The 72,089-nt window shown below is 45.9% G+C and overlaps 2 protein-coding genes across 2 annotated transcripts; one reads left to right on the forward strand and one right to left on the reverse strand.

Moving 5' to 3' along the window:
* Positions 1–15,186: 15,186 nt before the first annotated feature.
* LOC125544324 (WRKY transcription factor 71-like) lies at positions 15,187–17,929 on the forward strand. The gene is made up of 3 exons (XM_048707963.1): positions 15,187–15,814; positions 16,738–16,902; positions 17,045–17,929. Exons 1-3 carry the CDS (start codon positions 15,417–15,419, stop codon positions 17,577–17,579), a joined length of 1,098 nt encoding a protein of 365 aa, XP_048563920.1. The 5' UTR covers positions 15,187–15,416; the 3' UTR covers positions 17,580–17,929.
* A 6,820-nt stretch (positions 17,930–24,749) lies between these two features.
* Positions 24,750–34,849, reverse strand: LOC125544325 (ribokinase-like). The gene is made up of 5 exons (XM_048707964.1): positions 34,194–34,849; positions 28,499–28,684; positions 25,571–25,766; positions 25,343–25,483; positions 24,750–24,948 (listed from the first exon to the last, which is right to left on the reverse strand). Exons 1-4 carry the CDS (start codon positions 34,794–34,796, stop codon positions 25,383–25,385), a joined length of 1,086 nt encoding a protein of 361 aa, XP_048563921.1. The 5' UTR covers positions 34,797–34,849; the 3' UTR covers positions 24,750–24,948; positions 25,343–25,382.
* Positions 34,850–72,089: the final 37,240 nt, after the last annotated feature.

The following is a 72,089-nucleotide window of genomic DNA, read 5'->3' on the forward strand; positions in this document are numbered from 1 at the left end:
GTCATCAATCACCAAAACACCTTAGGGATAAATATGCCCTTACAATCTCCCCCTTTTTGGTGGATTGATGACAATACGGGATTTGCACAAGGGAAAGAATATTAAGAAACCGCAAACCCCTCCTCTCTAGAATATAGACGGGCTCCCCCTAGATGTGTGCCAACTAGATGGGTGCTTTGGACTGCACGGCACACATACTAGGATCAAAGATCCCCCTATATTATAGAGACAAGGCATATCTAGTAATAGGAAGGCTAACACTAGACAGGATAGCAAACATAAGTTAACTAAGGTAGATAGAGTGCATATGTCTTACACCATATGTAGGATAGGTCTCGAAGGCACAAACCAAATAAAAGAAAACGAGGCAAACGAGGTTCAAACGACAGAGACAAAGAAACCACACCAAGCATGACACATCGCAAATCCCTACACTCTCTCCCCCTTTGGCATCGAGACGCCAAAAAGACAGAGAGGACACCTACACACACGGGGTGGCTCAGGCAGAGAAGTCGTCCCACTGCTCCTCGTGCTCCTCGTCAGACTCAGCAGCGGGGATGGGCTCCTCGATGTCTTCCTCTGAACTGGTCCACTTGTACCCCTGCTTCGTCATCCAGGTAGCCTCTGGCGTGATGACGTCCTCAGAACCGCCAGACACATCCTCTCCAAAGAGCCTCATGACCTTCTTGTCACGGCGGCGACTCTCCTTGTCTGCCACGTGAGTCCTATACTGTCCCTTTGCCTGCATGCAGAAGAGAGTCTTCATCTTGTCCTTTAACTTCTTGGCCCACGACGGCTCAGAGGAAGGAGTGGTAGACCTAGCAGCACGATCCTCAGCAACATGCTCTGCACCAGCCTCCTCCTCACCAACAGCCCTCCTAGCAGAAGAAGCCTCAGCACGGGTGGTAGTGTTGGCCCAGTTGGGCTTGACGCGGAGGCTGATGGACTCATGCTGAACCCAGTTTGGAGCAAGGAATTCATCACCAGGGTACATCTTCTCCCAAGTTGTGGAGAGCAATAGAAACAGGTATGGTCCATATATAGGTACCTTGCGAGTGAACACCGCAAACCGAAGCTCACACCACATGATGTGTGAGACATCAAGTGGCTGAGTCTGAGATGAACGTGCCTCTGCACACAGGAGCAACATGTCCACTAGATAAGCATGAACCTTGTCCTTGTTGCCAATGCGTGGGAACAGAGTGTTGCGGAAGATGCGATGCATGATATCCAGAAAAGAGTTCAGCACCCAAGTCGACTTGCCATTGGGGAGCACCTTCTCAACAAGGAATGGCTGAAGCAGGTTCTTGTTGGTAGACTCAGAGTTGGCGTGGGGGCGAACACCAACGGGGGTGTGAAGCCCGTCATCAGGAATGTGAAGCAGATCCATGAACTCCTTCCATGTAGCAGACAGCTGACGGTCATTGGTCATCCAGGTCATCCTCCGCTCATCCCCGGGATGAAAGTAAACTGGGGCAAAGAACTGACAGATAAGCTCAGGGTCATAGTCAAGGTTAAAGGAGATCACCGGCTCAATAGCAAACTGCTCCACCAAGTCCAGAGCCTCTCCAAAATAGTCACGAAACTTGTCCTTCCGCATGTGATTCATGTCTATCCACTTAACATCCACGAAGGTATTATGCTTGTTCTTGATCACATCCAGATAGATGAGAGCCTGTTGCTTGGTCCAGAACAACTCGGTGCCTCTGAGGACAGCCCGAGGATTCACATAGGGATTGATCTTCCGGCGTTCGACATACTCAGTGACTGAAATCTCATCCATGCCCTTAGCAGGTTCCTTTTTCTTGATGGCAGTGGTCTTGACATTGCGCTTGGGGGCATTGGAGCCCTCTGGTGCTTCATCTTGGGGGTTGCGCAGACGCTTGGAGCCAGTGTCACGACTGGATTGGAACGGCGAGAGCCACCACCTGAGACACAAAGCGCAAAACACACACGACAAGCAAGAAGGATCAATGCAAACACCACAACAAAGCAAAAGAAACATGCAGAGAGCACACGAGATAATTGCCATGAGAGAGATTTGACCCCTACGGTAGTACTGCCAAGTGCTGCGGTACTAAGATTGTAGTACCGCTCTTAGTCGCGGTAGTACCGTGTAAGGTCACAGTAGTACCGCGTCTAGGAGCGGTAGTAGGAGCTTAGTGCCTCAGCTAGCGTGGTAGTACCGCGTCTGATGGGCGGTAGTACCGCACGAGCTAGCGCGGTAGTACCGCACCGGACGGGCGGTAGTACCGCTCATGAGACACGATAGTACCGCACCGCGTCAGATCCGAACAAGTTCAAATCTGAAAAAAAGCCCGCGAAACCGCGGTGGTACTATGGTTGGACAAATCTACCACAAGACAACATATCAAGTATGATTCCTACGCAACACGACTCTCCTACATCCTACACTTGCACAGATTTGGCCTAAAATCTCAAGAACAACAAGCATCTCCCCAAAAACCTAGAAGCGAGAGAACAACCAAGAAAAAGAGGGATTTGGGGAAAAACCTTGGTCCATGGCAAGAGGAAGTGGTGGGGAACGATCCCACCGGTCGGAATCCGAGGAGAGTGGCCGGAGACGGAGATCCGGCGAGGACCTCCGGCGCCATTCTTGAGCAAGAGAGAGAGAGAGACGTGGGGAGAGAGACGAGTGAATGGGTATGGGGAGTTGGAACTCCCCTACCCGAGTCATAACCCCCACGCTCACTCGATGGCGTGGTAGTACCGTGCCTCATCGTGGTAGTACCGCTCGGCGGAAGTACCGCACCTGAGCGGTAGTACCGTGCCCTGGCGCGGTAGTACCGTGCCTCTCAAAGCGGTAGTACCGCAGCAAGCCGCGGTAGTACCGTGGGCTCAAGAAGATGCACGTTTCAAGCACACGAAAAAGATATATTTGCACAAACACTCCGAGGCAACACGACACCACAAGACCATGCTACACACAAAGGCGGAAAGGCAAACGACAAAACGAAACAACCACGATACACCACCTCTCCAGAGAGAGGGCGGTGGCCGTAGCCACCTATGTTTGAGTCAATTGGTATGGCACCGCGAAGAATTATCCTTGGGCCCATGACCAAAACTCGTCTTTGAAGCACAAGTACCATCAAACATGGCTAATGTGAAAGACTTGATCAATTTATGCATAATGGGGGGAGGAAGAGTTTATTGAGAGAACAACACTCCCCCTACGTCCATGCCTACATCTAAACAAGACAACACGTTGAGTATGGTGGGGTGTGCAAGGGTTCAAGCAACATTGTTCGAATCAATGATATTTAGCTCATGCCTTAACTCGCGAAATCTTGCTTCATCCAAGGGCTTCGTGAAAATATCTGCAAGGTTATCATGAGTGTTGACATAGTTGAGCTCGATCTCTCCTCGCCTAATGTGATCCCGGATGAAGTGATACCAAATCTCAATATGCTTCGTCTTGAAGTGTTGCACCGGATTGAGAGAGATCTTGATGGCACTTTCATTGTCACACCAGAGAGGCACTTTGTCACAAATGACACCGTAATCCTTAAAGTTTGCCTCATCCATAAGAGTTGTGCACAACAACTACCGGCCGCCACATACTCCGCTTCGGTGGACGAGAGAGACACACAACTTTGCTTTTTGGAAGACCAACTTACCAAAGAGCAACCAAGAAATTGGCACCCTCCGGAAGTGGACTTCCTATCCACTTTGTCTCCCGCCCAATCAGAATCCCAATACCCTACAAGCTTGAAGTTTGCTCCTCTTGGGTACCATAAGCCAAAGTTTGGGGTATGAGCCAAATATCGAAAGATTCGTTTAACCGCCACATAATGACTTTCCTTAGGTGCGGCTTGAAACCATGCACAAATTCCCACACTCAACATGATATCCGGTCTAGATGCACAAAGGTAGAGCAAGGAGCCTATCATGGAGCGATATACCTTTTAATCAACCGCTTTACCATTGGGATCTATGTCAAGTTGGCACTTGGTGGGCATTGGAGTGGAAGCCGGCTTGACATCACTTAGCTTGAATCTCTTGAGCATGTATTGAGTATATTTGGCTTGGTTGATGAAGGTTCCTTCTCTTCTTTGCTTCACTTCGAACCCTAGAAAGAACTTCAACTCTCCCATGGAAGACATCTCAAACTTTGAGGTCATGAGAGCGGCAAATTCCTCATTGAAAGCTTTGTTAGGGGAACCAAAGATAATATCATCAACATATAATTGGCACACAAACAACTCCCCTTTGACCTTCTTAGTAAAAAAGAGTGGGGTCGATTAGCCCAACTTCAAAACCACGGTCTTGTAACAACTCGGTAAGGTGGTCATACCACGCACATGGGGCTTGTTTAAGGCCATAGAGTGCCTTGTCGAGTTGATACACATGATCGGGAAAGTAGGGATCCTCGAACCCGGGGGTTGCTTGACATAGACCAATTCATTAATGGGACCATTAAGAAAAGCAATCTTCACATCCATTTGTTGTAACTTAAAGTTATGATGAGAAGCATATGCAATCAACATGCGAATGGATTCAAGATGAGCAACGGGAGCAAAGGTTTCACTGTAGTCGATACCCTCGACTTGGGAGTAGCCTTGTGCTACCAAACGAGCCTTGTTGCGAATGATAATCACATGGGCATCTTGCTTGTTCTTAAATATCCACTTGGTTCCAATGACATTGTGGTTCCCCGTCGGTCTTGGCACCAATCTCCACACTTTGTTGCGCTCGAAGTTGTTGAGTTCTTCATGCATGGCATTGAGCCAATCCGGATCTTCAAGCGCCTCATAGACCTTGTGGGGTTCGACACAAGAGACAAACACGTGATGCTCACAATAGTTTGCTAATTGTCTACGAGTGCTTACCCCCTTTCTTAAGCTTCCAAGCACATTCGTCATGAGATGATCCTTGGTGGAGAGCTTGGAAGCAACCTTGGCGACACGACGCTCCAATTCCTCCTCGGGAGTGAGACGAGGAGTGGTCACTTGATCATCTTGAGCGTCGTCTTGAGCTTGTTCTTGTTCTTGAACTTGCTCGGAGGAGAGAACTTGACCTTGGGCATCACTTTATGTGTCAACACCGTCTTGAGCATGATCTTGCCCTTGGTCATGTTCTTGAGGATGAGGACCTTCATGTTGTTCTTCGGAAGCGTGTGGACCTTGGGTTGGTGATGGCTCCACTTGAGTGGAGCATTGTCCTTCTCCTTTGGCCACAAGGGGTTCCTCAATGGGTAGGATAAAGCCAACACCCGTTCTTCTTATGGCTTGAGGAGGAATTTCATCACCTACATCACAAGTGCCACTTTTGCTCCACTTGGGAGTTGTTATTCTCATCAAACTCCACGTTACATGTCTCCTCAATAAGTCCCATGGATTTATTGAGGACACGATAAGCATGAGAGTTTGTAGCATAACCAACAAATATGCCCTCATAAGCTCTAGCCTCAAATTTAGACAACCGAACACCTTTCTTGAGAATGAAACACTTACACCCGAACACCCGAAAGTACTTGAGGTTGGGCTTGTTACCGGTGAGTATCTCATATGGAGTCTTGTTCAAGCCCTTGTGGAGGTAGAGCCGATTGGATGCATGACACGTGGTGTTGATGGCTTCGGCCCAAAAGTTGTACGGAGACTTGAACTCCGCCATCATGGTCCTTGCCGCATCCATAAACGTCCGGTTCTTCCTCTCCGCAACACCGTTTTGTTGAGGGGTGTAAGGTGCGGAATATTGATGCTTGATCCCCTCATCACTAAGAAACTCATCCAAGGTGTAGTTCTTGAACTCGGTGCCGTTGTCACTTCTTATTGTCAAGATCTTTGCATTGTGTTGACGTTGTGCTTCATTTGCAAAGTCAATGACGGTTTGTTGGGTCTCGCTCTTCCTCTTGAAGAAATACACCCAAGTGTATCTTGAGTAGTCATCCACAATAACCAAGCAATACTTCCTACCCCCAAGACTATCGAAGGATGGAGGCCCAAAGAGATCCAAGTGAAGGAGCTCCAAAGGCCTCTTTGAGTAAATGATAGTCGTGGGAGGGTGAGCCTTCTCATGTAGCTTTCCTTCGATACAAGCACTGCAAGCACAATCTTTAGCAAAACTAACATTCTTTAGTCCACGGACATGGTCCCCCTTGAGAAGACTTTGCAAAGATCTCATATTGACATGGGCTAGACGGCGATGCCAAAGCCATCCCACATCAACTTTAGCCATTAGGCATGTCGCGGTCTTAGTGGGTCGCTCCAAAAAGTTAATCACATATAGACCATTCTCGACATGCCCAACGAAGGCTACTTTAAGAGTCTTGCTCCACAAGAGGGCCACGGTATCGATATCAAAGAAAGTGGCAAAGCCCATGATTGCAAGTTGACGAACGGAAAGTAAATTGTATGCAAGGGACTCAACAAGGATGACCTTCTCGATCGTGAGATCATGAGAGATGACCACCTTGCCAAGTCCCAATACCTTAGAAGATGAGGCGTCACCCCACTCGACATTGGTGGGCATAGATGGAATCTTGTGCACGTCCACCACCAAGTCCTTGCTTTTGGTCATATGATTTGTAGCTCCGCTATCAAGCAACCATGATCCCCCACCGGAAGCAAACACCTACAAGAGATCAATGCTTGGTTTTAGGTACCCATTTTGTAATGGGTTAGTAACAAGGGTCTTTGGAACCCAAATAGACCATTCAATGTATTCATGAGGAGAACCAACGAATTTGGCAAAGACATGCCCATCACTAGCACGACATAACATATAAGAAGGATTAAAGTCGTCGGCTTTGATGAGAGGAATGGCATTGCCCTTTTTGACAGCGCCACCCTTCGCATTGTTCTTCTTCTCCTTGGAAGCACTCTCTCCCTCCTTCACAAAGGTTTGCATGAGAGGAGGAGGTCGTTTGGTCTTGTCGTTCTTCTTCTTGTTCTTAGACTCGGGCACGTACCCAACCCCTTCCTTGACCACAACTCCCTTTTGGTTGATCAAGAGGTCATTGAGGTTCTTCTTGCCTTGTATGCAAGTCGCGAGACCTCTCTCAAGTTGCCCCTTTAGCTTAGCATTCTCCTTAACGAGATGCACATGCTCACAACACGGGTTAGTAGCATTTGCATTATCGATTAACATCATACAAGGAAAAGTGGCTTTTTCCTTGGTTAGCTTTACTTGAAGTTGATCATGAGACTCTTTGAGGCTAGCATGAGCACCCTTCAAGGCCTTGTGAGCCTTGTCGAGTAGATCAAACTCCTCTTTGAGTCTAGCAAGATCAGCCTCAAGTTCGGCTTTCTTAGAGTTTAGCACATGAGAAACAATGAGAACATGATCATAGTCTTTCTTTAACTTAGCATGATCAACGTTGTGTGACTCCTCAAGAGCCAAACGAAGACCACGCTCTTCCTCAAGAGCATTGGAAATATCCGAAATCTCATCGGCATAGTCAGGACTATGCCCTTCCATCTTAGTGATGGTATCTTCGTGAGCCTCGATCATGTCATTGGCTTCACCAAGTTATTCCAAGAGAGAAACAAAGTGCTTCTTGGATTTACCCTTAAGTTTGCCCATAAAGGCCTCAAACTCATTCGCCTCCACATTAGTTCCCTCATGTTCATCAATGCTATCCGTCGCTTGAGGTCAAAGTGTGGAAGTCCGGTCTTTGACGAATGACGGAGGACATGGCCTTGTGGTAGGGCATCATGGCCTTGAGGAATTTGCGCTTGATCCAATTGTCATCCATGTCCTTGCTCCTGTGATCTCGTAGTGAGACCGCGAGTTTGGTTACTCTCCGATAAAGCTCACGAGGTTCTTCATCGTCTTTCATTGCAAACTCATCGGCCTCATCTTGCACCACTTCATGGTTGGAGCGTTGAATGCTTGCGCTTCCCCGATAGAGAGAGACAGCACAAAGCCATGCGTCTTTGGCCAAGGCGAAGGGCCGAAGATGAGGTAGGTCTTCAGGTGGAATTGCATCTTGAATGATGAAGAGAGCATTCTCATTGAATTGATTATCCGCGGCTTCTCGAGGAGTGAAGTTGCTTGGATCATGCAGATAGAAACCTTCTTCAATGATTCTCTAAAGATTAGTGTTCACATGATTTAAATGGCGTTTAAAGCGGTAAGCCCAAGAATCAAAGTCCTCATTTTTCACAATCTTAGGGGGGCGGCATGATTCAAATGAGTGGAAGGAACCGGTCCACCATAAACAAGTGGTGGTTCCACATGAGCAAAGATACCGGCGCCATTCTTACCACTAGAAGGAGCCTTTTCACTACTAGCTTCCCCCTTATCGGAGGTAGCATCCGTCACCTTGTCGGTGGGATTACCCACTTTCAACGGCGCGGTGGATAGTTTAAGCCCTTCAAGGAATTTAGTAAACATGCTTTCAACCTCGGTCGTCATGGAGGTTTTCAATGTCTCCAAGGCCACATTGAACTCCTCACGAGAGACCGAGGTTTCCCCATCGCCCGTAGACGAGATCGGATTCACACCGGAGTGTTCCTCCACACCGTCTACGGTATCAACAATACTCTTCGGACGGTAAAGTCCTTAATAAAGAGACGGGGCTCTGATACCAATTGAAAGGATCGATATGGTTGACTAGAGAGGGGGTGAATAGGCAACTAACAATTTTTAGCTTTTCTTTAACAATTTAAACTTTGCATCAAATTAGGTTGTCTAGATATGCAACTAGGTGAGCAACCTATATGATGCAACAAGTATAGGAACACAAGCAAGCAAGTGATATGATACAAATAAGCTTGCACAAGTAAAGGCACGAGATAACCAAGAGTGGAGACGGTGGAGACGAGGATGTGTTGCCGAAGTTCCTTCCCTTTGAGAGGAAGTACGTCTCCGTTGGAGCGGTGTGGAGGCACAATGCTCCTCAAGAAGCCACTAGGGCCACCGTATTCTCCTCACGCCCTCACACAATGCGAGATATCGTGATTCCACTATTGGTGCCCTTGGAGGCGGCGACCGAACCTTTACAAACAAGGTTGGGGCAATCTCCACAACTCAATTGGAGGCTCCCAACGACACCATGAAGCTTCACCACAATGGACTATGGCTCCGCGGTGACCTCAACCGTCTAGGATGCTCAAACACCCAAGAGTAACAAGATCCGCAAGGGATTAGTGGGGGAATCAAATTTCTCTTGGTGGAAGTGTGGATCGAGGCCTTCTCAACCACTCCCGAGCAAATCAACAAGTTTGATTGGCTAGGGAGTGAGATCGGGTGAAAATGGAGCTTAGATCAACAATGGAGCTTAGGGTTGGAAGAGATTAATCAACAGGGAAGAAGGGGACCCCTTATATAGTGAGGGACAAAGATCCAATCGTTATCCACCTACCAGCCCGCGGCCAGCGGTACTACCGCTCCAGGCCAGCGGTACTACCGCAGGGCCGCGCGGTACTACCGCTTGCTGCCAAGCGGTACTACCGCACGGTCATGTGGTACTACCGTACAGGCCCGCGGTACTGCCGCAACCCCAGCAACAACAAGGTCAGATCTGAAACACAGGAGCTGAGGGCGGTACTTCCGCGAGCGCGGTACTACCACGCCCCCATGCGGTACTACGCAAGGCAGGACTCCCCTAGCCAGAGGGAAGGAAACATCCGTGCCTACTTCCGCAAAGAAATGGAAGAAGCAAAAACCCGACACGGTAGTACTATAGAGGGGCGGTACTACTGCCTGACAACATAGCACGGTACTACCGCGGAGCGAAAGCGGTACTACCATGGTAGGCGCGGATGTAAAAAATTACATCCGCCCCTACTACCGCGAGGGAGCGGTACTAGCCTGGTGGGCAACGGTAGTGCAGCTCCAGGGGAGTGGTACTACCGTGGGCACCTACGGTACTACCGCGCCGCAGCACGGTACTACCGCTGGTGCCTACGGTACTACCGCTCACTTGGGAGCAGTACTACCGCGAGCCAACGCAGTAGCCAAAAATAAGGCGGCGAGAAAGCGGAGGATGCTCCAAGGGAAAGGAGGGGACAAGAAGGAGACGTGTACGTGATGATTCCACCCAAACCTTTCCAACGCGGACCCCCTCTTAATAGTACGGCTTTCCTACGACTCAAATCCACCAAAAAGAAACGTAGAAAAGACGCCGTCTTCAACAGTCTTCGAGGGGCACCCAACCGTCTTGTGCCTGGCGATGAAATGTCTGGGATACTCAAGGCACACGATTAGTCCGCAAATGCGTTGTCATCAATCACCAAAACACCTTAGGGATAAATATGCCCTTACACCGAGGGGTTACCGGAACCCCCCGAGGGAAGTATTGGGCCTGTTGGGCCATATTGGAGGAGAGGAGAAAGGCTTCGCGAGGAGAGCCCCCCCCCTTGCCCAAACCGAATTGGACTAGGGGAAGGGGGCGGCCCCCCTCTTTCCTTCTCCCTCTATCTCCCTTCCCATTTCCCTCTTCGGTGGAAGGAAGGAGGGGGGGTCGAATCCTACTTGGACTAGGAGTCCAAGTAGGACTCCCCCCTATGGCATGCCCCCCTTGGCCGACCACCTCCTCCTCCCCCCCCTTTTATACGGAGGCGGGGGGCACCCCAAAGGCACAACAGACAATATCTTAGCCGTGTGCGGTGCCCCCCTCCATAGTTCAACACCTCGGTCATATTGTCGTAGTGCTTAGGTGAAGCCCTGCGCCGGTACCTTCATCATCACCGTCGCCACGCCGTCATGCTGACGGAACTCTCCCTCATCCTCAACTAGATCAAGAGTTCGAGGGACGTCATCGTGCTGAACGTGTGCTGAACACGAAGGTGCCGTACGTTTGGTACTTGGATTGGTTGGATCGTGAAAATGTTCGACTACATCAACCGTGTTATTAAACACTTCCGCTTTCGGTCTATGAAGGTACGTGGACACACTCTCCCCTCTCGTTGCTATGCATCTCCTAGTTAGATCTTGTGTGGTCGTAGGAATTTTTTTTGAATTACTACGTTCCCCAACATAGCTCATAATACAAATCGTCACCGAACGTTAAGCGTGTGGAACCTATGGGTTCAAGAACTATGTAGACATGACCGAGACATATCTACGGAAATAACTAACAGCGAAACCTGGATGCTCATATTGGTTCCTACATATGCTACGAAGATTTTTATCGGTCAAACCGCAATGACAACATACGTCATTCCCTTTGTCATCGGTATATTACTTGCCCGAGATTCGATCGTCGGTATCTTCATACCTAGTTCAATCTCGTTACTGGCAAGTCTCTTTACTCGTTCCGTAATGCATCATCCCATAACTAACTCATTAGTCACATTGCTTGCAAGGCTTATCATGATGTGCATTACCGAGAGGGCCCAGAGATACCTCTCTGATACTCGGAGTGACAAATCCTAATCTCGATCTATGCCAACCCAATAAACACCTTCGGAGATTCCTGTAGAGCATATTTATGATCATCAAGTTACGTTGTGAGGTTTGATAGCACACAAGGCATTCCTCCGGTATTCGGGAGTTGCATAATCTCATAGTCAAAGGAATATGTATAAGTCATGAAGAAAGCAATAGCAATAGAACTTAACGATCATTTTACTAAGCTAACGGATGGGTCTTGTCCATCACATCATTATCCTAATGATGTGATCCCGTTCATCAAATGAAAACACATGTCTATGGTCAGGAAACTTAACCATCTTTGATTAACGAGCTAGTCTAGTAGAGGCATACTAGGGACACTTTGTTTTGTCTATATATTCACACATGTATCAAGTTTTCGGTTAATACAATTCTAGCATGAATAATAAACATTTATCATGATATAAGGAAATGTGAATAACAAATTTATTATTGCCTCTAGGGCATATTTCCTTCAGTGCCCCGCTCCACCAGGCGCTATGCGTCACGCCTGGCTCGCAGGCGATTAGGGCCCGCGCTATTTTGCCCCCTAACAGGCGGAGACTTGTGCATCGCGGGCCCGGGGGCTACTGTCGGGCCCGTGGGACCGGGGATACCCAGGCCCGTCTGCCTTTGGCCCAGGACGTGGCGCATGTCAAGAGCCTAACGAGTGGCACACTAACAAGCGTCATGAGCAAGACTCCTCGTGAGGCCCTTGCCTCACGAGGCCCTCCCTCGGCTGGCGTCCCGGACGGACTAGGTGGCTCCACCAAGAGCCTTGCAAGCCCCCCCCCCCCAGAGGCTACCTCCCGAGGCCCCTTCTCAAAGGCAAGCAAGTCAAGGGCTATTCAGCTCGGTCGCGCGGTCCCGTGTCTTCATGTGGGTGACGCGCGCAAGAACGAACGGTGGCAGAGACCGTTCCAACAGGCGCTGATGAGGAGATTTTCCTTTTCTATGCTAAGGGAGCGAGATCAGCCCGTCGGTTCCCAAAGCAATCCCCAAAGGTTGCCCGATCAGTTCAAGAAGACCAAGATGACGGGCGCGCAGGGTGGAGGTCATCACCGAGCTCACTAGCGCATCATGGACGGTGGCTTTGCAGACGAAGACCACCTTTTCTCAAGATAGACTGCGCCCTGTCCCCCTTCCAAATTCCCGTTGTCTGGCAACCTTCCCGCCTATGTTTTCGGGGGAAGAGGACCAAGGCAGATATAAAAGGAGGGCAGGGTGCCGCTGGAGAGGAGGTCGACCACTGGATCATCTACCTTGTACTCACATTCTCTCTGACCAGTGCAATTCCAAACCAAACAGGAGTAGGTTTTTACACCGCAAGGTGGCCCAAACATGGGTAAATGTTGTGTCATCGGCTCGCTCCCGCTAGCTCGCTCTCGCTGTAGCCTCCCCGTGGTTAGCCGTAGGAAAGGATGGGGCGGTAGGAACGAGTGCATCCCAGAGTTCGAACCTTTGGGTCCCCGGAGCCCCGATTCCGACATCGCCTTCTCCATCTCCAAGCCCTGCTCCTTAGTGAGAATCGCGCATCGCAAGTGTGCGGCCCTCGGTTCATGCCACTAGTGAAGGAGAGAGGCAAGAAATTACGGAGGAGAACGACGGCTGAGGTGGAATGAAATGGGAAATGGTGGAGGTGGGTGATGTAAAGGACGTTCACGCGGGCTTGTTATAGAAAGCGAACAGTTCCACAAGCTGATGTGGTGACTAACCAAGTGTCGTGATCCATGCGGCTTGATCCGATGGTCAACGGAGTCCACCGAAAAAACATTTCCAAGGAACGTCAGCACGATAGCATTTGGGTAATTTTTTTGCGAAAAAGATCAGATCTAGTCAGATGCGAATCGAGCCGACTAAACTAGGACTGAAATTTGTGGACCACACGGTTTGCTTAACCAGATCGAAGCACCGGGGTGTCGTCTTGACGGCCAACTTGCTGTGCTTAACACACAATACGAACTCAAACCAAATCTATGAATGACGCTAATGAGCTGTCCGTAGTACGGCACGGAGATCTTAACAGTCCTGCAAGTGCATCATCTTCTTGATTATAAAAAATCCGAAAACGTGTCATGTGGCAAAAACTGTGGTAGTAGTACGTAGAGAGAGGTTGGAGCCCGACCAGAGACCGACCAGCGGCAGGGCGTCACAGTCCCCGGCTGGACCGAAACAAAAAGCAGGTGCGCGCACCCACCAAGCTACCTCACCTGTCGCTGCCACCACCCTCCAGCGCCTTAAATGCGCCCGCACCGCACCGCGCCGGCCGCGCGCGAGGCCGCCGTACCGTACCGCCACACCGCCGTGCTGGCTGACGATCGTGTCAGATCCAAATCGGCATGTGCTGCCGCGCTCACAGTGCCTGCACGAGTACCCCGGTCCGCGCCCGCGCCATCGATCGGGCTCCCGAGAGTCGGTTCACACCCCGCCCACGCGCACCGGCCGCTTTCAGACGCCGCCCGCCCCCGCACGGTTTTTTAGCCACGAGACACGGTGTCGCCGGCGGTAGCGTGTGGTATAAGCGTGGACGACGTGGAGGCCATGCTCGCTTTTCACATGGGACGTCGGGACGCAGAGCTGGCGCCGCGCCGCGTACCCTGGTCTCAGGTCAGGTCAGGCGCACCGCCACGGCATACGCAAAAAACCGGTGCACGAGCTGGACAGGGCAGGGCAGGGGATATTATCCTATGACGACGTGCGGCGTTTTCTGTTCGGATTCACACGCTTTATGGAGGGGCCCCGACGCTACCACTGAAGCACAAACCGTGACCATATTTGCATCGCTCCGATCGAACACTTGAAGAAGATATATGCAGACTCTGAAAGTTGATGCACACGAAAATGAATCATGCCCTGAAACAGCAAACTCGAACGGCGCGGAAATAGACAACCGGATGGCATGCGTAGCATGCACTTGTCATGATTGTGGCCGGGCGCTCTAAATATTGCTGCTGGACGCAACAGGAGTCGAGCGAGAGGCCAAACAGAAACGGTCTCACTTAAGGCATAGGTCCCCGGTCACCGTGGATCCCTTTTTATGATTGGATGCCCTCCATATGCGCCTCTCTTGCAGGGAAACGGAAATGGCGATCGATGATCCAAAGCAGTTCCCGATGCCTGGCCTGCCCCGACGTGCAGAGTCATGCACCGTCTCCGAACGGAAACGGCCCCACCTGCCGCTGCCAGCTTGACCCCGCACATGTTATTCCCTTGGTCTCATTCTCATCGTATGCCATGATGCAATGCCACCGCCAGCATCAGCGGCCGTCAGCTCGCTCTCGAGATCGAGATCGGGATCGGAGGGCGCGGAGCAGAGCAGAGATCACGTAGCGTCACGCTGGCGTGGGTGGGTAGGGTAGGGCCCGGTCAAAGGGCGACGTACACGTGTCATGCCCCATCCGTCTGAACGATTGACCGCGGCGCCGCGCTTTGACCCCTGCATGTGACCGGCTACCGCCGGTGCACGCCGCTGACTCACCCCGTGACCGTGGACCGTTCCCACCCCCACCATTACATTACAAATTACGGTGCCATTACTATACTCTAGCAGTAGTATTAGAATTATACTACTAGCTAGCTAGGTCTGGACTCTGAAGTCTAAGCATGGAGTATCCTGCGGTTAAAACCGAGAGGAAGAAACCAAAGGAGTGGGGAAGAGGCCAAGGAATGGACATCTATCTCATCTATCTCTTCTCTTTTGGGCCCAATCAATTAGCGGTTGTTTCTTTCAGAAAAGCTAGCCAAAAAGCCAATGGAAAAAAAAAATCCCCCCACCCAACCCCCCCCCCCCCCCCTCTCTCTCTCTCTCTGAATCCCCAAGATATAGCTAGGAGCTGCGCCCCCTCTCGCTCTCTTGCACACACACACCTCTCGCTGTCTCCTTCCTTGGCTTGCCTCACTAATCACTGCACCTCCACCACCATACCACCACTACTAGTACCTCCCCCATATGCTTGCTTCCCTCTCGATCCCTCCCCCCCTCCCTCCCGTTTCATAAGCCCACAGCCAGCCACAGCGCCAAGAACAATCGGTTCGAGTTCCCACAGGCAGCAAAGCAATACAGCGTAGCGCCTATGTCGGGCGAGTTCCAGTTCCACGACGAGCTCGCGTCGCTCTTCATGCAGCGGCCGGGGCCGGGGATGCAGCAGCAAGAGCAGCAGGCCTCCTGGCTCGCCGACTACCTGCAGACGCCCATGGACTACGATCTGCTGTGCAGGGCGCTGGAGCTGCCAGCCGCGGAGGACGTCGTCAAGAGGGAGCTGGTAGTGGACACCACGCCCAGCGGCGGCGCCCTCACCCCCAGCGCCGGCGGGGGGACGCCCAACGCCACGTCGTCCATGTCGTCCTCGTCGAGCGAGGCCGGCGGAGGCCTCTGCGCCGGAGAGGGGGACTCGGCTGGGAGGTGCAAGAAGGAGGACGGCGACGGGGAGGACGGCAAGGGGGGAGATGAGGGTGACAAGAGCAAGAAAGGGTGAGTTGGACTGCATTAATTTCTCTCTCTCTCTCTCTCTCTCTCTGTGATTTTCCGTGTCTTGATCTGAAATCTTGGGGCGTCCCTTTTGGCGAGTTCTTGGTCCTTCTGACTGCCTAATCTGGTTACCTGCCTCTAGTTCTTTTCTGTGATGATATTGGATCAAGATTTGGGGCCGGCTAGATTTCGCTTCCTTGAATTGCTTGCTAGCCATTCATTCATTCATGCCTTTCTGTTCTTTTTTTGTTCTTTATTCCCCTTTTAAGGTAGTTTGGCCGGCTGGCCAAGGTGTGAACCCGGCTAGGGTTTCACACCGAGCGCTCAAGCCTCACCCTGACAATCAAGAATAAATATAAATAAAAACATAAAATCTGATTTCGTGTCATGAACTCTTGATTACTTGCTTCATCTCCAAAATCTTGATCACAAATTTGCCTCTTGCATTTTTTCTACTTTTATTTATGCTTTGTTCATTTTTCTTCTTCTAGCCCATGGCCCCATCTTGTCAAAATCATGCCCAATAATCTCTAGAATGAAACCATGCCCAGTTAAGAGACCCTCTCCCATCTAGGATTTGCTCAGGTTCTACTTTGGTGCAACCTATCATATGTACGCATCTCCCAGAAAATCCAAAGAGCAGAAAAGGGGCAGCAAAAAGGCCGGGCACAATGTGAACCTCCTAAAAAACCATGTGCGCTCATACATAGACCACGCCAACAACCATGCATGTTTGAACGGGATCCCGGCCGGGAGGCCATACATATCGCAGTCGGTCGATCGATCGTAGTATGAACGAAATCTCTATCCACCACTAGGATTAGGAGTAGATAGCTAAGGTATCGAGACAGCCAAATGGTATACGATTCCGCCGCTTTCGGCTGCTGATATCTCATCTCACCGACGCGTAATCGAAATCTTTTCAGGTCTGCGGCGGCGGCGGCCAAGGGCGGCAAGGCGGCCAAGGGCGAGAAGCGGCCGCGGCAGCCGCGGTTCGCCTTCATGACCAAGAGCGAGGTCGACCACCTCGAGGACGGCTACCGCTGGCGCAAGTACGGCCAGAAGGCCGTCAAGAACAGCCCATATCCCAGGTACGTATCGACGTATGTACGTACTATACATACATAGGCAGTTGCACCGCATGTGCATGGGCGATTTTGGTATATACTGTATGTAGGGACGAAGAATGGTTATGTATGTGCTTGTGCTGATAATGGTGACGGGTGTGTGCAGGAGCTACTACCGGTGCACGACGCAGAAGTGTGTGGTGAAGAAGAGGGTGGAGCGGTCGTTCCAGGACCCGGCTGTGGTGATCACCACGTACGAGGGCAAGCACACGCACCCCATCCCCTCCGCGCTCCGCGGCAGCACCCACCTCCTCGCCGCGCAGGCCGCGCACCTGCATCACCAGCACCACGGCCACCTCGGCATGATGCCGCAGATGGGCATGGGCGGCCGCGCCGGATCGCCGTTCGGCCGGAGCAGCGGCGTCGACGTGCTGGGCGGCCTCCTGCAGCCGCGCGCCCACCACAGCATGACGCCGCCGATGATCGGCTCCGGTGCGGGCCACCAAGCGTCGACCCAGGGTCTGGCCGGCTCAATCAGCAGCGTGGCGAGCCCCACCGCCTCGTCTCCTCCGTCGCTCCAGATGCAGCACTTCATGGCGCCGGACTTCGGGCTCCTGCAGGACATGCTGCCGTCCTTCATCCACGGCGCCGGCGGCAACAACAACAACCAGCCCTCATCACCGTATGGGAAGCTTCATTAGTTAGCTAGCTATAGCTAGAGATAATTAAGAGATTTGGTTGGTTCTTGCTGCCTTATTAACATCCCCCAATCGATCTTGTTTTTCCTTGATTGCCTTCACTTCTTGATTTGTTTCCTTCCTCGATCGATCCGGTGCTGCGAGATGGTACAGAATGAGTTTTTTCTGGGCCTCGTATCATTTCGATGGATCTAGCTCGCTAGCTATCTAGCTCTCGTAGTAGTCAGTGTACTAGCAGTTCTTGTACATGAAAGTACCTAATTCCCCATCTCATGCATATATTGCACTCTGTCGCCGGTACTGGCCATGCATGCATGAGCTATATGTATGATAATTTTATGCTCCTTGTGTTTCCCCTGGCTCCATTAATGCAACAGTACTAAGAATGCGCATATCCATTTGCATGTTTGGTATGGTATTAAGGTTTCTTGCATACATGGCAACCGATCATGCATGATAGGCTTCATTAATTTGCTGTTGGTGGCAATTGTGGCAAGAAGAAGATCGATATGTACAACGATCTTGGCTAGCTAACTTGTCATGAACCCGTGATGGGATTGTTCCTGTGGTTGGTACAAAGAGTTGTTAAGGGAAAAAGCAGTGAGGGTCGTTTTGCTGCTTGCTTCTTTCTTGCAGGTAGTGATCACTTGACCAGGTCGCTCGCTCGCTCCAGGCGCTACCTAGCTAGCTAGCGAGCTGGTGTAGATATCATTACTCATCCATAGTGATGTGAACCTACCTGCACTGTAGACCCTGCTTGTGTGGTTTCTGTACATGTACATATGATTGGTGCAAGATTAAACTTGGATGTAGTCACTGATCGATGCACGTTACGGTCCATGTCTGCCTGAGTCATACTACGTATGTAATAGCTGGAGAAAAATCGATGATCCATCTAATATGATATATCGATTGATGTGAACCTAGCTAATTCAAACGTGGTTAATTTGGGTGTTAAATTTGGAGTTTAGACGAAGCTTGGGTGCAACTGTTGAACTGTGCGGTGATGCATGACTCGTACGTGCAGTCGTGCTCACCACGTTGGGGTTTAGAGCTAGCAACAGTGAATGTATCTTTTTTTGCTTTGTTTTTGCGAAGCAGTCAATTTATCTACTGACTAATCAGTTGCTATTTCGTCGGTTAGATGATTGACGTCTTCCCATAAAAAAAAGACATGCATGATTGACGCCTTCCAAATTTTGGTTCCATGCAATGTGCACTGGTCAGTCATGCATGTAGCATGAAATATAGTAACAGATATTTTTGCTTGCATCGATATATCTACCATGGACAAAAGAGTAGGTCAATTAGCTAGATCTATGATGACATGTGACATTTCGCTATTTGTGTGGAATGGTCCGGATATCCTTTTTTAAGCTTTTCCACCCTTTCCAATGCTACCTCATAATATTAAATATTATGAACCTCATAATATTAAATATTATGACTAAACAATGAACACAATAGTATGTGGTATTAGGTTTATTTATGGAAATGTTTATTTGAAATACTCCATCCTATATACTCCTAATAATTGGTCAAATATAGCTAGGTTTGATCTGAGCAGCAAGTGTGGAACAAATTGGATGCATGGTCGATTCTGATGTGCTAGTATGTAGCTTAAAATTTGGTCCCTGTAGCTGTAGAAAGTCAAATATTTCAGCTAGCCACACACACACACACACACACACATACACTTTAAATGGCTCTTTGTACTCTACTACTCTAGCTAGCTGAGGACGATTAGTACAGTCTCAAGCACACAGATTCTTTCTAACCCACTGGGATAGAAGTACCAGTACCTTTAGCTTTAGCAAACTTGTCTAGCTAGGAAGAAACATTAATACACATGTGACAGAATTCATGTTTGTTTAATTAAAGGTTGTCCATCGAGAGGAAATCTACTTTGGTGGCCATCCAATTAATTGGCTGGGCTAAGATGCTTGCACAGTGTGCATATCGACACAGTGCAAGAAATCGTCAAAGCCATGGCATGATCGCTCCCTGCCTTTGTTTTACTCCCAGCCAGTCAATCAAGAAGATGGTGGACCAGTTACATCCATATCCTCATTCATTTGTATGTACCTCTTGTACTACGAGAGAGTGCAATTGCAGCGCTCTTCGGAGCAATGAGATCATACATGTGATATGCACTGTTCTTGAATCTGTCTAGCTTGGTTAACTTCCTTTCTCTTCCATTTCGGACGCGTTGATTGATGAACTGGTATTGTGAGGCCAAGACAAACTAATACTTTCTCCGTCTCAAAATAAGTGTCACTGATTAAGCTTTGTTAACTTCCTACGTTTTCCATTCCGGACTTGTTGATCGATGAACTGGTGTTGTGAAGGCAAGAGAAACTAACAGTATATGCATAATTCATGGTAGTATTACTTTTGCCCTTTTGGGGTTTGATGAATGCTTTTTTTTGGGTAGTATTATAATATGTTTAGACATGGTCCAGCAGGTTAATCAGGTTGGAAGTCCTGGGACGCAACATTGGGCAGTGCTGAACTGCTGATAGCTACCAGAACCGGACTAGCTACTAGTCTAGAAGGTCAAAAGCATTAAAGGCCAAGGTGCAAGGTGTGCACCAACTTGCATGCCGCGATCGATGGAGCGTTTCTTTTTCTCCGGCACAAAATATAAATTCTACGGCGTAGACTCGTGTTCAAAGTCCACATCCAATAGACGTGTACGTCAACACCAATACAACATACAGTAACATTTTTTTTCCAAAACGGAGGCAAAAAATTTACCTCATCTCATTAATTAAGAAGAGTTTTGAATTACATGACCGACCGCCCGTAGACGCCCGAAACCGATAAGCCTACTCTCGTAGCATAAGAGAATTCAGCCGTTTGGCACCTGCCAACCCCCAAAGTCTGACCTCCGCCTTGATTCTAGACGTGATTACATTTGGCATGGAGGACCATCCTAAATACTCTCGCATTCCGCTCGTTCCAAATCTCCCATGAAACCAACATGACGAGAGATGCGAGGCCCTTTCTCACATTGCCATTGACGCCTACCATGTGATGCCACCAATCGTTGACGCTGTTGAAGTTACTCCAGTCGATGATGTCCACATCGGTCAAACCCATCCAAGTCTTGATCTCCGTCCAAATGCGTACCGTGTATCGACAGCGGAAGATGATGTGTGCCGCCGTCTCTGGCTCCCTCTTGCATAACTGGCATAGGCCGCAATTTGGCCATCCTCTCCGTTGAAGCCTGTCCGCCGTCCAAACACGGTCTTGAATGATAAGCCAAGCAAAGAATTTGTGCTTTGGCGGCGCCCAATTGTTCCACACTGCAGACTTCATTTTCGATGTAGTGGAGTCGTCGAGTTGAGCTTTGTAAGCCGACGATGCCGTGTACTCACCGGAAGGCGAAAGCTTCCAAACAATCTCATCATCCACCCCCTCATCAAGGAAGACCTCTCGTAATCCAACCCAAAGCTCATAGTATTCAAGGATGTGCTGAATTGTGAGCCCAGAGTTTGTGTTGATGTTGGCAATCCACTTGTTGAGATCCAAAGCCCTATGGATGGTGTCATTCTTGTGTTTGGAAATTGCAAAAATGGAGGGAGCGATGTCTTTTGGCTTGCGACCCCCAAGCCAAGGGGAGTGCCAGAAAGAGGCCCTTTGCCCGTTGCCAACAGTGATGGAAGTGCACTCATAAAATAGAGCCATTTCCTCTTCATCGCACGGATGCCCCAAATCAACCCAAGCTCTTTCCGCGTCCTTCCAAACCAACCAAGGCCATCTGAGCCGTAAGGCACGTGCGGATTTTTCCATGTCCAGGATGCCTAGGCCGTCCATGTCCTTGGGCGTACAAACTTTCTCCCATCTTATCTTACATTTGCCTGCAGAAACTTTATCCGTGCCTCCCCAAAGAAAAGCCCGCTGCAGCTTGACGATGGATGCCATCATTCCTTTGGGCACCACAAGCGAAGTGAGGTGGTGGATGGCCTGCGAAGTGATAACTGACTTTACCCACATGCTCCTCCCAGCCATCGTAATGTACTTTCCCTGGCCAATCATGATCTTTCCAGCAATCTTATCAAACAAATGCTGGAAGTCGACAACCCGCAAACGATGAATGGATAGCGGAAGGCCGAGGTATCGCAAGGGGAACTAAGCTCTGACCGCTGGGAAGGCACCCAGAATCATGTCAAGGTCGACATTGGAGCATCTAATAGGGGCCACCAAACTCTTGTTAATGTTCGTAACTAGGCCGGTGACGTTTCCAAAGCTTTGAAGTATGGTGGCAAGCATATCCACATCCTCCTTGATAGGCACCAAGAATATGGCAGCGTCGTCCGCGTATAGGGAGGTGCGAAGGCGGGCACCACGGCCACGTAATCTGTGTAGGTCTCCATTCTCTGTTGCCACGTCCAAGATTTGCTGAAGGGGGTTAATAGCAAGGACAAACAGAAGGGGAGACACTGGGTCCCCCTGCCGGAGGCCCTGCCCATGCTGGATAGGATTGCCAGGAACACCATTGAGAAGAACCCTCGATGTAGATGTCCGAAGAAGGGCCGTGATCCACTCACGAAACCTCAAAGGAAAACCTCTCCTCTGTAATAGGTCGAGAAAATATTCCCATCTAACTGAATCAAAAGCCTTCTTGATGTCCAACTTGAGCAGGAGCACATACAGTAACATAATATAATACTCACCGGAGAAAGGTGTATATATAGTATTAATTTGGTGAGCACTAGCTGTACTGCTTTGATCAGTTCTTGGCTAAAGAATTTCACAATTTTAATTAGGATTAATTTGTATTCCTCCTGTTTTTTTTATATTTATAAGATACCATTCAAGCTTGACCAGAACCGACAAATAAAATGCAGGTGTTCTGATACAAAAGTAACTAAACGGCGATGGGAAATTAGTACCGTGGAAAAAACAAAAACAATGGTATTACTTTTGTGATTCTAACGTGCCCTCCCTGGCGCGAACGATCTTTCACTCTGGGAGGCTCATTCGATCAAAGAGTGTTCCTCAAGAGATCACTCCCAGGGAATGTTTAGGAATTGGCATGCTATAATAGAGAGATTTGCCATGCTATGGCAGATAGATTTGCCGTGATAATTGACATATTATAGCAGAACGAATTGTCATACGTTTTAGGGATTTGCCACGTTGTAACAGAGAAAATTGCCATGCGTTTCAGGGTTTTGCCATGCTGCAAAGAGAGAATTGGCAGGCTAAGAAAAGGGAAAGTTGCGCACATGTTCAGAAATTGTCATGCTACGCAGAGAAGTTGTCATAATGATTCCAGTAATTGACATAATACTCATAGTTAGGGGAGTGCCATGCTACACACGGCATCATTCGTTAGGGAGGGTGCATGAGAGAGAAGGTTTACATCGTTCGCTCAGGAGGAGGCATGAAAGCGAACGGGGATTGCTATGTTGTGATCGCTTTGAGATTTGCGCACGGGATTGGACTCTCAAAAGAGCCTTTCCTAAAAACCACTCCCAGGAAACATTCGCTCAATACCATTCACTATTATGTACTTTTCCAAAGTAATATGCTCTGACTGTTGATCAAATACTTGAATCTTGGGACTAGCTAAATTGCGAGTTATCTTGGTCTTCTTTTGTCCATGACCATGAGCCCCGCTACACGTACGACGAATTTTCAGACGATGGGCGTACAACACTAGTCCATCAGCCTTGGATCAAGTGGGCAGATCAATATTGGATGCAGGATTTTACTATCGTACAGAGATCGTATACGCAAAGCGAAACCGACTATACATTTCCTGCGTGTGTAACGGAACTGTATGGGGGTAAGTTGAGAATTATTTGAGGGGTACAGTATAAAAAAGGGAGCAGGCAGGATGGACCGCAGGCGTCACGTCGTGCATTGATTGGCTTAGCTTGAACAAACTGGTTGGACAGAGGCATGTAGGAGTAGCTTTGAACGCAAGGGAAGTCAAGGCCACCGTTATAACTCCGGCCATCGCCCCGCTGCATACTTCCAAACGACATGGCCGGCGGCTGCTCTGCTAGAAAGGAAGGTCGGTCTCGCATCGCACTTCTTGACCGGCCCGGCCAATCTGACTCTGACTCTGCCCTGAGTCATGCAAAAAGAAGAGAAAATGCCAGTGGGATCGATATCCGAGAAGATCGAGATGGACCTACATACATCTCTGCTACGGTCAAGTATGTCTTTCCCCTTGGTCACCCGTATAGTACTACTCCTACTCTCGTGCTGCTACTGCTGCAGAGGTATGTATGTGATCGCGGCACGGAAGCATGTGTGTGTGTGGTAGCTTTGCGTATATATATATATATATATATATGATTCATTAGACGTGACAAGACACGTGCATTAACTATTCGGACGGTGTTGCATAGCGAGAGGAAGCTGGATTGCTAAGCCATCTGCGAAAGCGACGTCGCCTTTGTTGAGCGATCCAGCCATCCACCCATCCATCCGTTGGTTTCGTTTCAGGTTGCAGCCTTGAGGAAGACTCAAAGTGGCCGCCGCCGCCTCCGCCACCACCACGACGCCATCAGCCGCGGTACCGTCCCGGACGAGCTTAATGGCGAGCGGCCGTGCGATGGCTCCGTCACAGCAGTAGCCACAAACACAAACATATTATTATTATCTCCCTCCCAGGGACGGTCGTTCCGGGAATACTCCCGGAAAGCGAGACAAGGGAAGGAAGTTGGGAGGAGGAGGAGGAAAAACAGAAGGCCGTGAGGAACGTTTGCTGTCGGTGGGCTCGTCGAGAAAATGCCGGCCGTCGGCGTCGTACGGGTACGGCGAGGCACATCGAACGTCCGATTCGACGGACGGACGACGCGTACGTCATCAGATACGATCAGATCCCCCGGAAGCTGCAAAAACGTTGCTGGGCTACTGGATTCTGGACGATCTTACTAGCTAGGAGCAGTCAATCAGTCGAGCCATGCGTCGTTTCTCCGGCAGCGACGGTGCAGCGGCGAGATCTTTCACCGTTGGCGGTGAGAGGGAGTGAACCGCGCCGATGGGCCTGCGCGACGGCGATCGGCAGCGGGCCACGACTGGATCGAAAAAGACGGATGATGGCCGTCGATAGCAGCGAGCGGTTAACATCGGCCCGGCTTAACAATAAGATCATGAATTGACCCGTGCCGGAGTCGCCGTCGGAGTTCGGAAAGCTCATCAGCGCCAGGCCAAACCTGAAACTGCTCATTCTATCTCTCTGAAGTGAAACCATTCAGGTGTCCTTTTTTATTTCGAGGGTGCGGGATTTGCTCGGCATAGGCCCCGGAAAATGCGTTTCCATTTAGAGACCACCACTAACTAGCACGTTACTGGGCCGGGGGCAGCACACGAGGGTTCCGGGGGAGCTCCGTCGGATGTTTAGCCGATCCTGCCAAAGGAATGCTTGTTAGATTTGAGCCAGACAGTGATACCTTACTAACCCCCTTCACCGTCACCAGTGTTTCACAGCAAAAGCAATTCCTGCATTCAGGGCATGGCGGTTTTGTGAAGTTTAATGACTTCTAACAACGGGAAAAAATTAGGTCGAGAAGGATAACGGGCGATGCCTAATAACAATAGAAAAAGCTATGGCATAGCAACAGGGAATGGCTATAAAAACAGCAGACCTAGAACTCCTGAACCAGTGTTTCTGTTTCTACGGAGGGCGGCGCGAGGAATGGCATTTTCTCTTATTTCCTCTACCATAACTTACGGGGCTACAAATATATATAGATACCCGAAATAAATGAACCGAAAGAGGAGATTGAAGCTTAACAGCTCACATTATTGCTGATGAATAGGGTAAAGTCACCGTTTCTCCGGTTATTCAGCTTGCACAGATTCTAGAAGGCTCATCACGGTTTCCCTGTCAGGCATGCTGGGAATGGCTCCCTTCACTCCAACACACAGTGAGGCAGCGGCAGCTGAAATGCAAGAAGAAGAAGAAACTCAAATCAACATGTCAACAATAGATCAGAACCAACAATTTGACTGGAGGGTGCTTTTAGTACCAGCAAATCGCATGCACTCTTTCTTGGGCTTCCCCTCCACCAGAGCTACAGCAAAAGCTGAGGTGAAGGTGTCACCAGCGCCGGTGGTGTCTACTACTTCTGTGGCGGGTATTATCGCCTGCCTAATTGGCTCCTCTCCCTCCACAAACAGAGCAGATCCTTGTGACCCAAGTTTAACCAAAACTTCTTTCACACCCTGCATGCAGGAAATAGCATCAATGTCCTCCTACCATAAGGTTCAATGCATTCAGAGCTTCCGTAGAAGATTTAAATAGCAATGCATCTCGCCGATGGAATATATCAAGTGGAAACTGCTAGCCTTTATAGCAAACAAAAGAGTACAATTTGAACATGTTATCGTAAAGAAACCACAATATAAGGTAAACAAAAACAGGGAATTGACAGGAAAACAATTAGTTGTAAATCAAATCCTCGTACTGGCAGCTTAAAGTGGAATATGAAGCCCATATACTGTTGAAACATGGTAATGGAAAGCCATGAAGTGGGAATAGGGGCAAATGCTATCAACATATAACAACACAGACGTCTGCAACTTCATCGCTTTGTGACTGTAAAAAGAGGAAAATATATCAATTATGCGCTACACTTCTTTTCTTACTTCAATATCCTGACAAATACACTGCCTGCCATAAAATTGTGGCTATGGACACACAAGAAGCAATTAGACTTATCTATGCTATGGCATCAGACCAGACAGCATCAAACAAAAAACATCAGATATTGCTTTTCCGATTTTCCAGTGAATTAAGCACAAAGATTTCATGGGCCAACCTTGATTATGAACACATTCTGAACTTTTGGCGAATGGCCATTCTGTGATCAGATGCTGTTGTTATTTTTCAGATTGCGCTACCAATGTTATCTACAAGCCACTGCCATGGGATTGGCATTCAAATCAAAATAGCATACGTACGCTCTGCCGGTTTGTTAGAGATACAAAAAATCTGTTTTCTTGTACACATGCAAGAATTATTACAACTACATAGCTTAGGGCCGTTCCTCATGCTTAGGGCCTACCAGGGAGGGCCATGCCCCCTCCAACACGTCGCTGAGCACAAGAAATTTAACTGATTACTCTTTCCTGTGTACTTAATTTGTAATTCGCTTCAAGCAGCTCCCCACTGCCATTCACGAAAAGTACTTGTTGGACCACTATCACAGAGTAGCCAAAGTGTACAAAACTATAAATGACTACAGGAGCTTGCTGAATTATAATAATTTGTGTAACTAGCAGCCGATTTGCGGGTAGGAACTAAAGATCCAAAGTTTGTACAGTTTTGCAAATCGCAAATTTCACTTGTACGCAGACTTGGACAGCACATAGGAGTGTTAACTTGAAAACTTGTATAGAACAGTAAGAGTCAACACTCCTAATAGGTGTACGGGAAACACACGTGCACAGACCTACGCGAAGGGAGAATGGAAGGAAAGGAACACATTCTTTAGAGATGGCTATTATCAGATAAATGCCATAACACAACATCATTAATTGAAGTTTCTTAAATAAAGATATTAGGATCTAGTCATGGCTAATCAAAAGAAACAAAAGAGCAACAATTAGGGGTGCGTTTGGATGCAAAGTATTTTTGTAGTTTTTCTAGAATACCGTGGTTTCTGGAAAAAAAAACTTGGTTTTGAATACTTTGATGAGTTTGGCTTCAACAAAAACTGAAGTTTTGTAAACCATAATACTCCCTCTGTTTTTATTTAGTTCGCATATTAGCTTTGGTCAAAGTCAATCTTTACAAACTTTGACCAAGTTTATAAACAAAAATATTAAGATATACAATAACAAATCAACAACATTAGATTTATTATTGAATGTACTTTCACATCGTATAGATTTATTATGATAAATGTCTATATTGTTTTCTACAAACTTGGTCAAACTTTACGACGTTTGACTTCAGTCAACTCTAATATGCAGAGTAAATAAAAACGGAGAGAGTATTATAAAAACTGTGGTATTTTCAAAGTATTTGAAAAAGTGGTCTAGACCTCTTTTTTCTAAACAGAACAGAGAGAAAGTGCACTTGACGTTGCCATCTACGTTGAGATAAGAATATTAGCTGTGATCGTCTCCTAATTTTCCTCCATCTGTCCAGTCTGATTGCAAGACTGCTACAAGGGGTGGCATATATATTAGATATGACGCCGCTGCATGGGATTACAACACTGATTAGTTTCTAGTGATCTTGCACGCTTCTCCATGGAGTCCTTAGCTGTCGATTAATTTCGGACTAGTAGCGCACTGATTAGATCGATTGGTCCTTTAGAAGAACACTTGTATGCAACCGGATATATATGCTAGGTAGCTGATTCAGTATAAATGGCGCATCATACACGCACAAAGAATTTTGGTCCGCCTCCAAGAGTACATGCACGTATAGACATATGATAGCAACACGCTCCTAGGATTGTATTACTTCAATCTAGTTGATTAATGAACTTAAGTTGCCACAGGCTCTTGATTAATCATGCACCCCATGGTTAAATTAATCCAGCCATTGAAGGCCGGCTGATCGATCTGTTTCTTGCGCCTGCCTAGTTAGCATAGCAGTACGCAAATGTGCTACATAGGTGCGGACGAGCTGACCTTGTGCGTAGAAGCTGCATGCACCCGGCGGCCGTTAGGTCATGTAGCTCAGTGAGTTTCAGATGTCACCCAGCGTTACAATCGGTCTGTAGTATAGCAACACCAGCCAAACACCTAGGTAGTTTTGCTAAAACTGAGAAAAACCATGGTTTCAAGAAACTGTAGTATTCGTTGTGTGCACATCTGAATACTGTGGTTTTCAATTACCATGGTTCTCTAAAAACTTCGTTGCCAAACTTAGAAGTTATAATTGAATATAGAAGAAATGCAGAGAAACAAACTACATAAAAAAACTGATTTAGACAACTCACCATTTTATGGCATGCTCCTGCAGCCTGGCTGATTTGTTCAAAAGTCTCGGTAGGCATCCCAGTCAAACGTGCTAGCTCTGTTTCATTTGGACTAAAAATGTCCACCAGTTCGAGTAGTTCTCTGGGGACAGGAGCATCCATCCCACCTGCATCTAAAATAACAGGCACACCTGCACCTTTTGCCGCCTGAAACAAAAGTTTGAAATTTTGTTACAGAAGAACCCCTCAAATCTTAGCATGCATAAAATGCAAAGACACAAGGTGGTTCCTGCATTTCCAACAACCTATTTTACAAAAGTTTGAAATTTTCCACAAAAGAACCCCTGTAATCTTAACATGAATAAAAGGGAAAGACACAAGGTGGTTCCTGCATTTCCAATCTACTTTACACAGTTGTATAGATACACAACAGATAAAAACCATAATCAAGACTAGACTTGCTCTGGCACAACCTTAAAAATTCAGTTATATAAGGATGTCAACATGAAATACTAATACTATTTGGCAAACAGGGTAATTGATCTGAATGGAATCTTTAAGATCATTAGCTAGAAAAGACAGAACGCATTATCACGCATTTAATGAGATTTTGCAATCACATAAACCTGCATGGAATCACGCTCGAGGTATCAAGAACTAGAAATAAAACTATCCTTCCATCTGCGACACTAACTCTTTTCCTGGAGGCTTTTCTCCGAGGACTCAATCACACAGACAAAGGGACCATTACATTCAGAGTTCAGACTGAAATGGAAGCAACTCAAACAAATGACAAGCTGCTTCATTTTATATCTGAAGTCACAATACATGACTGTAGTTTCTTTTGAATTCCAATAACATAGGCCACCTACTCCTTAGCAGATATATATTAGACAATACCTAAAAGCTACATATCCAGTTGCATAACTTGGACAGCACGTAAGCCACGCGTCAAGGTTCTACTGAACGCAATTAGAAGACTGCCTTCCAATATGGGAAGAAATACAAAGTAAAAATTCAAAGACTACACATTTCCCATTATAACAGATACACACAACTAAGTTTCTCCAAAATTTGCTACCTTCACATGATAGTTAGCTGTCCTCTCCATGGCCAGATTAGTATCGAACCCTTATTGATGAGATATTGGTTCTTCTTACAGCCGCAAGCCTTAGCTCTTTTGTCTCTATGGAGTTCTGTGAAACAGATTAGATATTTGGATGCTCCTTCCACTTGCCCACAACCTCTAATTAGCAAAAACCAGAGCCGGCTGAATGGTTTAGGGCCAAAGTAAATATTGTAAAACACCGTATGCATAAGTCGGTACAAAGGGCCGCGTGGAATTAAAAAATCACACTGAGTTAAGCTTCCACTTTCCTCTGATTCCACTTCAAAAACTTGTTATGTCAGAGGGTCTGAGCTGACCACAAACCTAGTCCAGGATGGCATTTAGGGCCAGTTCTTTTGCAGCTTATTTCAGCTTATTGTGAAAATAAGCCAAAAGCCCAAAAGAACTGGATGGCTTATTCTCATGGACTTATTTCCAAGGCAGCTTCTGTGAGGCTTATTCCCATCGCAGCTTATGCATAAGCTGCACCTCAAAAGAACTGGCCCTTAGCTCTTGTTGTGGGTCAGACCAAGTAATCAGTGGGTCAAACAAAAATAGGCCTTTGGCACCTCCAGGCCATGGAAAGGTAAATAAGCACTAACACGCAGCAACATACTGTAAATTCTAACCAATGAATAAAGATTTCAGGCTGAAACTGTTTCCTTTTTTGTTCAAGAACAACACCAACACACACATTCTCATGCAAGACATTAGAGATGCTATGGCGGGGGCCAAAGGCCTTAGTAGCATATGACCGTGAGTGTTTATTTGGTCGATGGCCGTACTCTAGTTTTGTTCGGCGAGGGCTTATGTAGCATGGTTGTCTTCTTAATATAATCATGCACAGCTCTCCTGCGCATTCGAGAAAAAAAAAGTGATGTCCATAACAGATCAACAAAAGGAACAATGAAGTCGTGGATGGCAATGTGATTGCCCTTGCTGAACCGTTAGGTGTTTAAGTAACACAGGACTGCAGCTGTCAAAGAGGAAATGAAGGTCCTCCTGTATGGACGAACCACAAATTATAAAGTAGCTAGAGCGGACTATCTGTTCATAATCCAGATTAGAAGCATGAGCCTCATGTGGCAGACGCTGATTGTAGCTGGGTCAGACTTAAAGAGCTCACAGGTAGGCCAAATATCAGCTCAATTAACTTATACGCTGATATATCCTAACTTCTACGCTGGTAGGCCAGGTGGGCCAGACCGAAAGAGCTCACAGGTAGGCCAAATATTCTAGTCCCTGATCTATCCTAACTTATACGCTGGTCATTTCAAACAAACATGCATGAAACTATGTTGCTCTAAAATCATTTGATATCAGGAGCAATGTAAATGAGCATCAATATAAGGTTCATTCCGACCAAAAATTTCAAACATAAAATAAATACTAATTTTAGTACTCCCTCCGTCCGGAAATACTTGTCGGAGAAATGGATGTATCTAGACGCATTTTAGTTCTAGATACATCCATTTTTACCCATTTCTTCGACAAGTATTTCCGGACGGAGGGAGTAGTAATTTCAGCTGTTCAGCAAGACAAGAGCACAACACAAATTCACTTAAGCGAAAAAGGTGGGCATTGGACAGCAAGCACCTTCATTTTTTTACGAGATTTAGTGTAAAATGCCCTATAGGCCAAATTCACTAAGACCTCAATCCACTCTGGGGCACACACCCATGTGTAGCAATTGTTTTGAGTTTTAGCCCTAGCTTCATTTCAGAAGCGTTAACCCGGAAGTGCTACTATTCGGGCCAACATGTATTATTTGCTAATCTAACTCGAGGTAAATTGGCAGTGCATCACTAAGGGTTGGGCGTAACCCCAACCCCCTCCCCCCTACACACACTACTAAAGGGATGACGACCTTGGCAACATTCTGCCCCGAAATGCTCCTCAGTAGATGCCTCGTGCGGTGAGCCCCTACAAGGCCACACGCGCAGAGTCTGTGTACCTAGGGTTGATGTTTGGTAACATTTGTAGCACCCAACCCATTAACAATAGATGTGGTACTACGTGGACGCCATTTGTTGGAGTAATCCAAACTGAAGTTGTTCTAGTGCTAGTCCCGTTAGGATTAGTACTAGGATGTGACCAACGTGGCCGTATAATTAGATTAGGAAAAATACTAAGTTGAGTCCGGCTAGGACTTGGGCCTAGCTATCTAGCTGCGTTGGACTTAGGTATACTCCTGACACATATACCTAAAGAAGACCTAGTACTACTCGTACCAACGCAGCTAGATAGCTAGGCCCAAGTCCTAGCCGGACTCAACTTAGTATTTTTCCTAATCTAATTATACGGCCACGTTGGTCGCATCCTAGTACTAATCCTAACGGGACTAGCACTAGAACAATTTCAGTTTGGATTACTCCAACATTCACCCCCTAATCCAAACATCCGACTCTTTACACGAACGAGACACGCAGACGACCACCTGTTCATCTTGTCACGCTGGCTGCCTCCGGTGACGCAACTTACCGGACTGCAACTTCTCTCTTCTTCAACAATGGCCACCACTTCATCAACATCTTTTCTTTTTCATACCGACTTGCAGACTGGAACCAAACACCATTGCAATAGACGAAAATAAAATGAAATAGTTTCGCAGACATGACCAGTCTAATTGTTCAACTAATGAAATATTCACAAACGAAACAAGAGATGGCAACACCACGGTGCTAGTAAAGTACTCCCTCCGTCCGGAAATACTTGTCGTAGAAATGGATACAAATGGATGTATCTAGAACTAAAATACATCTAGATACATCCATTCCTTGGACAAGTATTTCCGGACGGAGGGTGTATGTGCGAGTACCCATGCCAAGTGCTCTAGTGTGGAACTACTCTTAGTGGCCTTTAAACGAGGATTGAGGAGAAAGTGTGGACTGGAAAATCTTAGAAATCATACCCAACAATAACAGAACGAAAATAACCTTATGGTTTCCATCTGTGCTATTAGTTTATTACAACAATAAACTTTTATTTCACGTTATCATATATATTCCCTTAATAGTTGTACCATAGCCATGTTCACCCCATGGTTACGAGGAACCATTCAATGCTTTTACTTATTTTTTCCCTTAACCTTGTCATATTTTCATTTTGTTAGTTAATGAGACTACCCAGTCTCACATTTTCTATCCCGTTCTAGGAGAGAGGTAGTAGAGTAGTTACGCTTGAGAGCATGGGTCATGGAGTGACACACATTTGACCAGCCCTGCGGCGTCACTGTCAACTGTTTCTTTCTAAATATCGTTAACTGTGTCACTTGTCAGAAATTATTTCCTATGATTTGCTTCCACTTCTGTCATTCATTTGCTAATCATCTTTTGAATCAAACTAACTAATAGTGTTAGAAGGCCTATTTGGATCAAAGGAATTAGAAAACATAAGAATAGGAGAAACACAGGATTAAGATGTCATGTGTTATGGATTTCTACAAGATCCCAGGACACAGAAATTTTCCACGTAATGCCCCTTTGGATGGTGTAAAGGAAAGTAACACGAGAATTTTGGAGGAATGTAGCGAGAGAGCATTGGACTTCTGAAAGGAAAAATAAAATGACGTTTGTGCTCATGTTAAGATTCATATGGAAGGGGGGATTAGATTGCATTTCATCGAATTTTGAGAACCTCAATCCTATGATCCAGATGGCCGTTATTGGAGAAATTCCTAAGGATTAAAATCCTGCAATATTCCTATGAAAATCCCACAACCTTTAAGAGACCTAAAGTTCTTTATTTTTATATCTTGTTCCATCATTTTTGCACAAATTACCGTATTTGAAAATATGCTGGCCACTACATTTGGCAAATAAAAGAGACTGTATATTCCACTCAGGGAATATCTAAGTCATGTTCATGATGTATCACAAATTAGTATCGTTGCTCCTTTGGTCCAGTTGAAGGCACCGGATCAGAATCGCAAACCAAAGAAGAGAACACATCAAAACATTCACAGGTCTAACTAAATCAAAAGGGCTAATTCCAACTAATTAAGAACATTCGACACATGAATTATTGCTTCACAGCAGCACAAGCTACTGATCTGTGCTAATGCAATAAATACAAAATAATCTAGGATTTCTCTACAAATCAAACGTCAGATTTTCTAGCATAGCAAATCGAACACCTGAGATGGCAAATTATGTTGTCGCAAGGATGGCAATTTCCCTTAGCAAGCATGGCAAATCCTTGCAATGTTCAGTTTTTTGCCAAGATTTGCCATACTTGCTACAGGAAATTGTCATCCTCGCGACAACATAATTTGCCATGCTTAAAAATCTGACGTCAGATTTTTTTTAACATTCCCAATAATCTAAGTTAACAACCACAATATTTTTTCTCCTCGTGTGTCCTTACATTGCCAAGCCAGAAGCCATTAGCAAATCTCCAGAGGGACTATAGGAGTAGTAATCAACCAAATACTAAGTGAAAGCAATTACCCAAATGCACAAAAAGAATAGAACTTCAATTGAATCATGTCTTCATTATCAGAGAAAGAATTCCAACCCTCATAAAATTCATCTTTTTTAGGAACCATAAAATTCAATCTAATGTGACCTCAAAAGTGGGTATATAAGCGGAAAGGGCTAGAGCAACTACCTGAGCGACCTGAATGTTGACCCAATCGGGTATCTCCCGTTGCAGCAGTAGCACGCCGGCCTGCCGGATCAGGTCCAGGTCCTCCTGGTCGACCTCCGGTGCCCAGCCCTCCATGTTGGCGCCGCCAACGATGATGATGGAGTTCTGCCCGTCGGGCATGAGCATGACAACAGCGTGCCCCGAGGGCGCGCCGGGGGCGCGAGCGACGCGGTCGAGGCGGACGCCGCCGGCGTCCGCGAGTGCCCCCTCGAGGAGGCGCCCGTTGGCGTCGTCCCCCACGCGCGCCACGAGGTAGGTGGGCCCCAGCGCAAGCCGCCCCCCGCAGGCAGCTTGATTGGCGCCCTTCCCGCCGGCGAGGCTGTGACCGGCACTCGCGGCAACCGTCTCGCCGACAAGAGGGAGACGGTCGACCTCGACGTAGATGTCCGCGTTGGCGGAGCCCACGACGACGATGGGCGGCGGCGCATTGGCGGCGGAGAGAGAAGTGGAGGCGGGTTTGAGGGAGAAGGATATGTGACTGGGTTTGGGGTTGGATCCTGAGAGGAAAGCGGTGGCCGGAGTTGGCCCGGCGAGCGGGAGGCGGAGGCGCGCTTCGAGAGCCATGTGGGTTGAGAAAACGGCGGAGTCAACAGCAGTGTCTAGAGAGGAGTTGTTTCAGTTGAGATTACCGTGAGATAACGACGATGACTTGGCAGATTATTGTTTGGATCAGATTGCTTCTCTTTCCGAATTGCTAGATGGAGTACTTTGTTGGAAAAAAAATACAGCTCCCTCAGTTCAGAATAACTGACGCGGATGAAGAATTTTCAATAAAAAAATTCTTGTAACGTGACGCAATGTTCCTTCTCCTTGCAACGCGACGTACTTTGTGGAAGGATACACATAAAACCTAAAGAGGAGTGAATAGGTATAATTATAAATTGAGAAAAAACCACTACAGGTCCATTTACTTGCGTTGGCGTTAGCTTTAGTCCTTGTGATTACAAATACCCGCAATATAGTCACCAAACTTACTCTAAAGGGTCATCTACAGTCCAATATACGGTTTTGTGTACGTATGTGCTGATCTGGCCCGAGTCAACCGATGTCAAATGTGCACTGACTGCCACATGTGCCCAGCTCGCTCGAATACGCATGCATGCAGGTCTTTTTTGCAAAACAGCCAGTTATTAAAACATCCCCCACCTGGTCGGATCGATCGAGCCACCTGGTCGGATCGAGCCCAACCGCTTCGACCGAGCCCACCCGAGCCACTCCCCTGCTTCTCCCTTCTCCCCTGGTTCACTGTCGCTGCCGAGGTGGTTCGTCGTCTCCGGCGTGGGCGAGCGTGGCGACGACACCGTGAGCTCGTCGCCGGACGCTGCGCCGCCACCGTCCGCACCATTTGGGAGGGGCCTACGTGACGTCCCTCTCGCACCGTCGCGTCGTGACGACCATGCCTCGCCGCCCCTCTATGGTACGTCACCGTCGCCGGCAGGTTCTGTGCTCGATCTGTCCATGAAAGCTCCGGGGAAGAGCTTGCGTGCGAGTCAATTGCGCACAGGTGCTAGGGTTTGGGCTATTTCTCTCCTTTTTTGCCACGGATGGTGTAGGGTTCAGGATTTTAGGAGCGGACGTTTAGCAGGGCCACAGATCAATACAAGGGTTTCTGATGTGTTGTGGATCTTGTATTTAGAGATGGTCTAGGGCTTGCATAGCAAAATTAGGGTTTGATTTTGGAGCCTGTTAGGGGAGGCCATGATGGCTGGCTTCTCCCATGTTTCTTTGCTTTATATGGATTGATTGTTGATCATGATAAGAGATGCGTTTTGCGCATGAGATGATCATTTTGCCCATGAAAGATCCTATATTTGGTCAGTGGAGGCCATGAATCCATGCTTTCTTTCTGCAACATGTATGAAATTTGCTCTGTAAGATAACTGAATATATATGTGTTAAACTGTTTGAATATTGAAATGTCTGAACTTGATTTAGTACAATAACTGAACATTGACACTTTGCTTGTTTTGGTCCAATTACATTACTTTACTACTTGCTCAGTACCCTTGGTTAGGTCCTACTTAATCAGCTAACTGAGCTATTGGTGGTTTGATACAGTAACTGAACTTTTGGAGTTAACTGAATATTTTCAGCTTGACTGAACCTTCATAAATGTCTCTGTTTATCTTGTCTGAACATTGCAACTTTGAATGTTTTGCAGGACCCCTAAGCGACTACTTCTCTCTTGAGGTCATACATGGTGGCTATTTCCTTTGTGCAGGCAAGCATAGGGATTACCACAAAGGCCACTCCATTTGGTATGACTACTGTGACATAGATAACTGGACACCTACTGTTGTTGCTAGTCTGGTTGAGAAAATTGGGTATGAGTTTGAGGGCAGGATCAGAGCTTATTGGTGTGTTCCTGGATTGACAGTGTATAGGAATGGATTAAGAGAGATTAAGATAGGGGACAACACTATGACAGAAAACATGAAGGATTGTGTTCTGAATGGCAACCACTTCCAATAGATTTTCCTTGATCATGATGAGAGCATGAGATCATATATTTCTCTTGTTCAAGTTCACTCTGATGATGAGGATCCTCCAATTATCAGGTTCAGTTGCATTAGGCCAAAGAAGGAGAAGGCACACCAGCAAGAAGAGCAAACACAACAGCAACAAGAGGAGCAGGTTGAGCTCACTCTGGTGGAACAGGAACAGGCTAAGCTCCCTCAAGTGGAACAGGAGCTGCCTCAGCATGATCAAGAGCATGAGCCTGAACAAGAGCATGAGCCAGATGAAACAGAGTCAGACAGTGGAGCAGAGTCAGAAGATGATTTCATACCAAGTCCACCTCAGCCAGGAACTACTTACCTTTCATCTCAGTTTGGGTTTAGGGCCAGGAAATGTTGGGGTGTTGGGGTGTTGGGGAACGTAGCATAAATTCAAAATTTTCTACGCATCACCAAGATCAATCTATGGAGTCATCTAGCAATGAGGGAGGAGTGATCTACATACCCTTGTAAGATCGCACGCGGAAGCGTTCAAGAGAACGGGGTTGATGGAGTCGTACTCGTCGTGATCCAAATCACCGATGATCCTAGCGCCGAACGATCGGCACCTCCGCGTTCAACACACGTCAGGAGCAGCGATGTCTCCTCCTTCTTGATCCAGCAAGGGGAAAGGAGAGGTTGATGGAGATCCAGCAGCATGATGGCGTGGTGGTGGAAGTAGCGGGATTCCAACAGGGCTTCGCCAAGCGCTGTGGGAGGAGGGAGATGTGTCATGGGAGGGAGAGGGAGGCGCCAGGGCTTAGGTATTGCTGCCCTCCCTTCCCCCCCCCACTATATATAGGGCCAAGGGAGAGTGGGGAGCAGCCTTGGCCCTTCCTCCAAGGAAGGGTGCGGCCAGGGAGGAGTCCATCCTCCCCAAGGCACCTCGGAGGTGCCTTCCCCCTTTAGGACTCTTCCTTCCCCTTATCTCTTGGCGCATGGGCCTCTTGGGGCTGGTGCCCTTGGCCCATATAGGCCAAGGCGCACACCCCTACAGCCCATGTGGCCCCCCCGGGGCAGGTGGACCCCCTTGGTGGACCCCCGGACCCCTTTCGGCACTCCCGGTACAATACCGATAATGCGCGAAACTTTTCCGCAACCAAAACAAGACTTCCCATATATAAATCTTTACCTCCGGACCATTCCGGAACTCCTCGTGACGTCCGGGATCTCATCCGGGACTCCGAACAACTTTCGGGTTACCGCATACTAATATCTCTATAACCCTAGCGTCACCGAACCTTAAGTGTGTAGACCTACGGGTTCGGGAGACATGCAGACATGACGAGATGACTCTCCGGTCAATAACCAACAGCGGGATCTGGATACCCATGTTGCTCCCACATGTTCCACGATGATCTCATCGATGAACCACGATGTCAAGGACTTAATCAATCCCGTATACAATTCCCTTTGTCTAGCGTACGATACTGCCCGAGATTCGATCGTCGGTATCCGATACCTGTTCATCTCGTTACCGGCAAGTCTCTTTACTCGTTCCGTAACACATCATCCCAGTGATCAACTCCTTGATCACATGTGCACATTATGATGATGTACCGAGTGGGCCCAGAGATACCTCTCCGTTTACACGGAGTGACAAATCCCAGTCTCGATTCGTGCCAACCCAACAGACACTTTCGGAGATACCCGTAGTGTACCTTTATAGCCACCCAGTTACGTTGTGACGTTTGGACACCCAAAGCACTCCTATGGTATCCGGGAGTTGCACAATCTCATGGTCTAAGGAAATGATACTTGACATTAGAAAAGCTTTAGCATACGAACTACATGATCTTGTGCTAGGCTTTGGATTGGGTCTTTGTCCATCACATCATTCTCCTAATGATGTGATCCCGTTATCAATGACATCCAATGTCCATGGTCAGGAAACCGTAACCATATATTGATCAACGAGCTAGTCAACTAGAGGCTTACTAGGGACATGGTGTTGTCTATGTATCCACACATGTATCTGAGTTTCCTATCAATACAATTATAGCATGGATAATAAACGATTATCATGAACAAGGAAATATAATAATAACTTATTTATTATTGCCTCTAGGGCATATTTCCAACAGTCTCCCACTTGCACTAGAGTCAATAATCCAGTTCACATCGATATGTGATTAACACTCAAGGTCACATCCCCATGTGACTAACACCCAAAGAGTTTACTAGAGTCAATAATCTAGTTCACATTACCATGTGATTAACACTCGATGAGTTCTGGGTTTGATCATGTTATGCTTGTGAGAGATGTTATAGTCAACGGATCTGAACCTTTTAGATCCGTGTGTGCTTTACAAATCTCTATGTCATCTCCTAAATGCAGCTAACACGTTCTATTTGGAGCTATTCCAAACAACTGTTCTACTATACGAATCCAGTTTACTACTCAGAATAATCTGGATTAGTGTCAAAGTTTGCATCGGCGTAACCCTTTACGACGAACTCTTTTACCACCTCCATAATCGAGAAAATTCCTTAGTCCACTAGTTACTAAGGATAACTTTGACCGCTGTCCTGTGATCCATTCTTAGATCACTCTTGTACCCCTTGACTGACTCATGGTAAGGCACATTTCAGGTGCGGTACACAGCATAGCATACTGTAGAGCCTATGTCTTAAGCATAGGGGACGACCTTCATCCTTTCTCTCTATTCTGCCGTGGTCGAGCTTTAAGTCTTAACTTCATACCTTACAACTCAGGCAAGAACTCCTTCTTTGACTGATCCATCTTGAACACCTTCAAGATCATGTCAAGGTATGTGCTCATTTGAAAGTACCATTAAGCGTTTTGATCTATCCTTATAGATCTTGATGCTCAATGTTCAAGTAGCTTAATCCAGGCTTTCCATTGAAAAACACTTTCCAAATAACCCTATATGCTTTCCAGAAATTCTACATCATTTCTGATTAACAACATGTCAACAACATATATTCATCAGAAATTCTATAGTGCTCCCACTCACTTCTTTGGAAATACAAGTTTCTCATAAACTTTGTATACACCCAAAATCTTTGATCATCTCATCAAAGCATACATTCCAACTCCGAGATGCTTACTCCAGTCCTTAGAAGGATTGCTGGAGCTTTGCATACTTATTATCATCTTTCAGGATTGACAAAACCTTCCGGTTGTATCACATACAACCTTTCCTCAAGAAAATCGTCGAGGAAACAATGTTTTGACATCCTATCTGCAAGATTTCATAAATAATGCAGTAATTGCTAATATAATTCCAACAGACTCTTAGCATCGCTACGTGTGAGAAAGTCTCATCGCAGTCAACTCCTTAAACTTGTCGGAAAACATCTTAACGACAAGTCGAGCTTTCTTAATGGTGATACCTACCATCATTGTCCGTCTTCCTTTTAAAATCCATATGTACCTAACAGCCTTACGACCATCAAGTAGTTCTCCCAAAGTCTACACTTTGTTTTCATATATGGATCCTTTCTCGGATTTTATAGCCTCGAGCCATTTATCAGAATTCAGGCCCACCATTGCTTCTTCATAGCTCGTAGGTTCATTGTTGTCTAGCAACATGACTTCCAAGACAGGATTACGTACCACTCTGAAGTAGTACGCATCCTTGTCATCCTACGAGGTTTGGGAGTGACTTGATCCGAAGTCTCCTGATCAATATCATAAGCTTCCACTTCAATTGGTGTAGGTGCCACATGAACAACTCTTTGTGCCCTGCTATACACTAGTTGAAGTGACGGTTTAATAACCTCATCAAGTCTCCACCATCCTCCCACTCAATTCTTTCGAGAGAAACTTTTCCTCGAGAAAGGACCCGATTCTAGAAACAATCCCTTATTGCTTTCGAATCTGAGACAGGAGGTATACCCAACTGTTTTGGGTGTCCTATGAAGATGCATTTATCTGCTTTGGGTTCGAGCTTATCGGCCTGAAACTTTTCACATAAGCGTCGCAGCCCCAAACTTTTAAGAAATGACAGCTTAGGTTTCTCTAAACCATAGTTCATATGGTGTCATCTCATCGGAATTACATGGTGCCCTATTTAAAGTGAATGTGGTTGTCTCTAATGCCTAACCCATAAACTATCGTGGTAATTCGATAAGAGACATCATGGTATGCATCATATCCAATAGGGTGCAGTTATGATGTTCGGACACACCATCACACTACGGTGTTCCATGCTGTATTAGTTGTGAAACAATTTCCACAATGTCTTAATTCTGTGCCAAACTCGTAATTCACATATTCATCTCTATGATCATATCATAGATATTTTATCCTCTTGTCACGACGATCTTTCAACTTCACCCTGAAATTACTTGAACCTTTCAATAATTCAGACTCGTGATTCATCAAGTAAATATACTCAACATCTACTCAAATCATCTGTGAAGTAAGAACATAACGATATCCACTACATGCCTCAGCACTCATTGGATTGCACACATCAAAATGTATTACTTCCAACAAGTTGCTTTCTAGTTCCATTTTACTAAAAACAAGGCTTTCGTCATCTTGCCCATGTGGTATGATTTGCATGTCTCAAGTGATTCAAAATCAAGTGAGTCCAAACGGTCCATTTGCATGGAGTTTCTTCATGCATATACACCAATAGACATGGTTCGCATGTCTCAAACCTTTCAAAACAAGTGAGCCCAAAGATCCATCAACATGGAGCTTCTTCATGCGTTTTATACCGATATGACTTACGTGGCAGTGCCACAAGTAGGTGGTACTATCATTACTATCTTTTGGCATGAACATGTGTATCACTACGATCGAGATTCAATAAACCATTCATTTCAGGTGTAAGACCATTGAAGGTATTATTCAAATAAACAGAGTAACCATTATTCTCTTTAAATGAATAACCGTATTGTGATAGACATAATCCAATCATGTCTATGCTCAACGCAAACACCAATCTTGATGGTAGAGGGAGCGTACGATATTAGATCAACCTTGGAAATACTTCCAACACATATCGTCATCTCACCTTTTATCTAGTCTCCGTTTATTCCGTAGCTTTTATTTCGAGTTACTAACACTTAGTAACCGAAACGGTATCTAATACCCTGGTGCTACTAGGAGTACTAGTAAAGTACACATTAACACAATGTATATCCAATATACTTCTATCGACCTTGCCAGCCTTCTTATCTACCAAGTATCTAGGGTAATTCTGCTCCAGTGGCTGTTCCCTTTATTACAGAAGCACTTAGTCTCGGGTTTGGGTTCAACCTTGGGTTTCTTTCACTAGAGCAGCAGCTGATTTGCCGTTTCATGAAGCGTCCCTTTTTGCCCTTGCCCTTCTTGAAACTAGTGGTTTCACCAACCATCAACAATTGATGCTCCTTCTTGATCTCTACTTTTGTGGTGTCAAACATCGCGAATATCTCAAGGATCATCATATATGTCCCTGATATATTATAGTTCATCACGAAGCTCAAGCAGCTTGGTGGTAATGACTTCGGAGAACCATCACTATTTCATCTGGAAGATCAACTCCCACTCGATTCAAGCGATTGTTGTACTCAGACAATCTGAGCACAAGTTCAACAATTGAGCTTTTCTCCCTTAGTTTGCAGGCTAAGAAAATCGTCGGAGGTCTTATACCTCTTGACGTGGGCACGAGCCTGAAATCCCAATTTCAGCCCTCGAAACATCTCATATGTTTCGCGACGTTTCAAAACGTCTTCGGTGCCTCAACTCTAAGCCGTTTAACTGAACTATCACGTAGTTATCAAAATGTGTATGTCAGATGTTCGCAACATCCATAGACAACGTTCGAGGTTCAGCACACTGAGCGGTGCATTAAGGACATAAGCCTTCTATGAAGCAATGAGGACAATCCTCAGTTTACGGACCTAGTCCGCATAATTGCTACTATCAACTTTCAACTAAATTTTCTCTAGGAACATATCTAAACAGTAGAACTGAAGCGCGAGCTACGACATAATTTGCGAAGACCTTTTGACTATGTTCAGGATAATTAAGTTCATCTTATGAACTCCCACTCAGATAGACATCCCTCTAGTCATCTAAGTGATTACATGATCCGAGTCAACTAGGCCGTGTCCGATCATCACATGAGACGGACTAGTCATCATCGGTGAACATCTTCATGTTGATCGTATCTACCATACGACTCATGCTCGACCTTTCGGTCTCTTGTGTTCCGAGGCCATGTCTGTACATGCTAGGCTCGTCAAGTCAACCTAAGTGTTTCGCGTGTGTAAATCTGTCTTACACCCATTGTATGTGAACATTAGAGTCTAACACCCGATCATCACGTGGTGCTTCGAAACAACGAACTGTCGCAACGGTGCACAGTTAGGGGGAACACTTTCTTGAAATTATTATGAGGGATCATCTTATTTACTACCGTTGTTCTAAGTAAACAAGATGCATAAACATGATAAATATCACATGCAATCAAATAGTGACATGATATGGCCATCATCACTTTGCTCCTCTTGATCTCTATCTTCGGGGCTCCATGATCATCATCGTCACCGGCATGACACCATGATCTCCATCATCATGATCTCTATCATCGTGTCTTCATGAAGTTGTCTCGTCAACTATTACTTCTACTACTACAGCTAACGGTTAGCAATAAAGTAAAGTAATTACATGACGTTTATGTTGACACGCAGGTCATAAATAAATTAAGACAACTCCTATGGCTCCTGCCGGTTGTCATACTCATCGACATGCAAGTCGTGATTCCTATTACAAGAACATGATCATCTCATACATCACATATATCATTCATCACATCCTTTGGCCATATCACATCACATAGCATACCCTGCAAAAACAAGTTAGACGTCCTCTAATTGTTGTTTGCATGTTTTACGTGGCTGCTATGGGTTTCTAGCAAGAACGTTTCTTACCTACGCAAAAACCACAACGTGATATGCCAATTGCTATTTACCCTTCATAAGGACCCTTTTCATCGAATCCGATCCGATTAAAGTGGGAGAGACAGACACCTGCTAGCCACCTTATGCAACTAGTGCATGTCAGTCGGTGGAACCAGTCTCATGTAAGAGTACATGTAAGGTCGGTCCGGGCCGCTTCATCCCACAATGCCGCCGAATCAAGATTGGACTAGTAACGGTAAGCATATTGAACAAAATCAACGCCCACAACTACTTTGTGTTCTACTCGTGCATAGAAACTACGCATAGACCTTTCCATGATGCCACTGTTGGGGAATGTAGCATAAATTCAAAATTTTCCTACGTGTCACCAAGATCAATCTATGGAGTCATCTAGCAACGAGGGAGGAGTGGATCTACATACCCTTGTAGATCGCGCACGGAAGCGTTCAAGAGAACGGGGTTGATGGAGTCGTACTCGTCGTGATCCAAATCACCGATGATCCTAGCGCCGAACGGACGGCACCTCCGCGTTCAACACACGTACGGAGCAGCGACGTCTCCTCCTTCTTGATCCAGCAAGGGGGAAGGAGAGGTTGATGGAGATCCAGCAGCACGACGGCGTGGTGGTAGAAGTAGCGGGATTCCAACAGGGCTTCGCCAAGCGCTGCGGGAGGAGGGAGATGTGTCATGGGAGGGAGAGGGAGGCGCCAGGGCTTAGGTGTTGCTACCCTACCTTCCCCCACTATATATAGGGCCAAGGGAGAGGGGGGCGCAGCCTTGGCCCTTCCTCCAAGGAAGGGTGCGGCCAAGGGAGGAGTCCCTCCTCCCCAAGGCACCTCGGAGGTGCCTTCCCCTTTTAGGACTCTTCCTTTTCCTTGACTCTTGGCGCATGGGCCTCTTGGGGCTGGTGCCCTTGGCCCATATAGGCCAAGGCGCACCCCCTACAGCCCATGTGGCCCCCCGGGGCAGGTGGACCCCCTTGGTGGACCCCCGGACCCCTTTCGGCACTCCCGGTACAATACCGATAATGCGCAAAACTTTTCCGGCGACCAAAATAGCACTTCCCATATATAAATCTTTACCTCCGGACCATTCTGAAACTCCTCGTGACGTCCGGGATCTCATCCGGGACTCCGAACAACTTTCGGGTTACCGCATACTAATATCTCTATAACCCTAGCGTCACCGAACCTTAAGTGTGTAGACCCTACGGGTTCGGGAGACATGCAGACATGACCGAGATGACTCTCCGGTCAATAACCAACAGCGGGATCTGGATACCCATGTTGGCTCCCACATGTTCCACAATGATCTCATCGGATGAACCACGATGTCAAGGACTTAATCAATCCCGTATACAATTCCCTTTGTCTATCGGTACGATACTTGCCCGAGATTCAATCGTCGGTATCCCGATACCTTGTTCAATCTCGTTACCGGCAAGTCTCTTTACTCGTTTCGTAACACATCATCCCGTGATCAACTCCTTGATCACATTGTGCACATTATGATGATGTCCTACCGAGTGGGCCCAGAGATACCTCTCCGTTTACACGGAGTGACAAATCCCAGTCTCGATTCGTGCCAACCCAACAGACACTTTCGGAGATACCCGTAGTGTACCTTTATAGCCACCCAGTTACGTTGTGACGTTTGGCACACCCAAAGCACTCCTACGGTATCCGGGAGTTGCACAATCTCATGGTCTAAGGAAATGATACCGCAACATTAAAAACTAACTTACATAGAAAGCTACACGATCTTCTACGGCTAGCGGGAGTTGCACATCTCATGTGCTAACCAGTTACAAGGAAGAAAATGACACACCTACATATAGAAAAGCTCAGCAATCAAAGCAGCACAACTACCAAGACTACCAGACGGGTCACAGGGCCATTTTGGGATGGTGGTCTTCGTCCTATCCCGAATGACGACACATGTCGAGTAAATTGATCTGTTAGTCAACCTTCGCCGTGATCTAAGTGATCAGCCAATGTCTCATAGGCTACAGGAGAGAGGCTTGTCACTACATTCCTCACCTGTTTAGATTCTCACCAAATAGGTCCATAGGAGATCCAAATGTATATTTGTGTCGGCTTATGTCAAGTCGAGACGCTGACATAACTGTGAGCAAGGTAGTGGATTCAAATTGTAACTCCTTTTCATCACATAGAGGATAAGTTATTTACCGAGGTCTTCTACAAACTTCTATAAATTATGCAATGGATAAAAAACGATTATCAGAACAAGGAAAATAATATAACTGATTCTTTAATGCCATTCATGGACTATTATTTTCAGCCAACATATTACTGCTTCGAGTGAGTGTTCGCGCTTGGCCGTACTGTGAGAGACAAGGCAGGACAGACGGTGAGGGGCCTGGCACCTCATCACTAGTGCGCTATGCCTAGCAGAGAGTCTGAACTCGCACTCGCGGAGAGAGGGACTCCGGTCTCGTATGCGAAGTACGAGAAAGCGATTCACCTGCGAGTCATGTAGTAGTACTCCAGGGGAACGGAGGAAAGGAAAGGAGAAGTGGAGACACAGGAGGAAAGGAAGCACGTGAGGGGCGGCGCCTCCTCCTAGTACCAATTTTACCGACTGGAACCAGTCGCGCATCGAGGATAGGGTGTCCTGAGGCCCACACCTATGAGAGCCTTCTCTCCTTTCCGTATGGCCAGAATTAAGTCATACGCAAATCTTATCCATCGGGACTACTCGCCGATGGTACTGGCCTTCTTCACTGAACTAATACACTAATGCATGCGCGAGAGACGAGATGATGTATGGCCAGCTAGAATTCACTCTCACGAATAGCCATTTCGATGATCGAGAAGTATCGAGGTGATCGTCTAATATCATATACGCACTTTGTATATGTCTCGATACCATTCGAGACTTGCGCGTCAATGGTCCCCATGATGCACATATCCGGGAACTGATCACCGACCTTCGTGAAAGACGTATAATTGATAGAACACGATTATAACAATATGCCAGCAAAACTCAGATAATATAACCGTACCCACCCGGACTTTGCGATTTCTTAAGCCAGAGAGGAGACCACTAGAGAAACAACCTGCGCGGTTCGAGCAACCTCTAAGATGATACATGACTTGACTGACCTACGGCCGATTCTAATTTAACAAGATGCGGATACCTCTAGATGCATCATGATAGTCTCCTATACAATATCCACAATACAAAAACGAAGACCCTTTATCTGGCCATTTCTATATCTCGCAGATAGATCTAACATAATCGTGTTCCCCTCTATGTCAATATCTCATGATTTTTTATCGTTTCATCTTGCCTATCTGATCTATGCGCACTCTATACTCAGGTATCAAGCGAGATAGCCTAGTTCAATCTCGTATATCGCAGTCTCTTTACTCGTGGACGACCCCTCCATAACATCATGCCGCAACAACTCTTAGTTTGCAATCCTGCAAGCTAAAGATCCGATTTGCAGACGAGTACGGATTACTTGTGGCAGTGGGCTCCCAGAGAGTATCTACTCGCTAAGACATATTTCGGCTGGTTTCTCTATGGAGTGTTCGAACAAAATCCTAATCTCGCGAATAGTGATCTTCACACGCCACACCACCAAGTACCAGTTTGGAGACAAGGATAGAGCGAGCACTTTTTTAATCACTCTACCAGTTACGTTGTGGTGAGTTCTGGTAGCGAGCGAGCAAAGGCTCCTCACCGGCCTAAACGGGACCTCTGCATGAGATGCGTGAAAATTAGTCATCAGGAAGATGTATAGAGGATCGACCGAAGGCAAACAGAACATCAAGCAGGACAAACTAAGAGGACCGACCAGCGTGGCCTCGTTAACGCAACAGGAAGGAAGGGGAGAAATGGGATCGACAAAGTAAGACGATCAGGCTCGCTAGAGTGATCGTGAGTCGCATACGTTAGATCAATGACAACTCATGTCTAGGTAGGAAACAGTAGACGCAACACTATTGAAATCAGCAATCCTAAAGTGTCTAGTAGTAGCAGAGTGATGACACTATATTGCATTAGGGGGCTGTTATACAACATTAAGACATCAGATCACCTTTTTTGCATATCTAAGTTTAACGAAGCCTTGATCACATGAAAAAGCTCTGAAGCGAAATGTAACATTTATCATGATATAAGGGAGAAAATAATAACTTTATTATTGCCTCTAGGGCATATTTCCTTCAGTCTCCCACTTGCACTAGAGTCAATAATCTAGTTCACATCGCCATGTGATTTAACATCAATAGTTCACATCACCATGTGATTAACACCCATAGTTCACATCGACATGTGACCAACACCCAAAGGGTTTACTAGAGTCAATAATCTAGTTCACATCGCTATGTGATTAACACCCAAAGAGTACTAAGGTGTGATCATGTTTTGCTTGTGAGAGAAGTTTAGTCAACGGGTCTGCCACATTCAGATCCGTAAGTATTTTGCAAATTTCTATGTCAACAATGCTCTGCAAGGAGCTACTCTAGCTAATTGCTCCCACTTTCAATATGTATCCAGATTGAGATTTAGAGTCATCTGGATCAGTGTCAAAATTTGCATCGACGTAACCCTTTACGATGAACCTTTTGTCACCTCCATAATCGAGAAACATATCCTTATTCCACTAAGGATAATTTTGACCGCTGTCCAGTGATCTACTCCTAGATCACTATTGTACTCCCTTGCCAAAAACAGTGTAGGGTATACAATAGATCTGGTACACAGCATGGCATATTTTATAGAACCTATGGCCAAGGCATAGGGAATGACTTTCATTCTTTCTATCTTCTGCCGTGGTCGGGCTTTGAGTCTTACAGTTTCACACCTTGTAACACAGGCAAGAACTCTTTCTTTGACTGTTCCATTTTGAACTACTTCAAAATCTTGTCAAGGTATGTACTCATTGAAAAACTTATCAAGCGTCTTGCTCTATCTCTATAGATCTTGATGCTCAATATGTAAGCAGCTTCACCGAGGTCTTTCTTTGAAAAACTCCTTTCAAACACTCCTTTATGCTTTGCAGAATAAATCTACATTATCTCCGATCAACAATATGTCATTCACATATACTTATCAGAAATGTGTAGTGCTCCCACTCACTTTCTTGTAAATACAGGCTTCACGCAAGTCTGTATAAAACTATATGCTTTGATCAACTTATCAAAGCGTATATTCCAACTCCGAGATGCTTGCACCAGTCCATAGATGGATCGCTGGAGCTTGCATATTTTGTTAGTACCTTTAGGATTGACAAAACCTTCTGGTTGCATCATATACAACTCTTCTTTAATAAATCCATTAAGGAATGCAGTTTTGTTTATCCATTTGCCAGATTTCATAAAATGCGGCAATTGCTAACATGATTCAGACAGACTTAAGCATAGATACGAGTGAGAAACTCTCATCGTAGTCAACACCTTGAACTTGTCGAAAACCTTTTTGCGACAATTCTAGCTTTGTAGATAGTAACACTACTATCAGCGTCCGTCTTCCTCTTGAAGATCCATTTAATCTCAATGGCTCGCCGATCATTGGGCAAGTCAATCAAAGTCCATACTTTGTTCTCATACATGGATCTCATCTCAGATTTCATGGCCTCAAGCCATTTCGCGGAATCTGGGCTCATCATCGCTTCCTCATAGTTCGTAGGCTCGTCATGGTCAGTAACATGACCTCCAGAACTGGATTACCGTACCACTCTGGTGCGGATCTCACTCTGGTTTACCTACGAGGTTCGGTAGTAACTTGATCTGAAGTTACATGATCATCATCATTAGCTTCCTCACTAATTGGTGTAGTAGTCACAGGAACAGATTTCTGTGATGAACTACTTTCCAATAAGGGAGCAGGTACAGTTACCTCATCAAGTTCTACTTTCCTCCCACTCACTTCTTTCGAGAGAAACTCCTTCTCTAGAAAGGATCCATTCTCAGCAACGAATATCTTGCCTTCGGATCTGTGATAGAAGGTGTACCCAACATTTCTTTTGGGTATCCTATGAAGATTTACTTCTCCGATTTGGGTTCGAGCTTATCATGTTGAAACTTTTTCACATAAGCATCGCAGTCCCAAACTTTAAGAAACGACAGCTTAGGTTTCTCGCCAAACCACAGTTCATACGGTGTCGTCTCAACGGATTTAGATGGTGCCCTATTATAACGTGAATGTAGCTGTCTCTAATGCATAACCCCAAAACGATAGTGGTAATCGGTAAGAGACATCATAGATCGCACCATATCTAATAAAGCACGGTTACGATCGTTACACACCATTACACTGTGGTGTTCCAGGTGGCGTGAGTAGTGAAACTATTTCACATTGTTTTAACTGAAGGCCAAACTCGTAACTCAAATATTTTACTTCTGCGATCATATCGTAGAAACTTTTATTTTTGTTACGATGATTCTCCACTTCACTCTGAAATTCTTTGAACTTTTCAAATGTTTCAGACTTGTGTTTCATCAAGTAGATATACTCATATCTGCTCAAATCATCTGTGAAGGTCAGAAAATAATGATACTTGCCGCGAGCCTCAACACTCATCGGACCGCATACATCAGTATGTATTATTTCCAATAAGTCAGTTGCTCGCTCCATTGTTCTGAGAACGGAGTCTTAGTCATCTTGCCCATGAGGCATGGTTCGCAAGCATCAAGACTGATTCATAATCAAGTGATTCCAAAAGTCCATCAGCATGGAGTTTCTTCATGCACTTTACACCAATATGACCTAAACGGCAGTCGCACATGAACAGATTTGCATCTATACTTCATTCAATATAGCGGTAGATCGCATGCGGTGGTTTCTAGATACTATCAGTGGTGGAGAATTAATACGCACTTATACATACAGAGATTAGCTGAGAATCACACGGAGGAACAGTATTCAATATGGTGTTCATAGACTAATGATAAATAACATACTCTCACGAATCTAAGGCAATATATATGATCAATGTATGTGAAAGTCAGCTAAGGTAACTTATGATTCCTAAGTAACATCAATATAGTAAAATAAACGTCTGTTGACTAATATAAATCAAGGCAATCACATCGTAATCATTGATTCATCTGTGTCGATGTCATTTCTAATCGCACAAACACGTAGATATAAGATTTATTTTAGGTTTATACACTAATCCCGAAAGTTAATAGCGGTAGATGTGCGATGATGATCATATCAATCTTGGAACCACTTCCAACACACATCGTCACTTCACCCTTAACTAGTCTCTATGTTCATTCTGCAACTCCCGTTTCGAGTTACTACTCTTAGCAACTGAACCAGTATCAAATACCGAGGGGTTGCTACGAACACTAGTAAAATACACATCAATAATCTGTATATCAAATATACCTTTGTTCACTTTGCCATCCTTCTTATCCGCCAAATACTTGGGGCAGTTCCGCTTCCAGTGACCAGTCCCTTTGCAGTAGAAGCACTTAGTCTCAGGCTTAGGACCAGACTTGGGCTTCTTCACTTGAGCAGCAACTTGCTTGCCGTTCTTCTTGAAGTTCCCCTTCTTCCCTTTTGCCCTTTTCTTGAAACTAGTGGTCTTGTTAACCATCAACACTTGATGCTCTTTCTTGATTTCTACCTTCATCGATTTCATCATCATGAAAAGCTCGGGAATCGTTTTCATCATCCCTTGCATATCATATGTTCATCACGAATGAGCCTCACAACTTGGTGTCGAACCGTAATCATAGGACATAATGAAAACTAGTTAAGAACTCATTTCCATTGTCTGGAGCGCTTTGCTGAATATAAGAGTCCGCCAGGCTGTCTTTGGTACAAAAGAATGTGCCACTTTGCCATGCACCTGCATTCTTTATTTACGTGACCTGTATCAGTGGTGACTAGAAGAGTCTTTCAATCACTAAATCTACTGGAAAGATAATCCCACTTGGTTCATAGCGATTGTAGTACCTGTTACGGATTTATACTATCAAAAACATCGTCACTTCACCCTTAACTAGTCTCTATTCATTCTGCAACTCCCGTTTCGAGTTACTACTCTTAGCAACTGAACCAGTATCAAATACCGAGGGGTTTCTATGAACACTAGTAAAATACACATCAATAATCTGTATATCAAATATACCTTTGTTCACTTTGCCATCCTTCTTATCCGCCAAATACTTGGGGCAGTTCTGCTTCCAGTGACCAGTCCCTTTGCAGTAGAAGCACTTAGTCTCAGGCTTAGGACCAGACTTGGGCTTCTTCACTTGAGCAGCAACTTGCTTGCCGTTCTTCTTGAAGTTCCCTTTCTTTCCCTTTGCCCTTTTCTTGAAACTAGTGGTCTTGTTAATCATCAACACTTGATGCTCTTTCTTGATTTCTACCTTTCATCAATTTCATCATCATGAAAAGCTCGGGAATCGTTTTCATCATCCCTTGCATACTATAGTTCATCACGAAGTTCTACTAACTTGGTGGTGGTGACTAGAGAATTCTTTCAATCACTATTTTATCTGGAAGATTAACTCCCACTTGGTTCAAGCGATTGTAGTACCCAGACAATCTGAACACATGCTCACTGCTTGAGTTATTCTCCTCCATCTTTTAGCTATAGAACTTGTTGGAGACTTCATATCTCTCAACTCGGGTATTTGCTTGAAATATTAACTTCAACTCCCGGTACATCCATATGATCCATGACGTTCAAAACGTCTTTGAAGTCCCGATTCTAAGCTGTTAAGCATGGTGCACTAAACTATCAAGTAGTCATCATATTGAGCTAGCCAAAGTTCATGACGTCTGCATCTGCACCTGCAATAGGTCTATCACCTAGCGGTGCATTAAGGGCATAATTCTTCTGTGCAGCAATGAGGATAAACCTCAGATCACGAATCCAATCCGCATCATTGCTACTAACATCTTTCAACTTAGTTTTCTCTAGGAACATATCAAAAATAAAATAGGGGAGCTAAACGCGAGCTATTGATCTACAACATAGATATGCTAATACTACCAGGACTAAGTTCATGATAAATTTAAGTTCAATTAATCATATTACTTAAGAACTCCCACTTAGAAAGACATCCCTCTAATCTTCTAAGTGATCACGTGATCCAAATCAACTAAACCATAACCGATCATCACGTGAAATGGAGTAGCTTTCAATGGTGAACATCAAATATGTTGATCATATCTACTATATGATTCACGCTCGACCTTTCGGTCTCAGTGTTCCGAGGCCATATCTGCATATGCTAGGCTCGTCAAGCTTAACCTGAGTATTCTGCGTGTGCAAAAACTGGCTTGCACCTGTTGTAGATGGACATAGAGCTTATCACACCCGATCATCACGTGGTGTCTGGGCACGACGAACTTTGGCAACGGTGCATACTCAGGGAGAGCACTTTTATCTTGAAATTTAGTGAGAGATCATCTTATAATGCTACCGTCAATCAAAGCAAGATAAGATGCATAAAAGATAAACATCACATGCAATCAATATATGTGACATGATATGGCCATCATCATCTTGTGCCTTTGATCTCCATCTCCAAAACATCGTCATGATTTCCATCGTCACCGGCATGACACCATGATCTCCATCATCTTGATCTATATCAATGTGTCATCACATGGTTGTCTCGCCAACAATCGCTCTTGCAACTATTGCTATCGCATAGCGATAAAGTAAAGAAATTATTTGGCGCTTGCATCTTATGCAATAGAGAGATAACCATAAGGCTTTTGCCTGTTGCCGATAACTTCAACAAAACATGATCATATCATATAACAACTTATATCTCATCACGTCTTGACCATATCACATCACAACATGCCCTGCAAAAACAAGTTAGACGTCCTCTACTTTGTTGTTGCAAGTTTTACGTGGCTGCTACGGGCTGAGCAAGAACCGTTCTTACCTACGCATCAAAACCACAACAATAGTTTGTCAAGTTGGTGCTGTTTTAACCTTTGCAAGGACCGGGCGTAGCCACACTTGGTTCAATTAAAGTTGGAGAAACTGACACCCGCCAGCCACCTGTGTGCAAAGCACGTCGGTAGAACCAGTTTCGCGTAAGCGTACGCGTAATGTCGGTCTGGGCCACTTCATCCAACAATACCGCCGAACCAAAGTATGACATGCTGGTAAGCAGTATGACTTATATCGCCCATAACTCACTTGTGTTCTAATCGTGCATAACATCAACGCATAAAACCTAGGCTCGGATGCCACTATTGGGGAACGTAGTAATTTCAAAATTTTCCTACGCACACGCAGGATCATGGTGATGCATAGCAACGAGAGGGGAGAGTGTTGTCTACGTACCCTCGTAGACCGTTCGCGGAAGCGTTATATCAACGCGGTTGATGTAGTCGTATGTCTTCACGATCTGACCGATCAAGTACCGAACGCACGGCACCTCCGAGTTCTGCACATGTTCAACTCAATGGCGTCCCTCGAACTCCGATCCAGCCGAGCTTTGAGGGAGAGTTCCATCAGCACGACGGCGTGGTGACGATGATGATGTTCTACCGATGCAGGGCTCCGCCCAAGCACCGCTACGATATGACCGAGGTGGATTATGGTGGAGGGGGCACCGCACACGGCCAAGAGATACAAAGGATCAATTGTTGTGTCTATGGGGTGCCCCCTGGCCACGTATATAAAGGAGTGGAGGAGGGGAGGGGCCGGCCCTCTCTATGGCGCGCCCTAGGGGAGTCCTACTCCCACCGGGAGTAGGATTCCCCCTTTCCTAGTAGAACTAGGAGCCCTTCCAAGTAGTAGGAGTAGGAGGGAAGGAAAGGGAAGGGAAAAGGAGAAGGAAGGAAGGGGGAGCCCCTCCTCCCTAGTCCAATTCGGACCAGCCCATGGGGAGGGGTGCGGCCACCCTTTGAGACCTTTCTCTCCTTTCCCGTATGGCCCATTAAGGCCCAATACGAATTCCCGTAACTCCCCGGTACTCCCAAAAATACCCGAATCACTCGGAACCTTTCCGATGTCCGAATATAGTCGTCTAATATATCGATTTTTACGTCTCGACCATTTCGAGACTCCTCGTCATGTCCCTGATCTCATCCGGGACTCCGAACTCCTTCGGTACGTCAAAACACATAAACTCATAATATAACCATCATCGAACTTTAAGCGTGCGGACCCTACGGGTTCGAGAACTATGTAGACATGACCGAGACACGTCTCCGGTCAATAACCAATAGCGGAACATGGATGCTCATATTGGCTCCTACATATTCTACGAAGATCTTTATCGGTCAAACCGCATAACAACATACGTTGTTCCCTTTGTCATCGGTATGTTACTTGCCCGAGATTCGATCATCGGTATCTCAATACCTAGTTCAATCTCGTTACCGGAAAGTCTCTTTACTTGTTCCGTAACACATCATCCTGCAAGTAACTCATTAGTTGCAATGCTTGCAAGGCTTATAGTGATGTGCATTACCGAGTGGGCCCAGAGATACCTCTCCGACAATCGGAGCGACAAATCCTAATCTCGAAATACGCCAACCCAACAAGTACCTTTGGAGACACCTGTAGAGAACCTTTATAATCACCCAGTTACGTTGTGACATTTGGTAGCACACAAAGTGTTCCTTCGGTAAACGGGAGTTGCATAATCTCATAGTCATAGGAACATGTATAAGTCATGAAGAAAGCAATAGCAACAAACTAAATGATCAAGTGCTAAGCTAACGGAATGGGTCAAGTCAATCACATCATTCTCCTAATGATGTGATCCCGTTAATCAAATGACAACTCATGTCTATGGTTAGGAAACATAACCATCTTTGATCAACGAGCTAGTCAAGCAGAGGCATACTAGTGACACTCTGTTTGTCTATGTATTCACACATGTATTATGTTTCCTGTTAATACAATTCTAGCATGAATAATAAACATTTATCATGATATAAGGAAATAAATAATAACTTTATTATTGCCTCTAGGGCATATTTCCTTCAGGAAATCCTCTAGGTGTTTGAACATGGATGTAGCAGACACAGTTTGTTGTTCAGTAATGCAGGATTCAGATGAAGATTACATTCCACAAATTATTGGTTCAGACATTGATCTGCAAGATGATGATGACTTGCTTGACAACAATGTTGATTGTGACAAAGGCAAAGGTAAAGAAGTCCAAGAAGAAGCTGATGATCCTACTGAAGATGTGGACATGTGCTTGCCTTCATCCGATGAAGATAAGGTTAAGCTGAATTTCAAAAGTTTCAGCGAAGAGGACCTGGCTAAACCAGAGTTCAAAGTGGGTCAGACATTTGGTAGTGTTGAGTTACTGAGGAGGGTTATCAAGGAGTATAGCTGTCATGAAAGGGTTGACATCAAGTGCCCTAGAATTGATAGGAAAAGAGTTAAAGGCATTTGTGAAGTTGGGTGTCCATGATCTTTGTATGCATCATTTGATGGGAGAATCAACTGCTTCATGATCAAGAAGTATAACCCAAATCATACCTGCATAAAGAAATGGAGTGTCAAGTCATTGACTACTCCCTTCATGGCAGGAAAGTATCTTGATTCATTCAGAGTAGATGAAAACATGAACATGAAGAATTTTTCAAGGGTTGTTCAGAAGGACTGGAACATGACAATAACAAGGAGCAAACTTAGAAGGGCCAGGAGACTAGTGAAGAAAGTCATTGAAGGAGATGAGTTAGAGCAGTATAACAGTATGTGGGATTATGCAGCAGAATTCAAAAGATCAAACCCTGGCAGCTCTTTCTATGTAGGTGTCAATGATGGCATATTTGGAAGTTGTTATTTCTTTTTGGATACCTGCAAAAGGGGTTTCATGCAAGCCTGTAGGCCTGTCATCTGTTTGGTTGGATGCCACCTGAAGACAAAGTATGGAGGTGTTATGCTGTGTGCTGTTGGCATGGATCCTAATGACTGCATTTACCCTCTAGCTTTTGCTGTTGTTGAGGTAGAGAACACTGACACATGGAAATGGTTTCTGTCAAACCTGAAGAGTGACTTGGGAATTCTGAACACAGAGCCATGGACTATAATGTCAGACAAGCAAAAGGGGCTGATCAAGGAAGTGAGGCAACACTTTCCTGATGTAGAGCACAAACACTGTGTTAGGCATATATGGCAGAATTTTCAGCAAACACACAAAGGAGATGTTCTTAAGAACCAGTTATGGAAGTGTGCAAGGAGCACAACACCAGAGCTGTGGGCTGCAAGCATGGAGGAAATGAAGGTCATCAGCCTAGAAGCATACAAATGTCTTGAGCAGCTACCACCCAACACTTGGGTTAGGGGCTTCCAAAGAGACTTGGTCAAGTGTGATATCCTTCTGAACAACAATTGTGAGGTTTTCAACAAATATATTCTTGAGGCTAGGGAGATGCATCTCAGATCAATGATTGAGAAGATCAAAACCCAGCTCATGGTCAGATTCTACAACAAAAGAAAAGAGACAAAGAACTGGCCTGGTTCTGTATGCCCAAAAATAAGAAAAAGAATTGAAAAGAATATAGAGCTGGCAGCTACATGCATGGTTTCAGGGGCTGGTGATGGCATCTTCCAGGTTGACAACAGGAGCAAGACATACATTGTTGACCCAAAGGAAGAGAGTTGTACATGCAAAATGTGGGATCTTAGTGGAGTTAGCAATTGCATGCTGTAGACATGAGAGAATTGACCTAGAGAGTTTGGTGCACTCCTGCTACAGTATAGAAGCATTCAAGTTAGCATACAAGCCAATTATCAAGCCTTGCAGAGATAGGAGTGAGTGGGAGAAGATGAATGCTTGTGAAATCAAACAACCTGTCTATGAAAAGAAAGTTGGGAGGCCTTCAAACAAGAGTAGGAGAAAGCAGCCTTATGAGATTGAAAAGAAAGATGGCACAAAGGTACTGACCATACATGGAGGCACAATAACATGTTCATACTGCCATGAACAGGGCCATAACATCAAAGGATGTAATACTAGAAAACCTGGCATTTTGCCAAAACTATCAGTGAGAAGGGGGCCAAGGGCTATTCCTGAGGATATGTCTGATGATGAACCAGTTATGGCACAACAAGATGGTGGGCAAGTCACACAGGAGGAGGTTCATGTCACACAAGATGATGAGCAAGTCACAGGAGGAGGTTCATGTCACACAAGATGATGGCCAACTTACACAGGAGGATGTCAATGCCACACAGAATGATTGCCCAGTGCAACAACAAGAGGATGAATATGATACACCAGTTGTTTTTCAGGTAAATTCTAATCTTTTTGGTCCATTTCTTTTAGGTTGTATTTAATATGATACACCAGTGATGATAGCATGTGATGATTGGCTATGCATAGGTGCAAGACTTTGGATATACAATGCTTCTTAAGATGCAGCAGTCTAGGCCTGTACATAGAGAAGAAACTGAAGGCACTCTGCCCGATTCATTATTCATATTACAAGCATCCACTTCTCAAGCTTCAGCACATACAACAACAGCTACAAATGGTGGCAATCTGACCATGAAGCTGTTGAAGATGCAAAGAGACAAAGAAAGGCAGATGGCAGCCAGGAGAGATGAAGCACTAGAGGCAATGAATGAGATGGCAGAGAGGAGAGCAGAGGAGGCAGGAGCAAAGAGGCGGGAAATTGCTATCAGGAGAGCAGATAAGGCAGCCAAAAGAATAAGAGCAACAAAAGAGAAGAAGGCTGAGGAAACAGAAGCAAAGATGGAAGCTTCAGCAGTAAGAAAAGGCAGCATTACAAGAAGAGGAGGCCAGGGCAATTGAAGCAATTGCAGCTAAGGCAGAGGCAACAATGAAGAGAAGAGAAGATCAAGAAGCAAAGAGAGCTATTGCACTGAAGGAAAAACAAGATCAAGAAGCAAAGAAGAAACAACAAGAAAAGGCCAAGAAAAGAAGAGTTGAATCAGTTTGCCCAAGTGCACCAACAAGAAGTGGACGTGTGCCCAAGAAGAAAATAGTCAACAAGTTTGATGAGTTCAGATGAATCAGTGCTGTTGCACTTGTGATTCAGTGATTTTCTGGCAGAAACTTAAATCTGAGTGTTTCAAACTAGCAGAGCTCAAATGTAGTTCATTCAATAAATGGTTCATTGAGTAATTTGATGCTCATTGAGCTCAAATGTAGTTCATTCAGTGAAGAAACTAATAGAGCTCAAATGTGTAGCTCATTTAAACTGTACCAGACATTAGTAATTTGATGCAAACTAAATTTGATGCAAACTGAACTTGATGCAGCATTGCATTTTTGTTTCTGTGTCCATCTTTGCTGAATTTGAGGCTCACTGAATTTTTATGACTGAACTTGTATTGCTCAATTTGCTGCAAACTGAACATATGTACCAAATTTTGTTAAAAAAAATAAAAATCAAACAAAAAAAGTTTGGCCTGGGTCTCGAACCCAGGACCTGTGGTATTGAACGTTGGGGGCAATGCCAGTGGGGTAAGTAGTAGTGCTTTGATCAAGGGCAGGTACTAAACTGTAACATCCCCAGTATCACACTATAGTGATCACCCTTAGTTAATGCCATGTCAGCAAATTTAACAGTGTCTAATCATGATTTGCATCATATAGATTTTCAAACTCCCAATTCAAACTTCAATTAAATTCAAAGTGGAAAATAAAAGTTGTTCAAATCAAAAACTAAAATGTTCATTAAATGGAAAATAATTCAGAGGCAGTTATAAAATTGTAACCAACATTTTATGGATTAATTAAGTGACACTAATAACCTGAAACAGTGGCTAACAACAACAATTAATAACCTTAAAATTAATCCAAATTTAATTTTGAAATACTATTTTACCCAAACTAGTTTTTGGTGCTAGGATATATTGCACCGAAATTTATGAGTTAGCTCCCTTATGTTATAAAAATAATTTAGGTGATAAACTTTTTGCAAATAGAAAAGAAAAACAGAAAACAGAAATAAGAAAATAAAAGGGGCCTAATTTCTACTGTGCACTTAGGCCTACTAGCTACAGGTGCGGCCCAGCCCACCTGGAGTCCCCTCCTTCCTCCTACTGCTCACCCGAGCTCGGTGGCCGCCGGGCGCTCGTCCAGGCCGCGGATGGCCGCGCGGCGACCATCCGCCGAGCCCCCCCCCCCCCGCGCGGCTAAGGCCACCCTCGACCCCCTGGAAACCCTAGCTACCCCCACTTTTCCCCCTCGCTCTCTCTATCGCTCCCGCTGCGAGCTTGCCCGAGAGCTCGCCGCCGCGACGCTCGATCCCGCGGCCACCGTGCCCCGATTGCCCCACCGACGTGCCCGAACGGCTCCCCGACGTCGACTACGCCGAACAGAACGTGTTGGGAAGCCTCCACACCTCCGCCATCTTCTTCTCCTTCCTCGGATCGCCGCCGTCTATCGCCGTCGATTCCAGATGCTCCGCGCCTCCCCGAGCACACTGCCACTTCCCTACGGCTCCCGGCGAGCCACCACGTCTCTCCCCTTGCTCCCCCGCACTGATCCATCAGCGTAGCCGCCGTTGCCATCGGCGCCCGAAGCCCAATCCACAACGGAGCTCGTCACCGTCGTCCTTGTCGATGTCGTGCTCACCCGACCTCGCCACCATGCTCCGGGACTCGCCAGGACCCCGTAGAGCCTTCCCAGTAGTCCTGCCGTGCCCTCTAGCCGCAGTTCGTGCGAGGGCCGAACTTCAGCGTCCGCTCCGCCGCTCGCCGCCGTAGCTTCCGGCCGTTTACGGCCGCACCGCTCCCGTAGATGGATGCGGCGTTGAACGCTCGTTCGAACGAGCCTAAGCACACCCCGAACGAAGCGCCGTAGCGTTTTTCCGGCCAAGTCCGGCGAGCTCCGCCGCGTTTTTGGTCGCCGGAGTTGTCTCCGGCGCCGACGCCGACGTGGCGCAGTGGGCCTCGCCTTTGTGTGACTGACCAGTGGGCCCAGTGGGCCCCATTGACTTGGTTGACCCAGACAACGCGCTGACTGGCCAACCCCGGCCACCGACATGCGGGCCCCTATTTATAATTAGTCTAGTTAAACTGTTTTAATTAAAACTAATTAGTTATGTTAATTAGACAATGACACGTGGGGCGTGCCTGCTAATTAACCCTGTTTAGTTAAAATAAAACCCTGTTAGTTCCTTGTCAATGACATGTGGGTCCCGATGGACCCATAGGTCAGTTTGACCTGGTCAGCCGTCCTGTTGACCGCTGACGTCACAGTGATGTCAAGCTGACGTAGTATTTCTTTTCTGATAATTTATTTAATTCCATAATATGTTTAAAACTTTGAAAAATCATAGAAAATTAACCATAGCTCGGATCGAAAAACTTTATATATGAAAGTTGCTCAGAACGACGAGATGAACCCGAATACACTACCCACATACCTGTCAGATGCCTCTAACTATCTGAACATGGAACTTTCCCCCTCCGGTCATCTATCTAACACAGGTCCAGAACCGGGAACACCTTCCCAGTTGAATTCCCCCTTCACCTATAACGTCTAGGACCGCGTTAGAACACGTCTAGCTATGCCTGTTGTCCTATTATGCACTTGCTTGCTATGTATTTACTGTTTCTCCCCCTCTTCTCTTCGGTAGACCCCGTGGCGGCTGCCGATGCTGCTGTGATCGACTACGTCACCGACGCCCCCTCCTTCTTGTCTAAGCAACCAGGCAAGCCCTCCCTTTGATCATCCCGATATCGCCCATTCCATTCTCTCATGCTTGCATTAGATTTTGATACTGTTATTGTTTGCTCCTATTCTGATGCATAGCCTGCTTTTGTAACCTGCTTATTGTTACCTACATGCTTATCCTAAACTGCTTAGTATAGGTTGGTTAGTGATCCATCAGTGACCCCCACCTTGTCCTTGTTGCCCCTGCTTCATCATCGAAGACCCGATCAACGGGATCGAAGACCGGGCCATGGCACCGCACATCACTTACCCCTTTTGTTGCTTGACTCTGCAGAGTTACCATCGAGTGCCGAGGGTGGAACCTCTTACATCACTCCTGATGAGATCTCTGTAGTGTAGCTATTCGTTCATGGTCATCGAGGGTGATTTCCTCCTTAACCACTTCCGTTACGGCTCTGTCGTGCAACCCCTCAAGTGTGGACCTCGAGGGTGGATCCTCTTACATTCACCTTGATGATAACATCGAGTGGAATTCACCGGGGGTGATTCCTCGGGGTTTCCCCTTGGTGTTAGACACCTAGTTACTATGATTACTATGACTTTACACTGAACCATGTTACTAAAGACGGGCGACCCTGAGGGGTACCCGCGCGAGCTTAATAGCGAGTGATGTGGAGTTGGGTTGACCTGGAAGGTGCCCACGAGATACTTACGAGGCGTGATCGGGCATTCTTAGCCCTTGCCGCAAGTACTCGAGACGGGGCGACGGGGTCACATCGATCGTGAGTCTCTGCTCGTTACCGTGCGTTCCTAATCCACAACGGTTTGGATATTTGATCCGAGGGGCCTCTGGCCTGATAGCACTAACCATCACGTGGGCATTGTATGGGCGTTCTGCGTCGTATACATCAGCTGAAGCTTATTAGACGTCAGCGACTAAGCGGCGCACACCGGGTTGGACTGGTAAGTTCCTGCCTTTTTAAGGAGGTAGCTAGGTCTGCTCACCGGCCGCCCACACAACTGTTGGGGAACGTAGTAATTTAAAAAAATTTCCTACGCACACGCAAGATCATGGTGATGCATAGCAACGAGAGGGGAGAGTGTGATCTACGTACCCTTGTAGATCGACAACGGAAGCGTTAGCACAACGTGGTTGATGTAGTCGTATGTCTTCACGGTCCAACCGATTCAAGCACCGTTACTCCGGCACCTCCGAGTTCTTGGCACACGTTCAGCTCGATGACGCACCCCGGGCTCCGATCCAGCAAAGCTTCGGGGAGGAGTTCTGTCAGCCCAACGGCGTGGTGACGATCTTGATGTTCAACCGTCGCAGGGCTTTGCCTAAGCACCGCTACAATATGACCGAGGTGGAATATGGTGGAGGGGGGCACCGCACATGGCTAAGGAACGATCACGAAGATCAACTTGTGTGTTTAGAGGTGCCCCCTGCCCCCGTATATAAAGGAGTAAGGGGGAGGGGGCGCGCCAAGGGGAGTCCTACTCCCACCGGGAGTAGGACTCCTTCCTTCCTTGTTGGAGTAGGAGAAGGGGAAAGAGGGGGAGAGGAAGAAGGAAAAGGGGGCTGCGCCCCTTGTCCAATTCGGACCAGAGGGGGGGGGGCGCAGGCCTCCTTCCTTTTGGCCTCTCTCCTCTATTCCCGTATGGCGCAATAAGGCCCATATACTCCCCGGCGAATTCCCGCAACTCTCCGGTACTCCGAAAAATTCCCGAATCACTTGGAACCTTTCCGATGTCCGAATATAGTCGTCCAATATATCGATCTTTACGTCTCGACCATTTCGAGACTCCTCGTCATGTCCCTGATCTCATCCGGGACTCCGAACTCCTTCGGTACATCAAAACTCATAAACTCATAATATAACTGTCATCGAAACCTTAAGCGTGCGGACCCTACGGTTCGAGAACAATGTAGACATGACCGAGACATGTCTCCGGTCAATAACCAATAGCGGAACCTGGATGCTCATATTGGCTCCTACATATTCTACGAAGATCTTTATCGGTCAGACCGCATAACAACATACGTTGTTCCCTTTGTCATCGGTATGTTACTTGCCCGAGATTCGATCGTCGGTATCTCAATACCTAGTTCAATCTCGTTACCGGCAAGTCTCTTTACTTGTTCCGTAATACATCATCTCACAACTAACTCATTAGTTGCAATGCTTGCAAGGCTTATGTGATGTGCATTACCGAGAGGGCCCAGAGATACCTCTCCGACAATCGGAGTGACAAATCCTAATCTCGAAATATGCCAACCCAACATGTACCTTTGGAGACACCTGTAGAGCACCTTTAAAATCACCCAGTTATGTTGTGACGTTTGGTAGCACACAAAGTGTTCCTCCGGCAAACGGGAGTTGCATAATCTCATAGTCATAGGAACATGTATAAGTCATGAAGAAAGCAATAGCAACATACTAAACGATCGGGTGCTAAGCTAATGGAATGGGTCATGTCAATCAGATCATTCACCTAATGATGTGATCTCGTTAATCAAATAACAACTCTTTGTCCATGGTTAGGAAACATAACCATCTTTGATTAACGAGCTAGTCAAGTAGAGGCATACTAGTGACACTCTGTTTGTCTATGTATTCACACATGTATTATGTTTCTGGTTAATACAATTCTAGCATGAATAATAAACATTTATCATGATATAAGGAAATAAATAATAACTTTATTATTGCCTCTAGGGCATATTTCCTTCAGTCTCCCACTTGCACTAGAGTCAATAATCTAAGTTCACATCACCATGTGATTTAACACTAATAGTTCACATCTTTATGTGATTAGTTCACATCTTCATGTGACCAACACCCAAAGGGTTTACTAGATTCAGTAATCTAGTTCACATCGCTATGTGATTAACACCCAAAGAGTACTAAGGTGTGATCATGTTTTGCTTGTGAGAGAAGTTTAGTCAACGGGTCTGCCACATTCAGATCCGTATGTATTTTGCAAATTTCTATGTCAACAATGCTCTGCACAGAGCTACTCTAGCTAATTGCTCCCACTTTCAATATGTATCCAGATTGAGACTTAGAGTCATCTAGATTAGTGTCAAAACTTGCATCGACGTAACCCTTTACGACGAACCTTTTTGTCACCTCCATAATCGAGAAACATATCCTTATTCCACTAAGGATAATTTTGACCGCTGTCCAGTGATCTACTCCTAGATCACTATTGTACTACCTTGCCAAAATCAATGTAGGGTATACAATAGATCTGGTACATAGCATGTCATACTTTATAGAACCTATGGCTGAGGCATAGGGAATGATTTTCATTCTCTTTCTATTCTCTGTCGTGGTCGGGTTTTGAGTCTTACTCAATTTCACACCTTGTAACATAGACAATAACTCTTTCTTTGTCTGTTCTATTTTGAACTACTTCAAAATCTTGTCAAGGTATGTACTCATTGAAAAAAACTTATCAAGCGTCTTGATCTATCTCTATAGATCTTGATGTTCAATATGTCAGCAGCTTCACCGAGGTCTTTCTTTGGAAAATTCCTTTCAAACACTCCTTTATGCTTTGCAGAATAATTCTACATTATTTCCGATCAACAATATGTCATTCACATATACTTATCAGAAATGTTGTAGTGCTCCCACTCACTTTCTTGTAAATACAGGCTTCATCGCAAGTCTGTATAAAACTATATGCTTTGATCAACTTATCAAAGCGCATGTTCCAACTCCGAGATGCTTGCACCAGTCCATAGATGGATCGCTGGAGCTTGCATATTTTGTTAGCACCTTTAGGATTGACAAAACCTTCTGGTTGCATCATATACAACTCTTCTTTAAATCCATTAAGGAATGTAGTTTTGTTTATCCATTTTCCAGATTTCATAAAAATGCGGCAATTGCTAACATGATTTGGACAGACTTAAGCATCGCTACGAGTGAGAAAGATTCATCATAGTCAACACCTTGAACTTTGTCAAAAAACCTTTTTTCGACAAGTCTAGCTTTGTAGATAATAACACTACTATCAGCGTCCGTCTTCCTCTTGAAGATCCATTTATTTTTTATGGCTTGCCGATCATCGGGCAAATCCATCAAAGTCCATACTTTGTTCTCATACATGGATCATATCTCAGATTTCATGGCCTCAAACCATTTCGCGGAATCTGGGCTCATCATCGCTTCCTCATAGTTCGCAAGCTCGTCATGGTCTAGTAACATGACTTCCAGAACAGGATTACCGTACCACTCTGGTGCGGATCTCACTCTGGTTTACCTACGAGATTCGATAGTAACTTGATCTGAAGTTACATGATCATCATCATTAGCTTCCTTACTAATTGGTGTAGTAGTCACAAGAACAGATTTCTGTGATAAACTACTTTCCAATAAGGGAGCAGGTACAGTTACCTCATCAAGTTCTACTTTCCTCCCACTCACTTCTTTCGAGAGAAATTCCTTCTCTAGAAAGGATCCATTCAAAGCAACGAATATCTTGCCTTCGGATCTGTGATAGAAGGTGTACCCAACATTTTCTTTTTGGGTATCCTATGAAGACGCACTTCTCCGATTTGGGTTTGAGCTTATCAGGTTGAAACTTTTTCACATAAGCATTGCAACCTCAAACTTTAAGAAACGACAGCTTAGGTTTCTTGCCAAACCATAGTTCATACGGTGTCGTTTCAACGGATTTAGATGGTGCCCTATTTAACGTGAATGCAGTTGTCTCTAATGCATAATCCCAAAATGATAGTGGTAGATTGATAAGAGTCATCATAGTTCGCACCATATCTAATAAAGTACGGTTATGACGTTCGGACACACCATTATGCTGTGGTGTTCCAGGTGGCGTGAGTAGTGAAACTATTTCACATTGTTTTTAACTGAAGGCCAAACTCGTAACTCAAATATTTGTCTCCGCGATCAGATCGTAGAAACTTTATTTTCTTGTCACGATGATTTTCCACTTCACTCTGAAATTCTTTGAACTTTTCAAATGTTTCAGACTTATGTTCCATCAAGTAGATATACCCATATCTGCTCAAATCATCTGTGAAGTTCAGAGAATAACGATACTTGCCGTGAGCCTTAACACTCATCGGACCGCATACATCAGTATGTATTATTTCCAATAAGTCAGTTGCTCGCTCCGGAGAACGGAGCCTTAGTCATCTTGCCCATGAGGCATGGTACGCAAGCATCAAGTGATTCATAATCAAGTGATTCCAAAATCCCATCAGCATGGAGTTTCTTCATGAGCTTTACACCAATATGACCTAAACGGCAGTGCTACAAATAAGTTGCACTATCATTATTAACTTTGCATCTTTTGGCTTCAATATTATGAATATGTGTATCATTACAATCGAGATCCAACAAACCATTTTCATTGGTGTGTATGACCATAGAAGGTTTTATTCATGTAAACAGAACAACAATTGTTCTCTAACTTAAATGAATAACCGTATTGCAATAAACATGATCAAATCATATTCATGCTCAATGCAAACACCAAATAACACTTATTTAGGTTCAACACTAATCTCGAAAGTACAGGGAGTCTGCGATGATGATCATATCAATCTTGGAACCACTTCCAACACACATCGTCACTTCACCCTTAACTAGTCTCTATTTATTCTGCAACTCCCGTTTCGAGTTATTAATCTTAGCAACTGAACTATTATCAAATACTGAGGGGTTGCTATAAACACTAGTAAAGTACACATCAATAACATGTATATCAAATATACTTATGTTCACTTTGCCATCCTTCTTATCCGCCAGTCACTTGGGGTAGTTTCGCTTCCAGTGACCAGTCCCTTTGCAGTAGAAGCACTTAGTCTCAGGCTTAGGACCAGACTTGGGCTTCTTCACTTGAGCAGCAACTTGCTTGCTGTTCTTCTTGAAGTTCCCCTTCTTCCCTCTGCCCTTTTCTTGAAACTAGTGGTCTTGTCTACCATCAACACTTGATGTTTTTCTCGATTTCTACCTTCGTCAATTTCCGCATTATGAAGAGCTTGGGAATCGTTTCTGTTATCCCTTGCATATCATAGTTCATCACGAAGTTCTACTAACTTGGTGATGGTGACTAGAGAATTCTGTCAATCACTATCTTATCTGGAAGATTAAATCCCACTTGATTCAAGCGATTGTAGTACTCAGACAATCTGAGCACATGCTCACTAGTTGAGCGATTCTCCTCCATCTTTTAGCTATAGAACTTGTTGGAGACTTCATATCTCTCAACTCGGGTATTTGCTTGAAATATTAACTTCAACTCCTGGAACATCTCATATGCTCCATGACGTTCAAAACGTCTTTGAAGTCCCGATTCTAAGCCATTAAGCATGGTGCACTAAACTATCAAGTAGTCATCATATTGAGCTAGCCAAACGTTCATAACGTCTGCATCTGCTCCTGCAATAGGTCCGTCACCTAGCGGTGCATCAAGGACATAATTCTTCTATGCAGCAATGAGGATAAACCTCAGATCACGGATCCAATCCGCATCATTGCTACTAACATCTTTCAACACGAGCTATTGATCTACAACATAATTTGCAAAATACTACCAGGACTAAGTTTCATGATAAATTTAAGTTCAATTAATCATATTACTTAAGAACTCCCACTTAGATAGACATCCCTCTAATCCTCTAAGTGATTACGTGATCCAAATCAACTAAACCATGTCCGATCATCACGTGAGATGGAGTAGTTTCATTGGTGAACATCGTTATGTTGATCATATCTGCTATATGATTCACGCTCGACCTTTCGGTCTCCATGTTCCGAGGCCATATATGTATATGCTTGGCTCGTCAAGTATAACCTGAGTATTCTGCGTGTGCAACTGTTTTGCACCCGTTGTATTTGAACGTAGAGCCTATCACACCCGATCATCACGTGGTGTCTCAGCACGAAGAACTTTCGCAACGGTGCATACTCAGGGAGAACACTTCTTGATAATTAGTGAGAGATCATCCTATAATGCTACCGTCAATCAAAGCAAGATAAGATGCATAAAAGATAAACATCACATGCAATCAATATAAGTGATATGATATGGCCACCATCATCTTGTGCTTGTGATCTCCATCTTTGAAGCACCGTCATAATCACCATCGTCACCGGCGCGACACCTTGATCTCCATCATAGCATCGTTGTCGTCTCGCCAATCTTATGCCTCCACGACTATCGCTACCGCTTAGTGATAAAGTAAAGCATTACAACGCGATTGCATTGCATACAATAAAGCGACAACCATATGGCTCCTGCCAGTTGCCAATAACTCGGTTACAAAACATGATCATCTCATACAATAAAATTTAGCATCATGTCTTGACCATATCACATCACAACATGCCCTGGCCCTGCAAAAACAAGTTAGACGTCCTCTACTTTGTTGTTGCAAGTTTTACGTGGCTGCTACGGGCTTAAGCAAGAACCAATCTTACCTACGCATCAAAACCACAACGATAGTTTGTCAAGTTGGTGCTGTTTTAACCTTCGCAAGGACCGGGCGTAGCCACACTCGGTTCAACTAAAGTTGGAGAAACTGTCACCCGCTAGCCACCTTTGTGCAAAGCACGTCGGGAGAACCGGTCTCGCGTAAGCGTACGCGTAATGTCGGTCCGGGCCGCTTCGTCCAACAATACCGCCGAACCAAAGTTATGACATGCTGGTAAGTAGTATGACTTATATCGCCCACAACTCACTTGTGTTCTACTCGTGTATATTACATCAACGCATGAAACCTAGGCTCGGATGCCACTGTTGGGGAACGTAGTAATTTCAAAAAATTTCCTATGCACACGCAAGATCATGGTGATGCATAGCAACGAGATGGGAGAGTGTTGTCTACGTACCCTCGTAGACCGAAGCGGAAGCGTTGCACAACGTGGTTGATGTAGTCGTATGTCTTCACGGTCCAACCGATTCAAGCACCGTTACTCCGGCACCTCCGAGTTCTTGGCACACGTTCAGCTCGATGACGCACCCCGGGCTCCGATCCAGCAAAGCTTCGGGGAGGAGTTCTGTCAGCCCGACGGCGTGGTGACGATCTTGATGTTCAACCGTCGCAGGGCTTCGCCTAAGCACCGCTACAATATGACCGAGGTGGAATATGGTGGAGGGGGGCACCGCACACGGCTAAGGAACGATCACGAAGATCAACTTGTGTGTTTAGAGGTGCCCCCTGCCCCCGTATATAAAGGAGTAAGGGGGAGGGGGCGGACGGCCTAGGAGGGGGCGCGCCAAGGGGAGTCCTACTCCCACCGGGAGTAGGACTCCTTCCTTCCTTGTTGGAGTAGGAGAAGGGGAAAGAGGGGGAGAGGAAGAAGGAAAAGGGGGCTGCGCCCCTTGTCCAATTCGGACCAGAGGGGGGGCGCAGGCCTCCTTCCTTTTGGCCTCTCTCCTCTATTCCCGTATGGCGCAATAAGGCCCATATACTCCCCGGCAAATTCCCGCAACTCTCCGATACTCCGAAAAATACCCGAATCACTCGGAACCTTTCCGATGTCCGAATATAGTCGTCCAATATATCGATCTTTACATCTCGACCATTTCGAGACTCCTCGTCATGTCCCCGATCTCATCCGGGACTCCGAACTCCTTCGGTACATCAAAACTCATAAACTCATAGTATAACTGTCATCGAAACCTTAAGCGTGTGGACCCTACGGTTCGAGAACAATGTAGACATGACCGAGACATGTCTCTGGTCAATAACCAATAGCGGAACCTGTATGCTCATATTGGCTCCTACATATTCTACGAAGATCTTTATCGGTCAGACCGCATAACAACATACGTTGTTCCCTTTGTCATCGGTATGTTACTTGCCCGAGATTCGATCGTCGGTATCTCAATACCTAGTTCAATCTCGTTACCGGCAAGTCTCTTTACTTGTTCCGTAATACATCATCTCACAACTAACTCATTAGTTGCAATGCTTGCAAGGCTTATGTGATGTGCATTACCGAGAGGGCACAGAGATACCTCTCCGACAATCGGAGTGACAAATCCTAATCTCGAAATATGCCAACCCAACATGTACCTTTGGAGACACCTGTAGAGCACCTTTAAAATCACCCAGTTATGTTGTGACGTTTGGTAGCACACAAAGTGTTCCTCCGGCAAACGGGAGTTGCATAATCTCATAGTCATAGGAACATGTATAAGTCATGAAGAAAGCAATAGCAACATACTAAACGATCGGGTGCTAAGCTAATGGAATGGGTCATGTCAATCAGATCATTCACCTAATGATGTGATCCCGTTAATCAAATAACAACTCTTTGTCCATGGTTAGGAAACATAACCATCTTTGATTAACGAGCTAGTCAAGTAGAGGCATACTAGTGACACTCTGTTTGTCTATGTATTCACACATGTATTATGTTTCCGATTAATACAATTCTAGCATGAATAATAAACATTTATCATGATATAAGGAAATAAATAATAACTTTATTATTGCCTCTAGGGCATATTTCCTTCAGCAACGTGCAGGAGTTCCCGGGGCGATGGCCCATGAACTATAACACCCCGGATGTAAGTTGCCTTATCTGTATTCCAACTCTTGCCATTTTTGGCACTAAGTTATTTTATTTCCTCGTTGTCGGGTTTTTGCCTTCGTGTCATTTTGTCTTTGTCATGCATCTCATATCATGTCTTCATGTGCATTGCATTTGCATATGTGTTCGTCTCATGCATCCGAGCATTTTTCCCCATTGTCCGTTTTGCATTCCGGCGCTCCTATGTCCTCCGGTGTCCCTTTCTACCTCTTTTCATGTGCGGGTGTTAAACGTTTTCAGATTGGACCAAGACTTGTCATGCGTCCTTGGTTTACTACTGGTAGACCGCCTGTCAAGTTTCGTGCCATTTGGACTTCGTTTGATACTCCAACGGTTAACCGAGGGACCAAAAAGGTCTCGTGTGTGTTGCAGCCCAACACTCCTCCAAAGTGGCCCAAAACCCACCTAAACCTCTCCCATCACCTAGGCCGTTCGATCACGATTGCGTGGCCGCAAACCACACCTCAAGTGGAGCTTCCTAGCTCCCTCTACCTCTATAAATAGACCCCCCATTTCCAAATCCGGGCGAAACCCTAGCCTCGCCCATCTCTGCGCCAGACAACGTCCGAATCCGGCCGGACAAGCCGCCGCCACCGCCCGCGCCCTATCCGCTCGCGCCACGTGGCAACCGGCGCCCGCTGCCGCCGCGGCCCGCGTGAGCCCGCAACCGGCCCCGCGGCCCAGATCCGCGCCGCCCGCCTCCACTTGTCCCCGCGCCTGACGCCGCCGACCCCGTGCCCAGCCGCCCTCGCCGCCGTTCCGCCCTGGCGCCGCGCTGCCCTTCGCCGGCGACAACCACCGCCCGCCGCCTTGCTCCTCCTCACCGCGCCTGACCTCGCCGCCGGAGTCCTGGCGAGCTCCTCCACCGCGCCAAGTCCAACTCCGGCGAGCCACTCCCCGGATCCGGCTCCGTCTCCTTCCTCCTCCTCGAACGACAAGTCCGGCCACCGCAGCTCCATTTTCTCCGGCGACCTCGAGCTGCTACAGTGCAACCGGATCCAGATCTGAGATTCGAGGGTTGACTTTTTTGCCTGAAACCCTAATTATTTTTGCTTTCTTTGACGCATCATAACTTCATCACCGTTGCTCCGATTCATGCGTGTAGCATATCAAAATGTTCGTCTCGTCGATTACCTAATTTCATCTCATTGCATCATTTTCATTTGGGGTCATCTTGATGCCCTAAATGCTGTTGGAACAGGGCTATGTGATGTTAGTTTCTGATCTGTTATCAGCTTTTCCTCTTTTGTCATTTTTGCCATGATTAATGTGTGCATGCTATGATCCTGAGCTCTACATGTGTTTTGAAGTATGCCATGCCAT

The sequence above is a fragment of the Triticum urartu genome, chromosome 3, assembly GCF_003073215.2.
Source record: "Triticum urartu cultivar G1812 chromosome 3, Tu2.1, whole genome shotgun sequence".
Lineage (NCBI taxonomy): Eukaryota > Viridiplantae > Streptophyta > Magnoliopsida > Poales > Poaceae > Triticum > Triticum urartu.

What these genes read in the sequence shown, in the direction of transcription:
- LOC125544324 (XM_048707963.1), top strand. Translation starts at nt 15,417, where the DNA reads ATGTCGGGCGAGTTCCAGTTCCACGACGAGCTCGCGTCGCTCTTCATG. An exon ending in GGTGACAAGAGCAAGAAAGG is followed by an intron (nt 15,815 to 16,737) that starts GTGAGTTGGACT and finishes AAATCTTTTCAG; the next exon opens with GTCTGCGGCGGCGGCGGCCA. An exon ending in AAGAACAGCCCATATCCCAG is followed by an intron (nt 16,903 to 17,044) that starts GTACGTATCGAC and finishes GGGTGTGTGCAG; the next exon opens with GAGCTACTACCGGTGCACGA.
- LOC125544325 (XM_048707964.1), bottom strand. Translation starts at nt 34,796, where the DNA reads ATGGCTCTCGAAGCGCGCCTCCGCCTCCCGCTCGCCGGGCCAACTCCG. An exon ending in TCAACATTCAGGTCGCTCAG is followed by an intron (nt 28,685 to 34,193) that starts GTAGTTGCTCTA and finishes CTTTTGTTTCAG; the next exon opens with GCGGCAAAAGGTGCAGGTGT. An exon ending in AGAGTGCATGCGATTTGCTG is followed by an intron (nt 25,484 to 25,570) that starts GTACTAAAAGCA and finishes CTTGCATTTCAG; the next exon opens with CTGCCGCTGCCTCACTGTGT.